General features: G+C 38.5%; 6 protein-coding genes across 8 annotated transcripts; 2 read left to right on the top strand and 4 right to left on the bottom strand.

The window, feature by feature from the left end:
- Positions 1-18,054: 18,054 nt before the first annotated feature.
- LOC122049288 (casparian strip membrane protein 2-like) lies at positions 18,055-19,035 on the bottom strand. The gene is made up of 2 exons (XM_042610691.1): positions 18,656-19,035; positions 18,055-18,579 (listed from the first exon to the last, which is right to left on the bottom strand). The coding sequence occupies exons 1-2, from the start codon at positions 18,985-18,987 to the stop codon at positions 18,234-18,236; spliced, it is 678 nt and encodes a 225-aa protein (XP_042466625.1). The 5' UTR covers positions 18,988-19,035; the 3' UTR covers positions 18,055-18,233.
- A 2,224-nt stretch (positions 19,036-21,259) lies between these two features.
- On the bottom strand, positions 21,260-27,804 carry LOC122046386 (kinesin-like protein KIN-5C). Of its 2 annotated transcripts, XM_042607070.1 has the most exons (23): positions 27,663-27,804; positions 27,354-27,483; positions 26,446-26,604; positions 25,943-26,292; positions 25,720-25,858; positions 25,493-25,590; positions 25,244-25,400; positions 24,968-25,037; positions 24,812-24,888; positions 24,509-24,562; positions 24,332-24,412; positions 24,153-24,264; positions 23,999-24,085; positions 23,721-23,896; positions 23,474-23,635; positions 23,281-23,388; positions 23,043-23,201; positions 22,883-22,966; positions 22,591-22,796; positions 22,375-22,476; positions 22,198-22,307; positions 21,981-22,132; positions 21,260-21,848 (listed from the first exon to the last, which is right to left on the bottom strand). In XM_042607070.1, exons 1-23 carry the CDS (start codon positions 27,722-27,724, stop codon positions 21,657-21,659), a joined length of 3,027 nt encoding a protein of 1,008 aa, XP_042463004.1. In that variant the 5' UTR covers positions 27,725-27,804; the 3' UTR covers positions 21,260-21,656. The 2 variants fall into 2 exon arrangements, with proteins under 2 accessions (XP_042463004.1, XP_042463003.1); XM_042607069.1 differs by having other exon boundaries at positions 25,720-26,292.
- Positions 27,805-29,589: 1,785 nt separating this feature from the next.
- Positions 29,590-32,362, top strand: LOC122046385 (uncharacterized protein At2g27730, mitochondrial-like). The gene is made up of 3 exons (XM_042607067.1): positions 29,590-29,849; positions 29,937-30,020; positions 32,134-32,362. The coding sequence occupies exons 1-3, from the start codon at positions 29,688-29,690 to the stop codon at positions 32,152-32,154; spliced, it is 267 nt and encodes an 88-aa protein (XP_042463001.1). The 5' UTR covers positions 29,590-29,687; the 3' UTR covers positions 32,155-32,362.
- Positions 32,363-33,103: 741 nt separating this feature from the next.
- On the bottom strand, positions 33,104-41,867 carry LOC122046384 (protein transport protein sec24-like). The gene is made up of 14 exons (XM_042607066.1): positions 41,488-41,867; positions 41,353-41,418; positions 38,870-38,923; positions 38,575-38,747; positions 38,306-38,495; positions 38,028-38,173; positions 37,805-37,959; positions 37,592-37,673; positions 37,388-37,503; positions 35,636-35,731; positions 35,081-35,204; positions 34,360-34,634; positions 33,677-33,891; positions 33,104-33,573 (listed from the first exon to the last, which is right to left on the bottom strand). The coding sequence occupies exons 1-14, from the start codon at positions 41,813-41,815 to the stop codon at positions 33,368-33,370; spliced, it is 2,226 nt and encodes a 741-aa protein (XP_042463000.1). The 5' UTR covers positions 41,816-41,867; the 3' UTR covers positions 33,104-33,367.
- Positions 41,868-47,301: 5,434 nt separating this feature from the next.
- Positions 47,302-49,870, bottom strand: LOC122046383 (bZIP transcription factor ABI5 homolog). Of its 2 annotated transcripts, XM_042607064.1 has the most exons (5): positions 49,738-49,870; positions 47,924-48,976; positions 47,780-47,851; positions 47,659-47,688; positions 47,302-47,554 (listed from the first exon to the last, which is right to left on the bottom strand). In XM_042607064.1, the coding sequence occupies exons 2-5, from the start codon at positions 48,929-48,931 to the stop codon at positions 47,468-47,470; spliced, it is 1,197 nt and encodes a 398-aa protein (XP_042462998.1). In that variant the 5' UTR covers positions 48,932-48,976; positions 49,738-49,870; the 3' UTR covers positions 47,302-47,467. The 2 variants fall into 2 exon arrangements, with proteins under 2 accessions (XP_042462998.1, XP_042462999.1); XM_042607065.1 differs by lacking the exon at positions 47,659-47,688.
- Positions 49,871-62,514: 12,644 nt separating this feature from the next.
- On the top strand, positions 62,515-63,261 carry LOC122048451 (proline-rich receptor-like protein kinase PERK10). Its single transcript, XM_042610016.1, has one exon. It carries the CDS (start codon positions 62,515-62,517, stop codon positions 63,259-63,261), a length of 747 nt encoding a protein of 248 aa, XP_042465950.1.
- The last annotated feature ends 7,846 nt before the right edge of the window (positions 63,262-71,107 follow it).

Genomic DNA, 71,107 nt, shown 5'->3' with positions numbered 1-71,107 from the left:
TCTATTGTGTTTACTTGCCTTATGGACTTATGGTTTCTTCGAGTTTGCTACTGCACTACCATTATCACAAAATTATAATAATCTTTTGGACAAACCAGAAATCATATCTAAGTCTATCTTGAGGTTACTAAGTCATTCAGCTTCTATGGCTGCCTCAGAGGCTGTCATATACTTAGCTTCCATAGCGGAGTCTGAGAAAGCACTAATGCTTAACACTCCTCCATAGTTATGGCTTTACCTCCTAAAGTAAACACAAAACCCCGAGGTTGACTTACTATTATCCCTATCTAATTGGAAATCAAAATTCGTGTAACCCACAGGAATCAAATTATCTGCCTAGCAAACTAGCATATAATCCCTAGTCTTTCTCAGGTACTTCAATATATATTTTTCGGCAGTCTAGTGTCCCGGTCCTGGGTTATTTCGATATCTGCTAATTATGCACTGGGCAAAACAGATATCCAATCTCATGCATAGCATACATTAGGCTTCCAAACAGTCGAAGCATAAGGAACTTGCTTTCATGTCCTTTATCTGCTTTGATGTCTTTGGAGACATTTCTTTAGATAAAGTTTCTCCATGTCCAAAAAGGTAGAAAACCCTTTTATGGAGTCTTGCATGCTTAGACGAGCAAGGATTTTTTCGATATATGAAGCTTGGGATAAGTAAAATATTCTTTTCTTACGATCCCTTATTCCTTTAATCCCAAGAATATATACATTCTCCCAAGTCCTTCATATCGAATTGTTTGGACAACCATATCCTTACTTTTGATAACACTTTGATATTATTTCCAACTACCAAAAATGTTATCTACGTATAGTACAAGAAATACCACCACGTTTCCATCACACTTTTTGTATACACAAGACTTATTCGGTTACTAAATAAATCCATAGGTCTGGATTACTTTTGATAAACCCGATGTTCCAAGACCTTGAAGCTTTGCCTCAGTCCATAGACTGATTGAGCTTGCACACAAGATGCTCTTTGCCCTTTGCAATGAACCCTTCTGGTTGCTTTATATGGATGCTTTCTTCAAGACTTCCATTAAGGAATGCTGTCTTGACATCCACTTGCTAAATAGATAAAAGAATCCGGATAGACTTAAGCATGGCTACCAGTGAAAAAGTTTCCTTTTTCATCAAGCCTTGCTTTGAAAGTTTCCACTTTCCTGTTTATCCATCTTTTCCTATTGTAGACCTATTTTCACCCAATGGCTTTTACACCATTTGGTGATTTTATAAGCTCCCAGACTCTATTAGAATACATATATTCTAATTCTGTATTTATTGTTCTTTGCAAAGATGTTGCATCTTTATCTTGGAGTGCTTCGTCATATGTCCGGGGATCAGGTTCATGTCCACCAGGGATCAAGTCCAAAGACTCTCCCAAAACATGAATCTTTTAGGTTGCCTAACAACCCTCCCACTACGACGAGGCACTTTCTGCAATTGTGTATCATTTGTGATACGTGTTGCAGTTTCTTATGATATTTCATCTTGTACAGTTGGTACTAGATTAGACGTGTCCTTTAATTTCCTTAAGAACAATTTTTACTCATGGGCTTGTGGTTCATAGTATAGTCCTTTTCTAAAATCGGTCATTGGTGCCAACAATGACCTTCTGATTTTAAGAATTATAAACCTCTTTTCATTTTACTAGGATAACTTATAAACAAGTGAACTCATGTCCAACTTATCAGTGTCTCTAATGTGCTAGACCACTAGTCTTACGCCCATTCTACAATTCAATGGGAGTAGAGAGTTCTGACTTAGAAGGTACTATGTTCACTTCCATTTCCAATGTATATCCTTAAAACGAATTTGATAATATTCTGAATAACTCATCATCGATCTAATTATTCCATAAGAGCCTTATACCTTCTTTCTACTACACCATTCTGTTATGGTGTACCAGATGCAGTTAATTGGGATTGAGTCCCGTCTTCTGATAAGTGACTCCTAAGTTCTCCTAAGAGGTTCTTGCCACTATGATTTAACCGTAGTGTCTTGATACTTTTACCTTGACGTTACTCCACATCAGCCTAGCACTCTTTGAACTAATCAAAGCACTTAGACTTGTGGCGCATCAAGTAAATGTATCCTTATCTCGAATAGTCGTCTATAAAAGAGACGAAATATTTGAAACAACCTCTTGCCTGGATAGTCAAAGGTCTACACAAATCAGAATGAACCATTTCCAATATATCTTTGGCTTCATACCCCTTAGACTTAAAAGCTTCTTGGTTATTTTTTCTTCCAAGTAAGACTCGCAGGTTAGAAAGATTTCCACTACCAATGAACCCCAAGAGTTCATTAGTTATTATCCTTTGAATCCTACTCAAGTTAATATAACCTAACCTTAGATGCCAAAAATATGATTGGTTCATTTCTGAAGGTTACTTTCTCTTAAAGTTAGAAAATATGTTATTAATTTCCATTTATTGCATCGTGGGAGATATTGGATTATAAATTGCCAACCAACGTACCAGAATAGATAACTTCCCTATTTTTCTTGATAACAAGTTTGTTATCAAAATAGACAGAATATCTATTCTTTAAAAGTTTAGAAATCGAAATCAGGTTCTTTCTAAACTTAGTACGTAAAGACAATTTCTGAAAATCCATATTTTATCCCTATCAAAGAATAAACATCTCCCACTGCAACAGCTGCTACTATTACAGCAGTGCCCATATAGACGATGATTTATATAGTTGTCGGGTTTCCTGGAACCCCTGTATTGAATTACAGACATAATCAGTGGTTCATGTATCTACACACCAGGTACCGGTAGATAACACCACTAAATATGTTTCAACAACTAATAAAATACACCGTTATTGTTCTCAGTTCTGAGAGGACAGTCTACCTTAATGTCCAAGTTTTCCAATCATTACATTTGGGACTACTAAGTATATTCTATAGTATAACAACTAGGGGATTGACTAATATTTGAAATCCTAAGAATCACAAAAATATTATATATTGCCTCCCCCAAGTAATGTGTCAGTAAGGCTCTCCCTGACTCTGTGGATACTTGGGAGTCACGGATCGGCCATGATGTTATATATGCGTGTAAGCCTTCCTTGATCAAGGTGTCGGTAAGCCTCCCCCTGACTTAGCAGATACTTGAGGGTCACGGATTAAACATGATGTTATATATGCCAGTAAGCCTCCCTGTAGCATGATTATTATTATCTCTCAATTCAGACATAGTCACAAATCGATTTATTCTCTCTCCGACTCCATTGATACTTGGGAGTCATGAGATCGAGCTTGTTATTCTCCCTCCGACTCCATCGGTATATGGGAGTCATGAAATCGAGTTTATTATTATCTCCCAACTTGGACATAGTCATAGAACTACTTATTTTCTCTCTGACTCCACCGGTACTTGGGAGTCATGTGATCGAGTTATTATTATCTTCTGACTTAAACATAAATGTAGATCAACTTATTCTCTCTCTGACTCCACCGGCACTTAGGAGTCATGAGATCAAGCTTATTATTCTCTTTCCAACTCCATCAGTACTTGGGAGTCATGAGATCAAGTTTATTATTATCTCTCGACTTGGACATAGTCGCGGATCGACTTATTCTCTCTCCAACTCTACCAGCACTTGGGAGTCATGAGATCGAGCTTATTATTCTCTCTCTGACTCCACCAATACTCAGGAGTCATGAGATCAGTTTATTATTATCTCCCGACTTTGATATAGTCATGGATCAACTTATTTTCCCTTTAACCCCACCGGTAATTGGGAGTTGTGAGATCTAGTTATTATTTTCTCCCAACTTAGACATAGTCACGGATCAACTTTTTCTCTCTTTGACTCCATCAATACTCAAGAGTCGTGAGATTAAGCTTATTATTCTCCCTCCGACTCCACCGGTATGTGGGAGTCATGGGATTGAGCTTATTATTATTTTTCGACTTGGACATAGTCATGAATCGACCTCCTCTTTGTCCACTCCTCCTTACAACAAGGTCAGATTTTCTTACAATAGCCCTGGAGATTTTATCCTTGACTTCTTAGTCGCTGGTCATTAGCCTTTCAACGGGCTCGGAGTCTCTATCCATGCGCTAGAGACTTCTTTCCTAACTCGTTAGTCGAGAGTGAGTTAACCTTACGACAGGCTCAAATATCCTAGCTATGTGCTAGAGATTCTTTCTCGGCTCGTTAATCAGGAGCGGATTAGCCTTATCATATGCTCATATTGCCTTACGACAGGCTCAAAAATTTTATCCTCAACTTCTTAGTCGGAAGTCATTCGCCTTACGATATACCCGAAGACGCATTAACCTGACTCAATCAGAAATTCAAAAAACCTTCACTCTCAATAGGAGACTTCTTATGCACTCAATTGAGGACCTTTTGGCATTTCCATCCTATCACAAATACAAAAATTTAGTTAGTCGAACTCATGCCTCCTTTGATTGAACTTGAGCAGAAGATTTATGATGTGGGGTGTATAGAAATATCATGTGGAGCAGGAGTAAAACTCTAATCCCAAAGAGGAGAAAAGGGAGGATAGGGATGGCAAAAGGGGCATTTTTCTTCTCATGTCACCATCTCCCTAGGCTCACACTCTCTCTCTCCCTCACGTTCTCTCTCTTTCTCTCTCTCTCCCTCTCCCTCACGCTCTCTCCCTCATGTCCTCTCCCCCACGAGCTCAGCTATTGTGGTAAGTGGGTTGGTAGTACCAACATCAGGTCATGGGTTCAATTCACAGGGCTGGCAAGAAATAATACCCCTGCACCCTGTGGTGGAAACATTCGGCCCCGCCACCCACTTGGCTCGACATTTACCATGATTTACCTCCTTCGTGTTGATCGTGGGGTCGGCTGACGGGGGCCCTAGGGACAAGGGTTATCGTCTCTCCCTCATGTCCTCTCCCCTCTCGATGCTGCCTCTAAAGCCTCGTCGATCGCAGCACCCGCTAGGCCGCTCGATCTCCTCCATGTATGTCGGTCGTTGCCCCTTCTCCAGCGTCAACACCGTCTCCTGACGCCGCTACAACAGCACCAGCCTTCTCTCTTCCCCCCAACCGACGGCACTACAGGTAGTCCTCCAGACCAGTACCTCTATGAGTAACCCTATAGCAGCCCCATTGCCAGCCGTAGAAACTCTACTATCTTCAACCAGCCACAGTCCCTCTGATCCCCATGGCGATCCTCCTTCGATATAAATCAGGCCTATGATCCCCATGGAGATCCTCCTCCGACGTAGATCTGGCTTTCGATCATCATTGTGATCCTCCTCTAACACATATCCGGCCTCCGATAGCCACTATGATCTTCCTCTGATGCAGATCCAACCTCTGACCCCACTGCGATCCTCCTCCGACATAGATCTGACCTCTGACCTCACTGTGATCCTCCTCCGATGTAGATCCGGCCTTTGATCCCCAAAGTGATCTTCCTCTAATGCAGAACCCAACTCTGATCGACTCTGCGATCTGGCCTCCGACGTAGGTCCCCGCTGCCGTTATCGTCTCTCATGCAGATCCAGCTGTTGCCACCTTCCTCGGCGTAGATCTCGATGATGTCGCCCTTTTATGCCCCTATTGAGTTCTGAGCCCTGTCGTGCTCTACCTCAAAACCCCTTCGATTTTCGAGCCCTCGTTGTGCACTGTCGTGGTACTCTGACTCGGTGGTCAATTAGGTTCTCGGTTCCGGCCTTCGAGCCGTTGCCATGTTCCGACCTTCTAGCCGCTGTCATGTTCTGGCCTTCAAGTCGTCAGGCCATCGAGCCACTATCATGCTCCGACCTTCGAGATATTGTCATGTTCCAACCTTCAAGTTGCCCATCCTTCAAGCCGCTATTATGTTCTAGCCTTCAAGTTGTTTAGCTTCTAGTCGATGTTATGTTCCGGCCTTTTACCTACTTCATATACTCCGCTGGAACCTGACTTAAGTGTCAGAATGGATACACTCGGACCACCCCCAGGCCACCATTCTAACATCCTCCGTCACTCTTCTACTCCTTGCAAGCTCTTCGAACGGTTCAGTTCTCCTTGTGGCGCACAGTGACGTCCTTCTATAACTTCACAGACATCTCCGATGGCCCCACCGCCCTCCAGCTCACAGCAACTTAGTCAACATATATGGCAATCGGTCTCATCTTCCTTTGGGTCATGGTGACATGGTCAACATCAAAAATACCTCACTGGCGAGTTGATCATTGGCGTTTTTAGGCAGGATCACATTCATTTATATCTTCTATATCAATATCTATAGCCCCAGGGTTTTATATGCTGACAAATGACAGGATGTATTTTCAAAGTAAACATAATTCAATTCTCATGTAGGGCATATCTACCGTGATTGAATTACGAGTGAAGCTATGGTGCCACGTTAGGAGCTACTGTGCTTCTTGATTTACTTGGTGGGTGGAATGTGAGGTTGAACCTAAGATTAATCGGATTGTAAGATCTGGATATCTAGTTTATATAGAGAGAGAGAGAGAAAATTGTATTATTCCACTTACCTTATGGTACTAATCTTGTGTGCCCCATGTACATTTTTTTTAGAGCTTAGTGTTTAGATAGGTTATAGTATTTAAGCTAAAGAAATTTTTTAAAAACTTACACATAGTAGTGCTCACAAAGTGAGCACCATAAGATAAGTAGAATAACAACTTTCTTTCTCTCTATATATATTTAACGAAATTATGTTGTGCATCATATACGATGCTTAAATGTACGGTGCATAGCTTTTCATTTTTTATTTTTTTTTATTATTTTTTTAGTTTATGGTTAAATCATTTAGGATTTATCTTTAGAGTTTAAGGGTTAAGTTATATTATTAGGCATAAAAAAAAATTTAAAAAATTAAGGTGACGCTGTAAACATCACCCATACTGGTGTGTGGTTTAAAAGAATAATTAGTTTTCTATTTTGCCCTCGTGCGTAGGTGGCTGAGTTAGTACTCGGATGATAAAATTATCACAGAAGAACAAAAGTTCAAATTATTTAGGGTCATTCATTTAAGGAATAAGTTCTTACTTAGAAAACCACTCAGTATCATGATTTATCACTCTTACATATGGGTTATTATCTTTTATATATATATATATCAATCATAACTCTTTAAAAAATTTGTCAAGGGGAGTTATCGAATGTCGCCAAAGAGACAACACAAGGAAAATTGTAACTTGAATTGGATTCGGAGTAATTTGAACCAAAGGTAGGAGATGTAATTATAGGACTAGAAGCAGGCTCCAAAAGATGATTTTGGAGTCCTTTTTTTTGTGAAATTCCTAATTATCATGGAATGCACAACACTATTCAAGAGACAATAAATATTGTATAGGATTGTTCGATATGGTATACCAAATCCTAAACTTGTATATCATATAGAAAATTTTAATATAAAAAAAATTATATAGATATTGTACCAAAATTTTGACATATCAAATTTTTTGTATATCGAGTCTTTGATACGGTATAAATTTCATACCATTTATATTAAAATTTCTATATGGTGCTGTATATGTGGTATACTGATAGTAAATTTTATATCAATATTAAAAATTTGATATGATATAATACCATATTAAAATTTTTAATATACCAATAATATTAATATCATTCAGTATATTTTAATATGATACATGTGATATGCTGAATTTTTAGTATTTTTTCATCCCTAATTGTATAAGTGTGATGGAATAATAAAACACTTAGTAAAATAAATAAAATCATCGTATCTCCAATTGTAATTAAGTACAAATATTCTAAATGACAATATTTAAATGAGCAATGATATGCTTAAGGAAAAAACTCAAGGATAGACACATAAAGTCATGGTCCACCATTTCACTTTTTGTGGGCCCCATGACTTTATGTGTCTATACTTGAGCTTTTCCTTGAGTTTTTTTCCTTGAACATATCATTTTTCTATTTAAATATGCATAAGTCTCTAAGATGCAGATGGCAGAGTATTAGAATATTCCCTGACAGTTCAGTACACGAAGCTCCCACTATACGAGGTCTTAGAGAAGAATCCTGTAAGAGATTGTTTCCAAGATTCGAACTCATAACCTTTAGATCACAATGCAATAATGTTACAGTTGCGCCAAGGCTCCAGAATATTCCCTGACAAACAGCTATTATTTTTTGATAAGTTGTTGTGATTCTCTAAAAAAATTATTTTCTAACAATAACCTGGCTAGCTAAGAAGTTGACCAGATGTAGACTGGGTCGGTGCCGAGGAACAATGAGGGGGTTGAGCCTTGGAGGCCCGACCAGCTAAGAAGTCGATCGAGCATAGACTGGGGCGGTGCCTAGGAGAAATGAGGGGACTAACCCTAGGGACCCGACCAGCTAAGAAGCTGACTGAGTGTAGACTGGGGCGATACCTAGGTGGAAATGAGTGTTGGATCGAGAAGCGCTAGACGGGGGGTGAATAGCGCTCGTGGCTTTCACTCGTTTCGGATTCGTAAAAAAACGTTCGAGTAAATGCATCAAAATTAGAAAGAGAACAACACACAAACACAAGCTATTTACTTAGTTCAGAGCCTTGAGCGACTCCTACTCCAAGGCCCACGCTCGTTGAGCGTTTACGTTGGGCAACAACTATAATCTCGTAAAGTTCAGTACAAGTATGAAGTACAATGTTAAAATTAAAACAACAATTATACCGATGATGAAAAATAACAATCTTGAAGCTTCGGGTCGTCGAGGACTTGTCGTAGCTCAACCGGAATGTCTCGTTCGGAGCGTACTTGAAGAAGAATCGATTTGGAAGTTCTGAGATGAAGTGTTGTTTGAGATGTCTTTAAATACCCTGCTTGAGGCGCCTCAAAGCCCCATTGAGGTGCCTCAAACATGGAGGCTTATCCCGCATGTTGTGCTGCGATGATCTTCTCGTCAATGCCTCTTATCTGCCTGGAGGCGCCTTAATCTCACTCTAAGGTGCCTCAAACGAAGCATTCAAGGCGCCTCATCCACTATTCAAGGTGCCTCAAAGCCTGCAGCGTGCAACGTCTACTCCTTTGCACCCGAGGTACCTCCAAGCTTCATGGAGGCGTCTCGGACACTGTTCATCCGAGGCTTGACTTGCTCCTTTGTCCCTGCAAGACATGTTATTCCACAAAACACACACATACCCTGTAAAACAAAGTTAGCACACATAAAATATGACAATAGAATATTTTGATAGTCTCCGGACTGTCCGGTTCTGACTTCGGATTTCCTACCGGAAACCCTAGGTCGAACCGACTCCTACTGTTCCCTCTACAGGGAACGCGTCCTCACCTACTCCACTCAGGAGATTTACCTTTTGTCAGTTCGGTCCTCCAGACCGACTAGACTTTTGCTCAGCTTCCTAAGCTTCCGGTCTTCATGCTGGATGTTCGGTCCTCGACCCATCCAGACTTCTACCCGGTTCACGACACCAGGATTTTAACCTAGGGTTACCGCCCCCTAGGATTTTTTGCCCGAAGCTCCGACCGGTCAAGACTTCTCGCATAGGGTTACCACCCCTTATGACCTAGGGTTACCACCCCCTAGGATTTTCCACTTGTCTAACCGCAGCTAGGACTTTCCTGAAATACTCAATCATACACATTAGATAACAATTAAACTTAACTTTGAATCCCTTTGCCATTATCAAAACTAAGGTTCAATCGTCAGATGTTTTCAGCACTAACAATGAGGAGACTAAGTCGTGGGAGCCCCACCAGCTAAGAAGCTGATCGGGTGTAGACTGGAGCGGTGCCTAGGAGGAAATAAGAGGACTGAGCCGTGGGGACCCAACCAGCTAAGAAGTCAACCAAAAATATATCGAGAGTCGTGCCTATGAGGTGGGAGAACCAAGTCCCCGAAGAACTTCTTAACCTTGACTATTACTTCTTTTTTAGACTAGGACAGAAACTTCACATCATTGACCGTCATCCCTCTTTTACTTTTGACCATCATATCACCTTGATTATTGACCTCCCTATTATACTAGACCCTGCATTATACGTGTGTGTGTGTGTGTAACACCAAGTTGCCTTCCTTTTTAAGCCATCACAGGTCTTATTTTGGTCTACTATTCTTTTACAGTTTTTGTTCACTATTAGGTTACTTAGATAGGGACTGAAGAAGAACTAGAATAGAAGTAATGCAAGGCAACGTTTATTTAACTAATCATGATACTTTTACATGAGCGAGCATACATACAGGAAGAGGAATGGCAAACAGAAATATCTTACATATTGAAACTGACAAATAGAAATATCTTACATACTGAAACCTTACATACTGAAACTGACAAATAGAAATATCTTACATACTTACACAAGAGAGGGAGGACTTTCAGAGGGAGAGCTTGAGAATAGGGAGTGAGAAGAGGCAGAGCGAGAGAGGGTTGTTCGTCGATGCCTTGGAAGCAGAAGAGGATGGCCTTTTATAAGCAAGAGAGGAGAGATAGCTCTGGAGGAAGGAAGCACTTGCTTGGAGGTGAAGGAAAGCATTTGTAAAAGTGAGATAGGTGGAAGGAATCTATAAAAGTGAGACAAGTGGAAGGAAGGACTTGCTTGGAGGCGAAGGAAAGCGAGATAGGTGGAAAGTAGCAGTACTGTCATAGTGGTGACACTGTTGGGTACTGTCATAGTGGTGTTACTGTTGGCGGTGTTAGTTGTCAACCATATTATCAATGTTATCTTCTCCTGTAGAGTCCAACAATGGTGCTTGTGAGCTGGAAGCTTGGACTGGCGCTCTGTGTCTGGCAAGGGCAGCTCGGTAGGCTCTGGCCGAAAGAGCTGAGCTTGCTAACCTCTTGTTACTTATTCTTTCTATCTTCTTCTGGTAATGTTGAAACAGAGTAGTATGCTGAGTCATAAAGTGGAAAGGAAAAACCTGGTACCCATATCCTTTGGCCAATAAATTTTTTATGTAAAAGATTCACCAACAAGGAGATAAGTATCTGGATCTTTAAGTCGATCCCAGCCCCAATGTGTCCCTTGGACGGAGGCTCGCCAGTGTTTAAGTTGATCAGAGAAGGAGGGAAGAGCTTTCCAATCACAACCTAGATCTGTTGGATAGTCTTCTAGCTCAGCTTGGTAGCCTCCAACTTCATTTACGTTAATTTTAACGAAATGTCGGGCAGACTCGATTTTGAGGTCCAGCCATTCTAGAAGAGTACTGTCAAATGTGCATACCATAAAATTTCATTCTTCTTCTAAAGCTATAGAAATAACGGTGCCTAGTGTCTTTGGGAAATCTTTGATTGAATCTGAGTCATGCATCCATAATTTATGCAAGAGACCATAGTCAAGTAGAGTAAAAAAGGGTAATATGTCTCCCTTTGTAAGTTGTAGTGATGTAGGATTCATAATCCATGTTAGCTCTTCGGAAAGCATAAAGAAGTTGGCATTGACATTCATATTTATCTGATTCCAGACCAGGTGGACCTTTCTTCTGACATTTAAGTTTTGGGTTGAATTCAGCTTCGTATACAATGATCATTCTTTCAGGAGGTGTTTTGTGAAAAGCTTTCAGGGCTTTGCATAATTCGATAAAAATTTGTAAAGTAGATTTTTCAACCAAACTATGAACATAAGTATTAATGTCTTTAGGAATAGTGTTTGGTAATCCCGCCAGGCGCATCACAGATGCTCATTGTAAAGCTGCAGTCTTATTTTATTCTTTAAGTTGGGCTAGAGTTAAGTATTCTGGCCTGATAGGAGTTTTGGTAGTGTGTTCTATAGTAGTATTCGTCAGGTTGTTCTCAGGAGTATGTTCTACAATTTGAGCATAAGTGAGAGTATGTGTATCAGGGTTAGTAGCTTGTATTGGTGTAGTTTGAAGAGATGTACTAATAAAGAAATGTGGCCCAATATGGGCTCTGGCTGCTGTAAAAGCCTCTTTGAGCGAATAATAGCCCTTAAAGTATGGATGTTCTATGTTTTGAATGGTTAAGTTGGTTTCTTTCCATGTAGAGTATACCCCTGCCTGAGGTCCTGAGAATACCACGTAATAGGAAAATTTCTTTCCTGTTGGTTTTTGTATGGTAGTAAGGAAATAGTTGGAAAGAGCGTTAATCACTACAATCTTGTGTCCAAAGCTCTCTCGAAGTGTAGGGATATGTCAAATATTGTCAATGAGACAATTTTGGATGTGATCAAGTATGTCTCTACCAGTAAAATGAAAATGATCTTCTGGCTGTGTGAATAATTGTAAATCTTGGGTACCAAAACGCATGATTTTGGTAGAAAAAGTGCAAAATTTCTTTGGTCGGTCCATCCTGTATCTCAAGAAGTAAATAGGAAAAGTTAATGCAGTAGTCTTGATAATGCATCGGCTAAGGAATTATTTACTCCTTTAATATGCCCCCATTGTATCTTGAGTCCCTTGTTGATTATAGTATCCATAAATTTTAGCCAATGCTTTGTACTAAGGCCTTTCCTAACTATTTTAGTTTGTTGACCGTATTTGACTATGGCTTCACAGTCTGTTCTAATAAGGATTTCTGGTTTATTGCAAATAAATAATCTAAAAGCTTCTAAGCAGTAAATAACTGCTAAGATCTCATACTCTAATGATGTCAGATGTCCTTTTTTGTGGTATTTTTCTGAGGCATATCTGCATAAGGTTTCAGTTGATTTAGGCTCATATTTGGATATTTTCAGTATAAAATACCTCCTCATCCTGTTTCACAACCGTCTGTTTCAATAACTAAATAATCTGAGTCAAAAGGTAAGGTTAATTTAGGAATGATTTTGACCAATTGCTTAATTTGCTAAACTAAGGTTATGTCTTGTTTGTTAAAATGTTTTTACCCAGTCAAAGATGTCTTATTGTATAAAGGCCCACTAATTTTTCCTATGTCTTTAAGGTATGGTCATGCATAATTTAGAAGGCCTAGAAAAACTCTTAGAGTCTTAGTATCTTCCATTTTGTCTGGAAAGGCAAGAAGTTTAGCTGAGATATGAGATTGTAATGTGATTTGTCCTTGGCCTATCTCGGCCCCTAAGAATTCAATATGTGTTACTGCTAGTTTTGTTTTGTTCCGTGAAATGATAAGACCGCATTTTTCAAAGAGATTAAAAATTATGTGTAAATGAGCATAATGTTCTTGTTTAGTTTTGGAAAAGACTAAAATATTGTCTATGTAAACACAGGTAAATTGAGAAACATTTCTAAAAATATCATCCATTTTTCGTTGGAAGATTTGAGGAGCGACTTTAAGACCAAATGGTATAACAAGCCATTCAAAGTGGCCTTCTAGGCAGAAAAAAGCTATCCATTCTATCGAGTCTGGGTGCATCCTTATCTACCAAAATCCTGATTTCATGTCAAACCTTGAATACCATTTAGAATGTTTTATCTTATTCAAGAGTTGGTCTTTATCGAGTATTTTATAATCGTCCTCCTGACAGTTGTCATTTAACCTTTTGTAATTAAAGACCATTCAAGATTAACCACGTTTTTGTTTGGCTCCCTTATTGACTATAAAAGTTAGGCTTCTTTGTTGAGAGGTAGATCTCTGAATGGCACCTAATTCTAGTAATTGTTGGATATGTGTTTTGGATTCTTCTGTTTTCCAGTTTGTGTATCTTAAATCTTGGGTCTTAATAGTTAGGTTAGGGTTAATGATTGCTAATTTACAATAAACTTTGTCTCGTTCCCAGTATTTGATTAGGTTATCTCCAATAATTTCTAATTTTTCTAAGCGGGAGATAAGAGAGTCTAAATTTGGATGATGGGTGTTGATGGTCTAGAGAAATTATTTTGGGAGGAGTATGTCGGTAGGAATATCCTAAATAGAATCTTTTATTGGGCTTGTCCAGCCAAGTGAGTCCAGTTTTCCTGATATTCAGAAAAAGCTAGTTCACCGGTTAACAGAAGAGGAGATTGTTTGCACGTCCCTTTGATAGTACATTGACAAGTGGCGTCAGAGGACTGGGTTTGGGTTTTTGTTGTATGTGGAGTAGTTAGAGGTTGAACTACATAGGGATAATCTGAAACAATAGGGACTACTATTGGAGTAGAAAAAAATAGGGCATAGTCTTTAGTAAGTAGAAAAGCTCGGTCTGGTGATATAAGAAAATTGAGACCCAAGATAAGGTGTATATTAGGATGTAACAAGGGTTTAACCCATAATTTGGAGAGAGTTTGAGGAGCACTATAGGTACTACAATTATTATAAAACCTTAAATGTGTATTAGTGATAAATTGGGTACTGGTAAGTTGTTGTTCGTCAAATTATGTACTGATTAAAGGTTGGGAGGCTATTTTGATAAACGTTTTAGGTAAAATTGACAGGAGTGCGGCTTCATCTATAGTAGAATTAGTAACTCCCTATCTAAAAAGGCATGTAATGTAAATTCATGGTCATGTTTATTTACTAAGAATTTTACTCTAATATCAAGAGTTCTACTTGTGTTACAGATACTAGAGGCCTTAATGAAAACCATATCAGTATTTGGTGAATCTGTAAGTTGTAAGCTTTTACCCTTATTAGAAGGATGTGAAGAAAGTTGTAAGACCAGGTCTTCTAGTTGGGTTGTTACAAGATCCAAATGGGCTTCTAACTGATTTATTCGAGTTTCTAATGTTGACACTCCTATTTCTAAAAGAATATTTCTAGTACTGCTTTTAGTGGATTGTGTTATAGGGATTATAACGTTAAAATAGCTATGGAGACAAAGATTACAATTCTACTTTTTACAATTTGTGTAGGTGCCTCTTTGATCAACTGATGGATAATAACTACACAGATAGCAAGGAATGTTGTTTGTTCCTATTTTTAATTTCCAATCATGTATACAGTTGGATTCGCCTATAGTTGTATTTAGTTGTGTCAGCATTAAGTTTGTGTCTATGGGTGGAAATACATCCCATAGGTCAATATCTAGGTTTACTGGACTATAGTCTACTTCTGGGCAATAGGAAGGTTGTAAGAAGGAATTTACTAGGCTATAGTCTGAAGAAGGGGAAACTTCTTCCATGTCATCTACAGAAACAATAGAGTAAATAGAGGATGTGTAGAAGACGTCTGATCGAATTTCTACTAGATCTAAATTTGTACAAGTGACTAATTTGCTTCTCTTGTATATAGGTTTTTTTTTTTATTTGGGCAAGCTGAAGATAAATGGCTTGGTTCATTGCAGGCAAAACAAGTAATAGTGTTAGCATAAGTTTTCTTTGGTTTGAATTTTCTGACATGTTTGTCTTTATTTAAATAAGGTTTCTTTTCTCTGCTTTTTCGAACATAATATGTTTTTCTTGGCCTGAAATTTTTGGTTTTAACAAGTTGTGTAGTTGATTTAGTATTTCTATAATGTTTTTGTTGTTGTTTAGGTACCATTGAGTCGTACTGTTGAGGGGTGTAGATTTGACTACAGAACCTGTATTTTTTATTTTTAAGTTATTTTTGAATATGGATATAAGTACATTTTTCTTTTAATATAGAAATAATATGTTGTATGTGTATTTCAATATTGTCATACTGAGGTGATACTTTCATGTCTGTCCATGCCTTATGTATTTCTTTTCCTAATTCTCGAGGAAGTTTGCTAAATAGTCTTTCTCCTAATTTTGGGTTAGAGTAATTGTCATGATATGGCTATTAAGGCAAGGAAGTTATTGCAAAAAGGTTTAATCCAATTCCAATTAAAAAGTTGTAATTGTTTTAAATCTCTCATAGCTTCTTTTTGTCTAATATCTAAGCCTATGTTGGCATCTCTTGCTGTAAAAAATTTGTGGATAGTATAACAGAAATTAAGTATGTTATTTCCCTGATAAGCAATCCTAGCTACTTCTTATGGATGAGTAGTTTTATATGATTCCCATGCTGCTCTGGCTACATCGCCTAAATAATTTTCACCGACTCTTATCATGGCATCACTAGATTCTATGTCTAGCTCATGTTTGGCTTGGTAGTCCCTTTTAACAGAGATTATCCATTGTTCAAGTGTCATACATTTGAGGGTCATTGCATTCTCCTATATTAAGTAGAACCGAATTTTTACTTTATCAAAGTATGTAATTTCTAGTGGTCTTCTTTTTCCTATAGTTCTTAACAAGGGATTATTATTTGTATAAAGGTGAATTTGTGTTCGTGGAGGATGTCCCTCTCCATAATCCATAGTTCTCATAGAACTTTCTGGATGTCTTACATGTAAAGGTTGTGGTGTATTGATAGCACTAGATTCTGCAGGATTCATTAAAGCAACATTGGTGCCCCCGGGCGTAGCACAAATGGTGGACGCATGACATTTCTGGCGTAATGGCTAGGCTTTGATTCTCAGGAACTGACGACCTGGGATTTACGCCACCATGCGTCTGACGCCTGTGTACATACATGTACCTCCCTCCATATCTCTCGGACCGACATTAGGAGGTCGTTAATGTAGCGGATCTACATTAAAGCAATATTGGAAAAATAATCTTTCTTTTTTGCTATAATATTATGGTCTTCGTCAAAGTATAACATCCAATCTTCATCTAACTTATGATGTAAAATGTCAAAAGTTTCTAATTCTGTAAGATCTTCTTTTGTAAAATAATTAGCTATTTCAAATGGGAGGTAGACATATTCATTTAAATCATCATAAAATAAAAAGTTGTCCTTCTCCTTCTGTGAGTGTAAGTACTGGTTTCTATATTCATTAGATTTAAAGCAGGTTGGTTCTCTTCCTGGTTGTCTTCTTGAGAAGTTGAGGGCTTGTAATTATGAAATCTTACTATTGATTTGCCATGTCTATCTTAATAGATTATGAATTCTCTTGGTTGTAATGTTTGCGGTGTAATGTTTAGATCTAGATTAAGATTCCAGTCTAATCCAACAAGTAGGTCAGACGATAAGTTTTTAGGTTTGATGAAATATATTCCCTTTGTTATAAGGGTTTCTATAATATTATTAATTTGAACTTTGAAACTATTGTTGATGCTAGTTATTATTTTTTTTCTAGAAAGATTATGTCTATTTGAATATTATGTTTCTAGAAATCTCCATATCTTCTTGCTTGAACAGAAATTTTTATATGGTCAATAAAGTCTGGAATAGTCATATTAAAATTGGGACAAAAATACGTAATTCCTAAATTACTATTCATATCTACTTCTATAAGTCCAATAACCACTTTGTCATTATTTGAGAACCTTGAGTCATATAATACTAAAAAGACTTTAGCACCTATGCTTTTTTGATAAATCCTCTTAGGTTAAACACAATTAGTCCTAAGTAGATAAAGTTATGTTTTCTTTGTAAAAGTATTCTGGCTGATTCTTCATTCATAAGGATAAATTTTTCTTCTCCTCCATCTAATAAGTGTAATAGTTGGGTTCTATGATGTCTATAAAGTGAAGTAGAAAAGGATAACAAACCTTGATGATATAGGCGTTTTGGGTTTAGTGTATTTAATTGTTCATTAGAGAAGGTGTCTAGATTTTGATCTATATTTATAAGTTCTTCTAATTGATATGTAGCCTGAGTAATTGTAGATTTTCTGGGTATCATAGAGAAGTTCTTATTAGGTCTTATTGCATGTGATAAACTAGAAAAACTTTCAACTTGCGTTTTTGTTTGTAGAGCCATTAGAAGGTAGATCTTGGATTTTTAGGAACTTATAAGTAGTAGGTAGTTGTTTAGTAATAGTTTTTCCTAGGAAAAGCATACCAAGGTCTTTATTTATATTTTCTAGTGTTTGCTTTAGATCCTATGTCTGGTTATTTTTATGTATGTAATTTTCTAAAGTAAGAATTTGATTTTCTAAAACTGCAAGTCTATAATGTAGAGAAGTAAGTAGTGCTAGAATAGTATTGTTCTGTTATAATAGGATTTGGTCTCCTTAACTGACTAAGGCAAAATTACTATAGCCAATATCTTTAGATTTTGTGAATTGTTGGAAATAATCAAGACCGGCCTTGTAGTAGGAATTTGAAAATTGTAACTTGTTCATAAAAAAGTCCGAATAGGGTCTTAAGATTCTGATACCATATAAAGTCCGGATAGTATATATATATATATATATATATATATATATATATATATATATATATATATATATATATATATATATATATATATATATATCAATTGTAATAACTTGAATCTTGCAGGATCGAATTTTTCGCATTCATAAAGACATGAAAATAGAAACGGTAAAGTACAAGAGCATTAAACGGCTAGAACGATGATATTTAAGCACAGTTTGCTAACACGCGACACGACGACGAATTTTAAACCCACGAAATTTAGAACGAATTAAGCCGATCGACCGGAGGTGATCGAATTATATTCGTGCTTTTCGCAGTAGCAGGCCGGAGATGAGGACCGACACCATGAAAAAGACGACGGCGATGAATGCGGCGACGACGGCCCCGCTGATGCGCTGGCAGAAGCCGTCGAAAGGAAGGCAGATGGCCACCCAGTTGGCCCTGGAGCTGCCGTTGTGGGCCAAGTACACGATCGCCGCCGCCGCCGACGCCGCCGCGGAAGTGAAGGCGACCATCACCGAGTCGAACAAAAAGAGGAAGAACCTTGGGCACGTCGCCTTCGGGCGGACGATGCCCGCGATCGAGAAGGGGAGGGAGAGCACGAGGTAGCCAGCGGCGATGCCGTTCGCTATCACAAAGAACCTGCAATTTAAACCGGTCGTGATTTAATTAACGTTTTAATTTGTTTCTTTTAATCATTTCCATTTATGGGACTGACAACAGCGCGGGAAGGTCGGTGAAGTTGGCGCGGAATTGGAAAAGCTGGGTGACAAAGGGCAGCGTCTCGTTGGTGGTCCCCATGGTAACGGCGGCCACGAGGGTGGCGGCGATGCCGCAGAGCCGCAGCACGAAGTCGAGCAACGCCAAGGCACGCTGGCATCCCCCGGCGGCGCCCTTGGCGGTGTTCCTCAGGAAGAAGGGGAAGGTGCGAGGCGGCGGAGGCGGAGGCGGGGGTGCAGTAGCCACGGGAGCTTTGCCCATGGTGTCGGAGGCAGGGTGATCGTCGACGGGGATGACGGTGGCGGGGGCGGCATCGGCGCTGGTGCTCATGTTGGGAACTAAGTGGGAGTAGGTAGCTAATGAAGAGGAGGGAGGTCAGGGGTGTGATATTGCTGGTCCAGAAGTTGAGCATTTATACAATTCTAGGAGAAAGCTGCAAGGGGAACTGCCATGGTTGTAGTGGAGAAGGTGAGGTCAAGCCTCCATGGAGCAGGTCCTCTATATTAGTTTTTTTTTCAATCCGAACCGTGGTGACTGATTCGGTCCATGAAAATTTTCGACCGGCCGTGAAGTTCATTCAAAATTCAAATGGCCAAATTCTTAAATTTATCATCACCGGAAAAGAAGAAAAAAAAAAATCCTTACAATGGAGCAGGTCCTCTCGTCAACTCCCACACACTATTCATATATCTTAGTAAATAATCTAGAAATAAACTTTTTTAAAATTAAGCATAAAAATACAAAATGGGACGAGAAGTAGTACATTGTATAAAATGTTTTATAAAGAATGAATAATAAATAATCAAAATTATTATTTTTCATCAATTTAATATTATTAATTAAATTGGACGCTGCCCGCAACACAACGTAAAAAAAAAAGAGCTAAAGTACTTTTTAAGAGGGTGGCTACAAACATACTATAACATTATTTTTATTAATTTAATATAAGTTGTCATAGAACTTCTTGCAGTAGTTTACACTTTTGGCTCAATTGTAGTTTTAATTTTAGTACAATGGAGAATTCAAAATTCATCCTAGAAAAATTTGTTGGATAAAAAATAATAATAATAAATTTAGTTAGTCTCATTGATTAACGTGTTGTGTAAAATTATATATGAAAGAATTTTATACTATCATGTTATGTAAAATTATATATGAAAGAATTTATACACGTGTGTATGTTTTCTAAGTTCATTTTAACTCCATGTTTACTCTACATCATGAGCTATTTATTAGGGGAAGTAGAGGCTTGACACAACCATAAAATTATTATTATATGATTTTTTTTCATATTTTAAAAATAATCTCTTGTAAAATATGATAAAATTACATATAACAAATTCTTCTTCGATGCCGTATTGACTGAAACTGCGTGTACCACCGAGTTATCTTTTTTATGAGCTCCTAGGCAATTTCGTTGAACTGGAGAAAGCCAGTTTAAGAGAGCCAAAATGAAAATATAAATGAAAGTGCTCGACCAGAGTGAGCCATGTGGGATTGGTAGCTAAAGAGAGGATTAGTGGAATTGGAAGCTAAAGAGAGGATTAGTTATTATCTGAAAGGCCAAAAGGGTGAACAAAAGCATTTAGCCTTCGATGCTTTAAAAAAGCCTTATTTATAATCTTTGAAAAGAAATCTCAACCATTAAAATGATATTCAGATTTTCCTTGTATCTTTAGCAAGTTCCAACCTAAAACATTTTCTTGCAAAATATAAAGGCATTAAAGTAAGGAGGTCAGTTAGGTTTATATAAAATTAAACCTTTTTATATTTTATATATTGGCTTTTTTTTATGCATCATTTACCTAAAAAAAAATGAAATTTAAAAAAAAAAAACAATACTTCTCAGAATAAGAATGGATATCGAGTCTGACACAATCTTAGCGGTGGTGACTTATAAATTTTTTAGAAAATTAACAAAAAAAAAAAAGTAAATAAATAGGTCGCGAGAAAATTATAACAAAAATGAGATTAACAAGAAATTAAGAGCGCAAGAACTATCATAGGGCTATATATATATTTTTTTTACAAAAAAAACTTGGATCCTAAATCCAACAAAATTTAAGAAAGACAAAATATATATTTCTTCTTCACTCTTCTTATCAAGGCTTTTGAAGCATGACCTGCCTAATTCATTGCTATGAAATCATGTAATTATAATTTTTTCCTTTCCAGCTAAATCATCTCATTACATATACTCTGAAGATACATTCCAAAATAGTTTAGCTAATTAAAGGGCAATATGATGCATAAAATTTCTGCCAGTACGGAATGTCGAAGAAGAATCGATCAATCAGACAAGTTGAATCTATTGTGCACAGTTTTACCTTCCATTGCAAGAAACTTTCTACAAGTTGAACCTGTGACTACAAAATAACACAACTTTATCATTGTCAAAGCTCTCCTTCACAAATTGGCTAACTAGAGTCAGATTAATCCTCCTCTACAGTGGATAAACATGTTCTAATTGTATGTTAGGTTCAGGGAATGAAATATCTTTTCCTAGCAAAGTAATTAGCCATCACACACATTAGGTGAAGTTTGGTTTGTCAAAGCTATTAGCCATGTCAACTGCCTTGTGATCAAACGGAGAGAATTTAACTTGTCAAAGATCAGTTAAACTATTTACCATCAAGGAAAGCAATACATCATTTTAATTCAGTCAGCCCGAGCACTAGGCATCACCATCACTTATGACAATGTTTGATATATTATATCGATAAATGACAGTGTTCAAAAATTAACAGGGCGGCGTTAAATGAACTCCCCATCTCGAGTTTGACCGTAGTCAAACCTCTCACCTTTATACAATAACAAACAAATTCTTGGCATGTGACAGTCGTATTTGCTTCCGAACACAAGCTCTCAATACTCTCATGCACCTAAGTTTTGTTTTCCAATGTCATTGTCACAACAAACACAAGAACAGCAGTGCATGACAGGGAGCCGGCAAGGTTCTACACAGCGATAGAACTTCATCCATGAAAACAGTTTGGTTTTCAGTTTCGCTGGAGAAGTGGTGAACGTGGTATGAGAGATGGTTTTGGCTCCCTAAATGAATCATAAGGATTATTTTCTCGGAACTCATCCAACAATGCATCCACAGGCATTGCTCGCAGAGATTCAATCAATCCCCTACTTGGCACATCTAGCTCGGATCTTGCAGGACTTTCCCCAGAAGGTTCATAATCCTAAAATAGTTGAGAAATAGTGATAATTATTTTTAATTTTTTCAAATTTACCATTTAACCAAGTTTGCACAATATTCAGACAGGTTCAAACTCAGATCTTGCAGGATTTAGCACAGAAGCATGCTAGATTACCTTGTAATTATCTTGAAAAGTGATTTGTGCATGCTTGTTGATATCTGTGACATGTACGGCATGCTCCTCCTCCAGTTGTCTTATGGCTGTGGCATGAGATCCTACTGCAACGATGACATCTAGTGTGTGCTTCCTTTCGTGTTCCAATGCAGCTGTACAAGACAATCAAGCAATAAACAGGAGTTTGTCGATATATTGGAGAAGTTAGAACGCTTACAATCATAGTGTTGAATGATGGCTGTGTTACTTTCTTCTGCAGCATCTTCTGATGCATTTCTTGCTGAAGCAACCTCTACATCATGTTGTTCGTTGGCCTCAATAGCGCTCCTGCAAAAAGTTAAACAATGACTAGGGCTAAAAAAACAATGGCAATAAACATGAACAGGATGCTTACTTAATGTGCACGTCCATATCAACTGCATGTCTAGAGTTCAACTCTACAACAGATTCAGTTGTCTTCTTCCACTTTTGAGAGGCCACATCCACAGCCCTTGCACTAAGATTTTAGTTGGTGATGGAAATGGTAAGAAAACAGTGCCAGAACAACAATAATACGGGGGAAAATTCACAAAATGTGAAAGAGGAACAAGCAACAGTTCATATTACTGACCATTGCTGGAGTGTAGTTTCCATGCAACAATGTTTGGCAGCAGAAAAGCTGGAGCCATTCCTAAAATCGCTTTCTGTCTGCTTGTATATTTCTTCCCACTTTCTCTTCGCGTCAGTGGTTGCTACAGTCATCATTGTTGTGAACTGTTCCACAGTTTCCTTGTTCTCTAAAGCAGCTTCTCCCAGGCTGGCAAGTTTCATAGCCACCTGAAAAGGTATATGATTATCAGGTTATGCTTGAAAATTATTGATTTTGTCAATAGTTAGTTGCAAAGACAATATTTTGGACAAACCAATTCTTTTTGACGGTGCATGCGATTGGAAACTAAATCAGCTATCTCTGATAAAAGTTTTTCTTGTTCAATCCTTGATTGTTCCTGCTTTCATAGTTAATCAATAAGATTACCTAATAAAGAATAGCACGGCATTGGTTGATAAATTCAAGAATAATACCTCATATTCCTTTTGGAACTCTTGAATACTATTCGAATACGATTCATGCATCCGACTTGAGTGGCATTGAAGCTTCCTCATTTCTTCTCCAAACTTTTCTAGTAGCCCATGGATGAACTGGGAGGCCTCTTTAACATGGATTAAACTATTGCTAAATCTCTGCAAAGTTATTTGATAGAAGCTTTCCTTAATTTGTTGAGAGGACCATCAAAATATATTAGATAGTAAATCTACTAACCTCCCGAAGCTCTTGTGTAAAATGTGCAATCTCTCCTCGATGTCCTAACAATAGATTCTGAAGTTCACTCAAAGTTTGATCCGATTCACCTTCCCCCAGTGCTAATAACTGATGCATGAGTACTACAAATCAATGAAACAAACAAAAGATAGAAGATAGATTATTCTACCATTAAGTTATTCAAGTTGCTTACTTGATTGAGAGAACAACAATTGGCAAAAATTATTGATGACATCTCTTCTAGGCTGTCATTACTTGAAGCCTTGTGTAGACGCACTACATTCTGTATAGCCTCTATGTGTGATTTGAACAATGATTTTGAAGCTAAAACTTTCTTCTTTAGCTCTACTGCCATCTAAGTCAACAAACATTAATTTGTATTGGTAAGTACCAACATTGTCAAATTCGTACTAGGTAAGCATGCTCCCAGAGATAAGTACCTTATCATTGTAATTAAGGCACGACTGACATAGTTTCTCAATAGATTGAAGATACTCAGTTTGTTGGTTTATGGATACAGCTATAGTATTGCAAAGTAATTCAACCTTGGCAACCAATTGAGCTTGGAAATTTTCTACAACAGACCTGTTGGCAACGAGCAATTTGTCTTCTCTAGCTGCAATTTTATGTTTTAGGATAAAGAAATGAACTCAAAGAAAAAAACAAAAAATAGATAACGATCATCTATTAATAAGTTTGAAGGTACCAAAAAACTGACCTATCTTAGAAAGTAGCAATCCATTATCACGAACAGATATCTCCAAATCAGATCTCAGAACAGAAGCTTGATGTGCCAATGCATTTTCTGTCTTACGTTAACCTGCATCAGCACATGCTTATAGTTTCTTTTAAAAAGACATAGTTTAACTCACCAGCTTTTCTCTGCTCTGAGATTATAAAATCTTTCTCCTTGAGAGCATATTGAGTCCGCTTAACATCATCCTTTGCAATAACTAACAATTTGCCCATGTCTTCTAGCCTTTTCTGAGTATTACAATGAATGAATACCAAGAGATTAATAAAAAGCACATAAATTAGTTACTCCAATCACCTCTGTTTCCTCAAGTTTCCGACTTAGCTCAGCAGAACAATTGACCTCAGCATTATACTTTTCGTGAATATCCTCAAGTTTCTGGTATAGAACAGGCAAAAGGTGGAATAGGTATTATAAATATCATTCACCATTGCTGCATATATCAATGTTAGTAAAACATGCAATGGTTCTCACCTTTTCATTAGTTTCTATCTGAACAATCATTTGCTCAATTTGTTCAGTCATTGCCTTTGAAAAAGAAAATATACAAAAAATATCAGCAAAAAAAAATATTGAAAATGAGAAACAAATCATGTAATGAACTATAAGCAGTTACAAAAAAGGATGGTAAAAGGGCATATTTCAATAAAACTGTACCCATGACCTCTCCATTAAGCATTAGTAAAGTCATTTTGTTAGGCATGTCGCTTATGCTTAAATCAAATATGGCCAATAACAATTTTCTTTAAAAAAAAAAAGCACAGTAAAATAATATACCTTTCTTTCACTCTCCTCTTGGTAATATCTTTCCTTTGGTATATAAACACCAACTTTCTCACGAGTTGCATATACCTCTAAAATATGAAAGTCATTAGTTTATTCAATGAGAAATAGGCCACACAACCTGTTGCAGGGCAACAACCAGAAATTTACCTGCTTTAAGTCGATCAATTTCACCATATAGATCTTTTATTAATGTTGATTTCATGAGTTTTTGGTTAACCTGTGATCATCAAACCAAAAGGATTCATAAGCAACACCTGAATGTGTATGACACTCACAAAATATACATGATTATCAATTATGTTCTATATCTTTTAAGTAAAACTTTGGAAAATGGAGAACTCTGGTATAGTTTGAGGTTGGCTAAACATTCAAAGTTAAATAATTCATATTCTTGGTAAACAATAAATGGAATAAATAAATCACCTCAGGCTTATTTTTTATGCTCTTTGCTCGGTGAGCATAATCTAATGTACTTAGAGTTTCCTCCAGACAATGTACAGACGGTGAAACAGTAGCAATTATGCATGTCTTAGTCCTTCCACCTAAGGAGTCACGAAGTAACCGTGTGAGTTTACTGTCCCTGTACATCCAAAATGCAACTTGTCAAACAAACTGAAGGTGGATAGACAAAGAACAAAATGTTTGAATGAATAGGCTAGTTGAAGGCCAAACCTATAGGGAATATGTCCAAGATGTTCTACCAAAGCAGTAATAACACGACCCAGAGTAAGCAAACTTTTGTTAATTTCTCCTGCTTCCCTTGCACGGCCCTTTCACCAAAAAGGAAAGATAAACAAAATTGTGTCATTAGAAATGAACAGGTAATGGGTTATGGAGCACATCACTTTTCCAGCCACAAACGAAGAAAAATATAAAAAAAAAAAGTAAATAGAATGTACCTCCCTAGCTCCTGACCGTGAAATATTTTCTGATCCAGCAAGGTCAACAAGATTTAGCTTTCCACATTTGATCAGTTCTTCACCCTCTGGAGTGGCCTCTTTAATGTGAATGGTAATGGAAAAGAGAGAGTGTGACCGACTGAAAATTAAAACAAACAAAATAAATTTTAGAAAGAAGCTAAAAGAAAAGAAAAATAAATTTGATTGATTTGTAAATTCTGACCTTGATTGCTTATTTAATAATGTTTCAGCTGTGCGCCTTTTAGCAGAACCTCTTTCTAGGAGAGAAAAGATTTCATCAGCATTCGTTACTATTTCCTCCTCTAGTCCTCTTACTAGAACACCACCCTTGCCATCTTCCATCAGAGGCAAAGTCTTTTTTTGTCTATCCTCTAAAGTGGTCTTGGACAGTTCTTCAAGAGCAAGCAAATCAGTGATTTCCTCATTATATAATTCCAAGAATGTGACTTTCACGCTGTATTCAGCATTTTGACTCTCCAATGTATCAAAAATTTGTTTTACAGCTCTAGGAATGACTCCTGCATCAGCGGGCAACTGGCCTTTTGGTCCACTCTGAAAATTAGGAATTTGCATTCAAATTAATCATCTAAAATGTTGCAATTCTAACTCATATAACTATGAAATGTCTAAAATGTTCAAATCAACAGACATAACTATGAGTGCATACTTTGTATGCCAATAGAATTTACTCAGAAAGAAACATACTTTGGCCTTTCTGCATTCACCTTCCATTGTGTAGGTCTTTCCGGTACCAGTTTGTCCATACGCAAAAATAGTGCAATTAAAACCTTCCAGTACTTCTCTCACAATAGGAACTACAGCTTGATCATATAAGTCCTTTTGCCTTGCTTTAGGACCAAATACCTATTGAAACAAATAGTCTACTCCAATGAATTAAATTATGTCATATCTCGAGACAAAGAAGAATCATAATTTTGTGGAGCACAAACTAAAAATGTACTTTGAGAAAAAGAAATAGCATTTTTTTACCACAACACCAAACATGTTCGACTAATTGATCAGTGATCACTACAGGCGTTTACTTCTATGGAGTAATGGTATTAACAAAGACATACCTTGCAAGCATGAAGACTTAGAATGCAAAGAAAAGGAGTCCACTCAAGTACTCATAACAACCAACAAGTTTGAATCAACAATAAAACTTGGAGACTGCATATTAAAATATAACCATTATTGATAAAAATAACAAAAAGGATCGTGCATAGTGGGCATGCATGCTGTCATCCAATAGCTCAACAGTCATCATTTCACTCCTTAAACTAATAACACCAGATGTTGGAAGATCTACTACATAATAGCTGCCTTTACTTTAAGATATGGAAGCAAGCCTTGCATCTATCACTCTGGGTTTCAAACCCAGGACCTAGGCAGCAACTTCTAAGGTAATTAACACATTTGATTACAGACATCAGCCTTGACTGCAAGCACTGCTTAAGCAAGACTAGTGACGATTTAGTTTCCAATCCATACTAACGCAGGCATCTATGAAAATTGTATAACCCTTATTCGATAATTATCAATCACAGATCAATTTGGTGTAGGATATCTGCGAAAAATGACTTATTTTCATAACGATCTCACAAAAGTCAAACCTTGTCAAACGTGAACACACGATCTATCTGCTTCCCAACGATGGTCTGCGTGATGGATACCTCCCTGTTATAATCGTTGCATGTTACAACTTTCGGCGCGTTGCTTCGCAGCTCATCCTCGCTGAACGGCCTTCAACCGGATCAAAGAAACAGTGAGAACGAGATCGCTAACCAATCCACGTAGGAAATCATGGAGTTCAGAGAGGCACAGAACTCCTCCATAAGAAGAGTTCCAGATCGCTTAGAAAAGGGAACCCTAGCCCTAAAATAGGTGGTGGGGGAAGAAAGGGGAGAGGATATTTCCCGTACCTGCAGCGGAGTAGGACCTGCACATTTACAGCCTTTTCTTTCTCGTGGCGAAAGGACGACATGCTTGGTGTGGAGGCGACCTCGAAAGACCTGTCAATGGAGACGAGAGCGAAGAAGCAGGGTTTCTTCGCAGTGGGAGGATGGGAATGGTTTTGCGGGCGGGATATGATATAGCGTTTGAAATTGTGGTGCTCGAGCTGTATCTGCCGTAGGATCTAAGAGAGTCAGATGATCTAATGGTGGTAGTGACCTAATTTAATAGAACTGATACGAATAAAATAATATGGACAATTAGCTAAAAAGGCATATCTCATTAAAATACTTAAGCGATGTCTATTTTTTTTAAAACTATTTTTAATTACCTTGATGTATATTAGAATCACAATTATATCTTTTCATTATATTAATATAAATTTTAAATATAGTGATAATTATTTTATATGATACATATTACATTTTACTAAATTAATCCATTAATAAAATTTAAAATTAATTTTTACCGAATGCAAATGGAAGTGTATTCAGAGCAAAGCTGTTAATTCAGATTGATTTGGTGGGTTCGGATAGGATTGAAAATTGATTATAAAAAAAAATCGATCCGAATTCAATTAGAACCCGAATTTAAACTCAATAAAAATTTTAAACCTCAATATGTACCCGGATAACTTGAATAATCCGTTCTACCTAGAAAAAAAAACCTAATTTATCTTAATATTTCATTATTCTTATATTACATTGTGCGTACATAAAATATCTTAATTTTTAAAATAAAATTTAATTTAATCTAAAAAAATTCTAAATCCTAAATTTAAGTCAACCCGAATCTAACACAATTCAAACTCGATACCAAAAAATCAATCCAAAAACCCACAGTCTAAACTCTATCTGAACTTGATTTTTTTCGAATCAAATTGATGGATAATATGCATTTTTTACCCTCTTAAATCGGAGCGTCAATATTGTAAAGATTAAGGAAGTATAAAGATGTTATTGTTCGTCGCCAGACACACACCGCGAGCCAATGCTATTAATGGATCACGCTTAATCAACCATTAAGATTGGAGCGACGCTTCCAAATTTACTACCTAGATCGACCACAGCATTGAGGGCCTAGAAGAGGAGGCACTCCTCTATCTACGCATGTTCTATCACTAACTTGTCCTCTCAAGACGGTCTAATGGCTAGCACATGAGGTACTATCATCATGAGATATGGAGTTTAAATTTCAACATAGTCAAGGTAAATACTTCCCTCATGCGCTAGTCACTATTCCAAACGCTAGTAGTCATTCGTGATTTATCTCATCCGTATTGACCCTGAGACTGATTGACAGGAATACTAGAAGCAAACGTAATCGTGTTTTGTCATCATGTTCTATCACCAACTCCAAATCAAACAATACCTCGTAGCTATGAGGAGCCCCATACCCTCTACGTCACATAAACTCCCATAATTATAAAATTATTATCACGTAATCTGGAGATCATATTATTGAATCTCAAAAATAATCTTTTGTAAAACAGGATAAAACTACATATAAAATTTTTTCCTGAAATCTTGTATAGACTATCCTTAATTTCAATCAAACTTTAATAGGAATAATCTAAATAAACTTAATTAAATTTTAATAAAATTATCTCATTAATTTATTATTTTAATATTTTATTTATTAAATATTTATGTTTAAAAAAATTTAATTAATATATTTTATATTTTTTAAAAATATTGAAATCAATTAATATCATTTTGATGTGGTAAAAAAAACAAAAGAAGAGTAGATATTGACAAAAACTTTTATATTATTGAAAAAAAAAGGAGAAAAAAAAACCGGTGGATCCTTAACGGTATCTGGCAGTAGACAAATTCAGTACCCTAATCTGAACCGGATCCGTAACCCGATAATTTTTTGGGAGTTGCTTCTCCTGGAGAAGGAATCGGTTCGTTTCCTAGCGGGCAAACTCAGTCGCCATCGTTCTCTGTTCAAAGAGGGTTGGAATAGAACCGGAGCTTGCAACCGAATCAGAGATGGCGATGAGGTCCGCGATCGAAGCGCTTTCTCGCTTCTCCAGATCTCCGGTGACGGTGGCGAGGGAGTCCGCCGCATTGAGGAGCGCACGACTATTTAGCGATGGGAAGGGTAAGATTCTCAGCGAGGAGGAGAAAGCCGCGGAGAACATCTACATCCAGGTCTCTGTAAAACCTTTGGTCTTCCTATCTGCTTCTATCGGTGTGGATCTTTGTCGTTTTGGGGCTTCTATGGTTTGATCTGTGTAGAAAATGGAGAGAGAAAGGATGGAGAAACTGAAGAAGCAGCGGGAGAAAGAGAAAGCCGATGGCGAGAAGGAGAATAGTGAGAAGGTATATTAATTGAGATATTTAGCCACATCTTATTTCAGTCGCTATATGATTTTGGTTGTTCATACTTGTCTGATATATATTTGATTCTATAAAGTTCTGGTGTTTGCTAGATTTGAGGTAGACTGTATTCGTTGGATGAAAGAGCATAGCATGACCAAACCTTCGTATTCTAATTTCCTTAGAACCATCTGACATGGGGATAAAATTTTACGTTAGACCTTTTGCCGAATTTTGTTTGTTATTCTTCACGATTAGGCAACCTGCTCCTTGCTCACATAATGGATCCAGTTACTTAACTAAGCTATAACTATAAGCAGATCAAAATTAGGATTATGTAGAGACAACTCTGTTGCACCTTATTGTTTATAGTTGCTAATGTCAATGCAACTAAACTCACTAAACCACCAACAAGACCAAATTTTTTTTTCAATTTTCTATAATCTGAATATCATCACTAAAAATCTGTTGTTTATTCAGTTGTTCTAGCAATTATAACTGGCTTAGTTATCAATTCTGGAGTTAGATAGAAACTGTAAGAATAGACACAGTATAAGGATACACATATATCCCTAAACTCAAAGATTAGTGTGTGATACATCAAAGCTATGATAAGAAGTATGAGGGTATAATGAATCTTGGTCGGAATCAATCTTATTTAAACTCTATATATTTTGATAATAATGAGCTTTATTTGGTTTATCACCCCTGCATCGAATTTGTTGATATTGTCGCTTCATAGATCTAGTGCCATGATCACAATCCTAGGTTACATGAGTGTAACCTTCCTCATTATAATTGCCTCTATCAATAGTTGTACTTTTATCAATGTTGATATCTTCATTTAAAACTTTTTGTACATTGCAATATGAGTAAGTAGTTGTGTTTTTCCATTCTCACTAACTTTTTACTCAGTCGTTGCATGGAATGGATTATAACCAATCATTAATTTGTCATTTTGCTTGTCACCTAGTTTTTTAGAATAGATTTGGAATCTCCCTTTGCTAGAATTCTTTTTTATTTATTCATGACCTTTGGTTGTATTTAGGGTTGAATGTTTGAGAATGTTTGGGTCTAGATTCTGGTAGAAATTCTTGGTCAAAAGTTGCATCATGATTATCTTCCTCACCACTATCTCTTCTAGCTTGCACTTCTTTAATCTATTGAGTTAGGAATTAAGGTGGTCATGGTGGAATTCTTTCTTCATCAAGCAATGGATTCCTGACCTTAATAACATTTCACCAATTTATAAATGGATCATCTTCATTCTGGACAATGCCAATATCAAAAGGCTGTATCACTGAACTGTTGTACTTCCTTCTCTTGCTGTATTCCTTGAGATAAATATTATAGTGAACACAAATCATTTTCTCTAACAATAAGTGAGGCAATTTTGCATTTTAGTGTAAATAAGTGAAAATATGAACTAATTTATTTCGGAATAGCCATTTCAAAATGTTACCTGAGAGAAAATCTGTATTGCAATCATTTTTATATTTTAGAAAATCCATCAGCTGTAAAATAGATAAATAAACAAAATTATGTTTTTTTAGCATTTAATTTATATCTATATGATACCGTAAAGATCACCAAAAGGATCATATACCTCTTGAAGCAATCAACTTTTGTCAATAAGGCCTAAGTGTGCATAAGTTGTTATTTGGATTTATCCTGTAGGCTGACTAGGAGGAAAGCCTTCTAGAATTAATCAAGCGCAGCCCGGACATTTAGATTACCAAAAAATAATAAAAATTACCATATGATTATTTTTCATAACATAAAATCTACAGGAACTTGGTACTTGAAAAAAAAAGCATTTGTCCTCGGGCCATGGTGTCGTAATATGATATTCAGGTTATCACTTAGACTCTCACGGTTCAAACCCCAGCTACGACGTATTTGTAGGAATTTTTCCCTGATGATCGGTAGGAAATTTTCGTGGATTCAGACTGGTCATCCCAGAGATAGTCAATAAGGTTAATCGGGATTATTATTTTTTTTTTTTTTAAAAGAAGCATTTGCATTTAACTTTTCCTTTTCACTTTAGCGTGCTCTATTTTACTAGCCAGCAATCAGCATTACCCTCTCTAAACATCGTCTGGTTTTTACTTTGCAGAAATCCCATGACAAGAACTGATGCCGCTATGCTTCTTCAGTCTGGTCTCGTTGTAATGTCTCTTGAACAACTTTGATCCTTGTAGGTCAAATCGATGATATGAATAAGCCACACACGGTTTAAAACTCCCCTTATTGTCGATCTGTCTCGGGAACTGTGGATGATTAAAAAAAAGGATAATCATGTGTGACATTTTGACTACGCAGTATGTTGAAACTTGAAGGAAAAACGCATTGTGTTCTACTCACTTCCTCCAGTAACTCATCAGCAATGTAGGTTGCCTTGGTAAGTTTCGTTTATGGTTCATGGCTACTACGGAAACTGCATCACAAACCCACACACACATACACAAAATTGAGTCGAATACTGGATACTCTCAATGGCGGAGCCAATCCAAATGATCTACTCAAGCTGTGGGCCATGAGCACTGTGCTGACATTGTTATCCCGGGCTAGCCTCCTTCGTCCGATGTTGTCATGCCAAGCTAGCCTCCTCTTTCCGATACTGTTTTTCTTCCTCCCACAAAAATCTTATTTTCATCCCATTGAGCTCCCATGCTATCGTCCTAGCTATAAATGTGGCTCCGCCCTTGCTATTTCTAATGTGTAAATTTTTATGAATTCTCATAGATATTTTAAGTTAAAACTTAATCTAAATTCAATTGCTAAAAATAAATCACACTTAAATAAACATATTATCCAGTTGAAAAGAGCTTGGAAAATAATATATTTTAGATGAATATATGTTCACTAAATAAATAATAATATTAATATCCCTCACCATCTATATTATTCGTTATCATTGTTCATTTCTCCAACGAGAATGCGATATGACAATATAAACCTTATGTTTTCCTTTTTAAGATTTTGAGTTCCAATTTACCTTCACAAACATCGGATAGGTTACCAACTTATTGCAACACCTTCGTCAACTTTTTTGAGCAAATATCGAATATAAAACAAAGTTAAAATGAAATCAGAGGACAAACTAATTTGATTAATCAATGGGCAAGTCAGTTGGTTCTTTTCTATACACTACGCAAAGAACGCCTCGCTAACATTCGATATTCAGCTGCAATCCAAAAAAAAAAAAAATCATATCCAACTTGATTACAACATGCAAACAAAGAAAACAATGTCAATTACTTCAGCATTCTGAGTTGATAACCTTGACCGACGCAAATTTCGGATAGCATTCACTCTTAAAAACTGCCGCTTAATAATCTCTCTCTTTTCTACTTGAGGAACTCTACCACTCCCTGGGAGATCTCCTCCAGAAAGGAATCAAACCCCATGAGACTGGAGAAACCATCAACATTTTGCTCTTCGATGAGATATCTCTCAAATACCGAGGCATCATCCTCCGCCCCGCGTATAAAGGTAAGCTTTGGCGTGATGCACCTTTCCTGTTTTAATTTATTGATGGTTGTCCTCAGAAGACCTAGAAAATGAAATATTTCAGACCCTTTTTAACACTGCAAAATGACAGAAACCAAGATTCCAGTTTCATGTAACAAAGTGCAACAGAGCAGAAGATAACTTACAATCATGCGGAGGAGGAAAAGGAAGTGAAAGATCAGCTGAAGGGCTATAGTATACAATTAAATTAGTGAAAGCATCCAAGAGAAAGATCGGGCTTCCGCTTGTGAGGAGAGCTGCACGACTTAATGAATGGCGAGGGTATGCCAAATTGTCTGGTGTACTGTAGGAAGCAAGCAATGGATATATAGCAAGCTGAAGGGAAATTGGCTCCAGAGCACTGCAACAAGCAATTGAGTTAAACCGAGTACTTTGGAAGAAACCTGATTCTAACAATACACCCCAACGACATTAACCTAGATTTCTAAATAGTTTAGCATTTATCTCGGGCCTTTTCATGTTTCCAAATTTGAGTAACCTGATTCTTAGATTTTCAATTTGTTGAGCTAAACAATATATTCCGATAGAATCTTACTTCAAGGAAGTGCACTAAACATGTCCAGATGGATATTTTCTGGTTGAAAATTTGTCAATACATCATTTCAAAATTAAACGTCAAATAATTACCATTTACTAAGCCATTCGATAGTGTCTTTGGTCATTATGGGTAGTTTTAAGTTCAGAAATTTACCTAAGAAAAAGAAAGCCCACTGGTATTAACTTGATGCTAGTTTTGGCATTTGTCTGAATGCCAACTTAACCACTATTTGTGCAACAAGGACCTAATTGGTCCAATAAAAAAACTCACCTAAAAAGGCATTGCAAGTATATACGAAAATCTGGGTGAATGCCTTCCTCATGTAAGCGGAGAAGAGGATTCCTTAACAAGGCAAAGATTAGTCGAGGCATGGACTGTAATTGTGGACATTGTGAGAAAGCAACATCAACGCGTGAAGTTTCATTCACCGCACCGCTTTGTACAAGTCCATGTGCATCATTGTATTGAGCGGTAAGAATGACCAGCCAATCATGGAGCAACAACCTTCCTTCTCTGACACCTTCCTTTAAGGAAGCTAAAATCACCTGAAAGACAATGAATGTGGAAGAAATATGAAATTACAGCATGTTTTTTCTAATATATCTAGAGAGGGACAGCAATTACAGGTAAAAACTGAAACTCGAGTATTAAGGAAAACGATTGACCGAACATCAGAGCAAGTGAGACTGGTTTGATAAGGAACTAATTGAAATGACTTTTTTTTACTATAAATACTTACAAAGTTTTAACTCAGATCTTTTGAACCAAGAACTGACTATTGGACAAACTAAACATGGAACTTCAACTTCTACTGATACAATCTTGCATGAAAGTGCAGGACTAAGTGGCAAAAAATCAAACTTTAGTCGGCAATTTGTCATCATCATTCTCTTCCAACAATGTAAGAGCCTTGGAAATTGACATTGAAATGTAGAACCAAAAGTTAACAAGAAGTTTCATAAGAAAATGCATTCTACGTCACAAATATTACCTTATGAACAAGGATGGAGAGTGTTGCTTCTGGATCAACACTGTCATAAAGTTCATTCATGTTTGAAGCAGAACTATATTGCAGTGTCCTTATCCGTAGTCGTCTCTTGACACAAAACTTTGAGCTATATATAAACACAAAGGATTAAGTTACCCAAACCAAGCGATGGAGAAAAGCAACAAACAAGTGACTATGATTGTATTGTACTAAAATAGAGAACAAGGAATAGGCTCAACTATGCCAATAAGAAACTAAAATGTTCCAAGAAAACCATGGTCCTCCAAAATGATATCCTCCATAATACTTGATAGGAGAAATATACACTGGATCATACTGAACATTAAAATTTTAGAACAAATAGAAAAAATATGCATTCCGAGCATCTGAAAATTCCAAAATTTATAATCTATAGAGAAATCAGGGACAGTGCTTTGGAAAATCACTTGATCATCATACTTTAAGGAACAAGATGGATGCAAGTCAATATCCCATACTTGAGTTGTGTACATCTCAAGAATCTAAATTTAATACTGTCAGAAATGCATATATACACACCTTCTAGCAGAATTCGACTCAGAAGTGTCAGTATCCTCCTGAGGAACAACAATACTGTACTGAAATGCCAACTGGAGAACTGGAGGTTCTGTATACCTGCAAAGCAACACTCATAATATCAATCGCTCTATGTTAACCACTCATAATACCCGCTTCTTGGAAGATTACTGACACAATCACATCTGCAAAGCTTCTTTTCTACATAATTTTATGAAGATTATCATTCTAATTTTCTCAATAGAAGAACTAACAATTGTGATCCCCTCCATGTTGAGGAACTCCAACCTTTCATGCTATGGTCATTTCCAAACAAATCCAGATTGTCCTATTTCTGTTCCATTTCCCTATTCTCAACGTATATCACCAAGCTGTTAGATAAATAATGTGTCACCAAATGCACTTCCCAATTTAAGCTCTAATATTACAGAATGAAGCTCTGTAGAATTGGAAGGAAGGCTATTTCTAAAGGATGACTACAACGAAAGATGAGAATTTTGATACTGCAACAAGTATTGTGCTAGCTATTTTTATTTAATAAACAGAACTGCAGTCTACACTATCACATAAATGCAATTCTTATAGGCTAGGTGGGAGTTCACAGCCACACACCATTTGGTAGTGAGGAGATATATAATTGCATCTTAATTATCAGGTAAGAAGATCATGTCAAACACACGTTTTATGATCTACAAGTTATTAGTTGAGTACAGACTACTTTGGATTTGAAACATGGAGGGCATGGTGAAATCCAGTCTACACCATCACAGAATTACAATTTTTATAGGCTACAGAGGGAGTAAACAGCTACACACCATTTGGTTGTTAGGAGATAATTGCATTTTAATTATCAAGTAAGGTCATAGCAAACATGTGCTTTATGGTCTACAAGTTATTATTTGAGTACATACTACTTTGGATCTGAAATATGGAGGACGTGGTAGATATGTAGTTAAAAACTTATAATCATGATCATATACACATTCATTTTAAAGTGCCATAATGGTACAATCATTGTAATATCTCAGAAACTAAAAGGTGATAATAGTGATGATGGTCGATGGTAAAAAGATGACACTCAATTTATGTGCACATGCTAATTTTTATATGCTTTCCTTCTGACCTTTTGATTGTTTAACGTACATAACTTACAGAATATCCTTTAACAGACGTATGAAGTTGCATGGATTCACTTTTCTGTATATCAAACTGTAGTTTTTTAAGTGATTAAGTATGAACCAAATCTTGAAAACTGAACAACGAAATTGCAGGATCCTGAAGAGAGATGTGGCAGTCTTTCCAAGCACATGGCATATACCTTCTTGCATATGTGTACTACCATGTTCATTGAGCTGAGACTAAACAGTGGCTATACAAATTTGGAGCCTACTATATACTCATTCTTCCCTTGAGAATCTAAGACCACATGTCATTGACAAATGCCTAGATTTTTTATAACTTTTGAATTATATTTAGCAAAGATTTCTTCTCTCCCTTTTCTTCTAGTTCCTTCCACTTGTCTAACTTGAATCTATGGAGCATGTTTCAATATATCCACATCACTTAACCAATATCATCTTTGTTTTATCTTCTATTCCCTAAATATTTACAACCTTTTTTATCAGTTCCCAACTCTCCACATCTACATTGACCCTCAACTCTGTCCTGTGACATTAAACTTTCAAGCATAATTAAAAATAGCTAGATAGGCCAATGGAGCCAACAATAACATGCCTTCTACAAAGAATATTTTACCTGAAGAAACCATTAGAATTTGCAAACTCGAAGTCATATGCATATGTGGCAAAAGAATCACAGTAGATGATATGTTGAACATTTTCATATTGTGGATCTGGAAAAAAATGTCCATACTGCAAGAAATAAAAAGAACTAAGGGCAAGTTGAAAAGACTTATATATAACATCAACAAGAAGTACAAATAGAAGTGATGCTGCATACAGAGTATCCAAGTTTGAAGTCAGAAGATGTCCTCAATCTTAATATGCAACCAAATGCATAAGGGCGACTCAACATACGATACCTGTCCAAGTATTAGGGTTAATAGTCAATAAATCTAGAATAAGAGAAATAATTCATCAAATAATTTATTTTTTAAATCTAGTAATGATCCATAAACTCAAATGGATTCTTAATATTCATCTCTAAACTCACATGTCTTGTGGAAGAGTAGAATCATCCATGTTAGAATAAAGAAATAATGAGCCACCACTTTCAATACTCAAATACTTGAGAGAAGCCAAATCTGTGTATTCATCAGTGATAGCAAAAATATCAACACAAACACCAGCTTGAACAGCAACAGCAGCCTGTGATAATGGTCAGCATTTACATGTCAAAAAGTTCATCATGAAGTTGTTCATCTAGATGACAATACCAGATCTTTGTAGAATGGTGTCTGCTCAGAGAGCAAAGCAAGGTCAGCATCTTCCCTCTTGCTAGCATACTGTTCCCCATAACGTCTTGTATCTAACTGTCCAGATCCGTAATCAGGAGGGCCAGACATGAATGCAAATACCCTGGCTGTTAGGAAGATAGATTCCACAGATAAGATAGCTAACAAATCTAAGCATAGAAGAAAATGATTTTCTAGAAATTAATTCAGCAGCAAATAGAAAAAATAAGGGAACTTTGAAAAGTCTTCTACAGTTATACCCAGTGCAAATGTACTCCCATATTCTGAACTTAGGTAATCAATGAGAGCTGTCATGGCTACCCCAAACCCACGGCCACCTAGTAATACACCATCATTATGCCCTTGCCCTGCGGCAGTTGTTCTCTCCCAGGAAGTTGTAGGCTTTAGCGTCTCAAGAGCTGCAGCAATACGATCCTTGCATGTTTCTACCTACTTACATAAAAAAAACATTTGATTATGGGAAACATAAACTGAGCTAACAATTGGTTATTGTCAAGGGTTACCATACAGGAGCTAGAAACGAAAGCAGTGGCATGACATCTTCAAGATCAACAGGCAATCTGTCCTCCAAATCAGGTGGAATAAAAATGTTTTTAACGACTGCTATTGGACCTTGAACATCATATAAGCCAATCTTGTGGCTGAATGTAACCAGACCAAACAATGATCCTGGTACCAAAGCTGTAAAAAATAGGAGTAGAAGAAAAAGGAGACTACATCAGTAAAAGACAAGATGCAGCTATATCAGTATAGAAGATGAAGTAAAGTTCTAAGAAGAATCTTTAGTTCCAACCAACCATTACCTTCAAGAGCTGCCAGGAGTGCACTTTTGACAAGTTCTAGAAATTCTTCAGAAGCTGCGATTAGGGTGTCAAGGGAGATTGGGATTTAGTACATGGACCCAATAGCACCAATAAAAACATAACATAAGGAAAATAGTTGAACAGACAAACAAATGAGTATCACTAAATCACTAATCATTATTATGATCTTAGAAGCCTTAGAAATGCCTGACAAAATGAATGCAATAACTGAACAGGTGCACACAAAACAAAGGTTCTAACTACGCAAAGAAAACCTCAATAAATAACGGATGAAATATTTGCTTGAAGGCAACCAATATGAAGAGTGATATCCAAAATTCAGTATCAAGTTTGAGCTCGACATTTCTCTTATTGTGATGTTGCAACTATTCCATTAAAAGGGTAACTTCTAGTCATAATCACCTTATTTCTCTTTTCTGGTACTTGCAGAATTAGTGGCGGATGAAGGCAATTTGCAATTATTGCAATTTAAAAGTAAACAATATAAATCAATTCCTCTGCTATGCCAAATATAATACTTTTTCTCTGATTTTCTCTCCTAAATCCCTTTTCATCCTCATTTCCTCTTGTGCTACCACCATTCCGAAAGCACACCGACACAAGATAGCATTGCCTCTTCTTGTGGAGTGGCACAAGATAGCTTCAAAGCAGTGGACTATTGGAAAATACCAATAACTTCCACTTTGCCTCATCTTCCTTTCTGAAATAGCACCACCACTACACTTCGCCTACAATATTTGGACTCTTCATCTGCCCTCTCAGTACAAATTCAAACACTGACACTTTGAGCATGCTCTCAATATTCCCTACTGATCATGTGAAAATTTTCAAAAATAACAATGTCAAATACTTGGATCAACACTTATGTCAGATAGTAGTATCCAAATCCAAGTAGCATAGGCTGGAGCAAGAATGTCAACCAATATGAAGAATTATATGCAGAATTTATGATTCTACACTTAGACACACTACATAGGTCTCTAGTGGATTCAGTATCTACGGTAAGAGTTTAGCATTTGGGTCAGATTAATCTACCAACTAGAAGCAGAAAAGAATCATTTATGACAGATATGATCATAGTCTTCCCAGGTAATAATTAGTTGTCCGGGAGAAATCAGTGATGCAGCTACCATGATTGACATAGAGCTACTGTGCACATTTCGAAAGCTGTTCTATAGTAAACAATCAAGCCAGAAAAAGAAGTAAGCAATCTCCTCGAGCAAGGAAGAAACTGCAAAGGCACAGAATGGCATATCTTAGCTGACTGTTGTCACTCCAATGTTTTATTTGAACTTTAGTGATTCAACTAGGCCATTTGAACAACAGAACCGAGACTGGAGAAAGTCTTTCTCTTTTGTCTACCTTTATCTTATCCCACAGAGAAAGATAAAGCAAGTGTATTTCATGAAGTATATGTCCACGAGAAAATTTAAAATATGCACAATCCATTTCTTGCTTGATAATAGATTTAATTTGATTATTCCATTGAACAAGTTTTATAAAACCATCAAAAGACAAACATTACCAATTAAAAAAGGAAAATTTTACAATATAATAAAAAATGCAGCTTAGAATTATCTTGAGGTAAGAAAGAGACATTCTGAGTCAAAACAAACCTCACATTTTCCATAAAAGAAAATAATTCACCATGTAAACTTTAGCCATAAGCTCACTAGGGGTGTAAACAAACAGAGATGAATCAAGCTTAAGTGTGTTCAAGTTTGTTTACTCTCTTATGGAACTTGTTCAAACTTGTTTATTAAAAATCTTATTGAACTTTCCAGCCAAGCTCAAGCTTTTTATCGAGCTCAACTAATATCATTGTCGTACTTATAATTTATGTTAAAAATTTATCTAATATATGAACATTGTATTATTTCTTTATTTAAGATATTATGAATAGTCTAGGATGATAAAATTTTATAAATTACTATATTTTTATGTATTTGAATAAAAAAATTAAGAAATGACTTTACAATTAAATTTTACATTATAAATAAATTTATTGATAAATTGTTCACGAACATTAACCAACCTATATATATATAACCAATGTTCGGTTCAAAGGTGTGGACTAAGGCTTTAAGCGTATCTTGTATATTCACACTTATAGTTTAGACTGAAGCACAAGTTGAGACTCTAATATCATGTTGTAGCAAAAGCAAAGTCTATTTCATCCTAAAATGACTGAACCTTTACATTGAGGGATAGAACACCCCCATCAAAGACTATATTGATCTACTTTGGACTTTGTTTTGGACAATAAAGCATGATTGACCATATGGAAAATCTCTATTTCTACTAGTCCCATCTAGCCATAGAATGCCTAAACTGCACTAGAGAGCACATAAGCAACACCAAACTAAATGCACTATTCAATCGGCATTGCAAGAAACCTAGAGAAAGTGAACAGAACAAGAACGAATACTGAAAAAAAAAGGTTGCAAATTTCTATAATTTACAAGATAAATCCACCGCTGCGACATAGACAGGTCGAGTCTGCATCTCCCCGTCACCAGATCCCTCCGCTGCAAGTAAAATCCTTTACTCAGTCAGATCAGACCGATAAACCTCAAAACGGTCACGAAGTCGATCACCTGGGAGCTCGAGGTCGATGAAGGAAGATGACAACTCCGGGCACTCCTGGGGTTGGGTGTAGCGGTCGAGGGTGGCGGAGTCGAGTCCGATGAAGGAGCCACAGAGCGCGCATGTCCAGCCCCACCGCTCGATCTCGCAGAGAGCGCTGAGGTAGCCCCAGCAGTTTTCGCAGCGAGGGAGCAGGTGGCCACCGGAACCGTAGAGGGGGGTGTCGCCGCGCTCGTCGGCGGGGGCGAAGGGCGTCACGGTGACGCCCCAGGGGAGGCCGGAGGCCTCCAGAGTCTTGTCATCCGCCGGGAATCGGGACACGGTCGCCCGCATCGCCATGGCCGCCGATGCTTCGGCGAAACGATCTGCAATTTACAGATTGGGAAATGAAAAACACGTACACACTTTAATTATTAATAATTATATTTTGAATTAAGGCACTATTACTTTCATATCAATAAAATTGGGGTTTTAGAGGGTTGAACACTTAGGCACTTCTTCATTCACTATTCACTACTTCTTCACTATACTATTCACTATTCACTATCTAATTAGAGTTTGAGAAATCGCTTGTCAAGTCTTTATTGTCATGGTTCTATCCCCGTGTTAGTAAAAGATAAAATCAGTTATTCTAATGGACCCATGATTATTTGTAAAGAGGTAAATCAAAAAATTATATTTGGTCAGTACGGAGAAGATTTTTTTTCTCAGCTTTACCAAGATTCAAACTTTTGCTCCATGATAATAATTCTACCCTCACTAACCAGCTCAACCCTGCCTTGGGGGCGTCATGATTCTATCCCCACTCGTGTGGTTAAAAGGTGAGTTTTATTATATTAGGATATGGATCATTTTTCGATGGACATATACTTTTGAGAAAAAAATTCCTCACCCCTAGCTAGTAGTCATTTGATGATTGACTATAAATTAATCCTGTAATTTTTTTTTTCACATTATTTGAGGACGGATTGTAAGGGAGCTTAAGATGAGAGCAATCATTTTTTTCTTCTTTTTGTTTCTGGCTATTGTTCTAACTGTACTTTTCTTATGAACTTCTTTTTCTCCAATTTCATTTGCTCGTAAAAAATTATATATTAATTTTGTAGGTCATTGACTCTGAATACTACACAAGATCAACCCTATAATTATTTATAAAGAAATAAATTAATAAATTGAGCAAGTCAGCATATGAGAGAATATTTCTCCTGATTTCATCGAGAATCAACTCTTGATTTAGCAATTCTATCGTGATCAACTCAGCTAAACCCTAGGGCAAATAATTTTGATATAAGAGTATTTACATGTTGAATGCAACATAGGACTGCGTACAATAGAAATAATGCGATCTAAGGTGAGAATTTCATGTTTATAGAAGAGAATTTAAATTGAGGAGTATGTTAAAAGGCTAGATGAGATGGTAAGTAGATGAAAAATTTGTCCAATGAATGAAGGGTTGAATCAAGGACGGAACTAGGATATTAGTTTAGTGTAAGTAAATTGTAGCTACCACCAATGGACATGTTACGGAGGGTGTCTCATTTGATTCAGTTTTAGCGGCAGGCTCAACAGTAATGTCGTGGCTGAAGCTCTCCACTTCGCAAGCCGCAACATCATTGCATAGCAGGACAAGAGCTAACTCCAGTTCACAAATCATAATCAAATCACAAATCAATCATAAATTTAGCTATTCTAGTCAACTGTTGGTATAATATCAGTATACTGATATCAAATAGCTGTGACTCAAATATTTGTGCAATAATTTATTTATTTATTGTCATGATTGTGTAATAATGATTTTATTTTTTTGTTCAGGTCAGCTGTCAACATTGAGCCTGAGTTGGCTTTTCCCCTAGGTTGAATTTTAGGTTTGATAGAGTGTAAATCCGTACACTCAACACAACTCACCCTCTTATCTATCTTACTTCTTAATTATCATGATTTATCTTTCTAGCTTGTGATAGTTCAAGGATGGATTGACGGGGACGTTAGGGATGAGATCATTGCCTTTTGCCTAACGTGGTATGAGGTGAGAGTTTGGTATATATAACAAAAATTACACTGAGTATGGCTATCTAGACATGTTGAATTAACTCATCATTTTTTACTTGTTCATCGGTAGTGTACAATTGAGTTCATTAGGTAGCTTTTAAATGGCTTATATAAATCACACAATTTGACTTATTAGTAAATCACATTTAGTATTTTAGAATTAGGAAAAGTAACGATTGCTTTGATATTTTCTTTTGATTTTCTTGTTCCATTTGTCTAAGATAATCATGTTTCTTTGAACCCCTTCTTAATTATAGATTAAACTTTTAAATTCTATAAATTACTACTATATAATCACAATGCATAACCTTAAAACCATGTAAATAACATGTAATCACAATATTAAATTTGGTCTTTAGCTCTTTCTTTATCACGACACACCAACATATAATGCATACCTAACTTACCACATAAATTTGTGTTTTATAATTTGATATTTGTATCTTATTTTTTAAAAAAAATAATACAAATTTTGTATATATCTTCTCATGTTAGAAACACATTACCTTATCGCATATCCAATGTTATATATATATATATATATATATATATATATACAACACTATTGGTGTTAGAAACACATTATCCTATCACATATCCAATGTTATATATATATATATATACCACTATTGGTGTTGGTTTACACGCCAACATGTTGGTATTGGTCTAATGTTGGTTTGCGAAAACCAACACTAACGTGTTGGTGCATAAATTAGCACCACGATTGGTGTTGATTTTCGTAAATCAGCACCAACATGTTGATGTGTAAATTAGCATCACAGTTAGTGTTAACTTGCAAATTAATACTAACGTGGTAAACTAGTACAATGTATCTGTGGCGCATGTAAATCAACACCAACGTATTTATTGAGAGAGAAATAAAAAATTCAATTTTAACTATGTCAAATGATCCATGGGATGTGGTCCTCAATTGTGTGTGTATATATGAATTGAATTTTTTATTTCTCTCTCAATAAGTACGTTGGTATTGATTTACATGCATCACAAATACGTTGATACTAGTTTACCATGTTAGTATTAATTTGCACAAGCCAATACTAACTGTGATGCTAATTTACGCATCAACACGTTAGTGCTGATTTATGAAAATCAGCACCAACCGTGGTGCTAATTTATGCACCAACACGTTAGTGCTGGTTTGCGTAAATCAACACTAGACCAGCACCAACATGCTGGTGTGTAAACCAACACCAATAGTAGTGCTGGTGCGTACACCAACACCACTATTGATGTTGGTTTACGCAAACTAGCTACGCATCAGCACCCCTATTGATGTTGATTTACGCAAAGTAGCATCACGTTTGATGTTTATTTGATGCAAATTAGTACCAACATGCTAACATGCTGGTGCTATCACAATTGTTTACCATAATAATTTGAATATCACCAAGAAAGATTATTATAAGTAGAAACCTTCACACAAAATTCAAATAAAAATTCCATAACTTTTAAATCAATTTATTAGCCATTAATTAGGCAAACGCAATATTTAAAAAATCAACTCTTGCCTTGTAAGTGATCCAAGTGCATTGTAAAAATATCCAAAACAGATTAAAAGTGAGTATTTGGCATGAACTTCAAATGTCTGGAATATTTTATAACCTCAAATGAATGACATATTTCCTTTGTTCTCAAAAGTGCGTGTCATCCTAAATTGTCTCATATAATCATTAAATTTTTTGAGCTAATTTCACTTTGTATCTGAAATTACAATGAAGTGCTCAAATTTTCAATGATACGAAGAATCCTGAATCTAACAAGTCAATGGAGGTTTACTGAAGGTAAAAAAAACACCAAGCAGCAGCAGGAAAATGTAACACCAAGCACAAACAACACTTTTAAATAAAAGATTGATAGGAGACAGAATTGTTCATCCAGACTGCCAAAGAAACAAGAAGAAGGAACAAAATTCTCTTACTCTGAGGAACGAGTTTAGAATACTCGGTATGGCTTCCCCATTGTGTTCTCAGGTACAGGCACTTCACCTGAAGAACAAATAGGAAAATATATACTTAAATTCTGCGAGAATCTTATTTGAACTCTATAAAAAAAACTAGAGATAATAATTGGACTAGAAAAACAGGAAAAATATTGAAAGACAAAGAAACGCACATTTTGTCAGTGCTTCTTAAGCAAAGAGACAAGACAATTAACACTGAGTTGAGCATTCTGTTGGATCACCTTTTCTTCCATTGCGACATTACCAACTACAGCAGTTGCCCGTGCAAAGAGCTTTCTTGAGTTGGAATTTCATCGTAGCTTTTGTTTCATTAACTTTGGATTCCAAAGATTCCTGGTGAGTAACCAAGGTAGGAAACTTCCTTGCATGGAAAATTCAAAACCAAAGATGAAAGAGTAGATATTGTTGAAAAGCAGACAAAAGTCTCAGGAAGGATATGTAAACAGATTGATCGTTTAATTATAAATTCTAAACTCAGAAAGACTGACAAAGTTCAAAAAGGATACTTTAAGATGAAGAGCTAAACCTAAAAGAAACTGAGTTAAAAATAATAATAATGATGATGATGATGATGATGATGATGATACAAGAAATAGGAAATACAGAAGATAAAGAGTCATTAGCAGAGTTAGTACTAAATTATTATGCAAGTTACATCCTTTCATTGAGGTATCTCACCTCATTCATTCACTTCAGAGAAAAACTATAGCCATCAAATAAAATAGGACAAATTACGTCTGTGGTCCTTGAACTTTTTCAATTACCTAGTTTTTGACCTAACTTTTTTTTCTTGAACAAATCAGCATTCAACTTTTTTTTTTGACTGGTCACTTGTATATTACACGGTGGAGAAAAGTAAATCAACATTTCAGTATTTATAAAAAAACTAGGATGAGCCAATGGATCTTATAACCCAAGACAATATATAAAAAATTAGTTCTTGCGTTTAAGTATATCAAACAAACCTGCAAGCAACAGGAGAAATTATTTACCTCTTCAATATGCTGTGCATCCCCAAGGATACACGCTTCATTTTAGGGCGAGGAATATGAGGCAGCCTAACAGATCCACTAAACCTCCTGTCCTTCTTAGGATCATAATTCTTTAGCCCTATATGTAAATAGTCTCTGTAAAGTTACGCTTCTTCTCCAGAGCATCACCCACAACTTGAGAAATTGCTTCCTTTGGGACTTCTGTTTGTAATTTGCTAATACAATAACAATAGTGTTACTAATGCATTTTCAATATGATAAACAGAGACAAAAAGGCAGTAGGTGACCCTAGTAACTTAAAAATTAGGGTCTCGATAAATCTCTCTATTTGCTATCAATAAATTTATAGAAATTAAAATTAGATCCTGAAAAGCGAGTGCAGATTAAGGAGAGTGGTCTTTGCAGTAGATGAGAGTATCGCTGTATGTGAGAAACCATGCTAAACTATGTTTTAAAAATTGGACCGGTCACTGAACTGGTACGATGATCGAGTCAAGGTTTTTAAGATTTGACCGGTTAAACCAATGGTTCAACCATTATATATATATATAAATCATACTTCAATAATTAAAAATCATATTTTAATCCTGATCTGATTCAACCTACGATTTTAACCGATTTCAAACGATTTTGATCGATTTTAACTGATTTTAAGCGATTTTGACAGGTTTTCAACGGTTTTGACCGATTTTGACCCATTTTTTTTTTTTTTGTGTGTTTTTCGGCTTTAATGATGAACTGGACCGGATCACGGTTCAACCGGTCAGACCAGCAGGTCCGGTCCGGTTTTCTCAACACTGTGCTAAACTAGTCAAAACGGCGTAAACAAACTTAGATTAATACATGGAACTTTATGGGTGCATATACAGTAAGTACACGAGCCTACGAACTAAGACGTTGAGCTGGGGCCATTGCACTCCACGAGAAGAAGCAGAGCAGGATGAACGAGGAGGAGAATCAACTTGGCCTTCACCAAGTGCTGCTATTGCAGCGTCGCAGATTGCTCGTGGCCCTGTGCGCATTTACGCGTGCCTGTTCCGCCATCGCCTCCATCAACTGCAAACAGAAGGCCCACACAATGTGAAGCAAATATGCGTGCAGACGTGCAGTCGAGAAAAAAACTAAAGAGCACAGCCATCACGTAGAAAATTAACACGGACCAGTTGTTTCCTTAACGTTGTTACTCTCGTCTGCCGAGCAAAATGACCCTTGTTAGCATCGGATTAATTTTAGTTTTTATCAGGAAAGTATGTGTTGTGGTGGTGGGTTTCATTGCCTGACCTGCTCTTCTCTGAGTCTGGAATTCTCTTCTTTCAGCTGGTTGAGCTCCGCCTCCAGCTCCACTGTGTATGCCTGTAACACGGCGTTGAATGCTTTATTGAGGCATTAATACAATCAGGTTATGCCACAGGTAGTGTACGGTACCTGTTTCCTGGCACGGGATCTCGCAGCGGATTCTCGATTCTTGATCATTCTTCTCTGTCGCCGCTCGACCACCTTGTCTGCGCCCGCCCTGTCGGCTGGCCGTTTCCTTCCGCCGCCTCCGAAGCCGTTCCAGGACCCTTCGCCTGCGTATCCTCCCACTGTGTTCTCCACCTGGCCCGCTATTCCCTCCGACGACAGCGGGCTCGCCGGTGATCCTGCCCTGGTCGAACCGTATCCATTGCCCATCCTTCCTCCGAACCCGTTCCCCAACGGGTACCCCCCGTTGCCGACCATCGCCGAGGATGCCGTCAAACCGGCCTGCTGGTTGGCGTATCCCGACATGCTCACCACGTGCCCGAACCCAGCCATTCCATACTGCTGCGCCGCCGCTACCGGCTGCGGGTGAGGTGATGGCGCCTCCGGTGGACCGTACCCCTCGCGGACCACGCCTGCTTTTATGAGGAAATCCTCGAGAGTCATCTCCCCGAAGGTGGGTTGACGATGCGCGTTCCCGGCGCTACCATCCCGGTGAACGGCCTGCTCTTGTTGCGCACGGAACGCCGCGTCCCGGTGGATCTCCGTCCACACCTCGTCCACCGTCTTCCTCGACAGCGGCGTGGGCAACGTGAGCGACCCCTGCCTGCGAAGCGGCTGCGCCACCCCCGGTCCACCTCCGTTACCGTATTGGAGATGGTTGTCGGCGGCGTCCGCCGCCGCCGCCTGAACCTCCTCTACGTTCCAGATGTTTGTGAGGAACTCGTCCATGTTCATGGAGCCGAAAGTCTTTCCGGGCTCGCACACAGCGTTCTGAATCTCGTCGAGGGTGAGCGAGTAGATGGAGGTCTGCCGCATCAGAGGGAACTCGAGGTCTAGCTCCCGTGCCGCCACCGACTGCTTCCCTTCCTCCTGAGGGAGGAGCTGGCGATGGACCGGGCCAGGATTCCTGTGCTCCGACGTGACCTCGGCGTCCTCAGTCGCCAGGTTCTTGTAATCCGAAGGAGAAGCCATATACGCAATGTGTCCACCGCGCGAGCTCTGGTTTGCTTAGTTTCACTGCACGCGGATAAAACGAAGGTAGCAAGAAGAATCTGGCAAATGGCGACAAAGATTTAAGTGCTTTTGGCTCTTGGTACACGAATTGGGTAGTGCATCAATGACTAGAAACTAGAAACGGAAGCCGCTCGAAGACTCCACAAAAAATAAATCAGTTTGAAAGCGAACACAAGAAGCAAAATTAAACAAAGAACTCGGTGTCCATGAATCCAGATTCGAGAAATGCTTAATTCAATTAGAATGCTCAGAAAGGTTTTGTGTAGTTTCCCAACCGAAAAAGGTATGCAAATTTACCACAGACGAAGATAGGCAGAGTGCCTTCACTGGCATGCATGCAGCATGGATGAGTCCACGCCTCGCCCATCTTTGCGTGATCCGCACTACACGCCACAAGGCTTTACTTGCATTTCTAGGCATTCAATTAGTTTCCGAAACAGACTCTGAAAACTTTGATTTCCAAGCAGGGAATCTGCTGCTTTAGTGAAACGAAAATCCAAAACCATCTCCGGTTTGGAACAATTCAAAGACAAAAAAAAAAAAAAAGAACTGATAACGCTCTGCAAAAATCAGAGAGGGATGAACAATCTTTGCCTCGACTCTACTTGATACGAAAGCGCGCCACCATTAACAAAATCTATAGGGCACGTAGAATACTAAATTTCCGGTACCAAAAAACCCCCAAAATCCAGATTGAAAGAGAGGAAAGAAAAGGCGTTCGAGCATGATCCAAATATGAAGTGTATGGGTGGATAGGTTAATACCTCAGGCAGATTCGCCATTGACATCGCCACCATGCAGATCTGAGATCAGAAGAGAAGACGCCGCAGATAGCAGAACCCGCCGCCGCCGTCGTCCGCTGTCACCGTCGCTCTTCGCGCCGCTGGGTATTTATTTATAGACAGGTCTCAGTCAGTGGGTGGCATTTCATTTACCGTGACCCTAGTGGACCGTCGGCGCGGGTCCCGCGGAGTCAGGATTCCGCTCGCGGGATAAAAAGTGAGTTCGAGCGTTGGGAAGAGGTGCGCCGGCGTCCTTGACACGTACGTGACACGTGCCGGCACCAGGCGCTACCCACCGCCACAACTGCCATATCTGATGTCATTCGCCGCTCCGGATTGGGGATTGTGTTTCGGTAACGGGCCGAATAGTAAGGAGCCCATTAATAATTTTTTTTTAATTTAGGCGTGTAAATTTTACTTCATTAATTATGAAAATAGATTATTTTTTTTAATTTTAAATTCAAAAATTTTAAAATACTCAATCTCTTATCTATTCGATTATAGTTTGACCAGGGCTCCGGGGTGCAGGATTCCGCTACGATATATTTATAGAGGTTTTTTTTTTTATTATTATTAATAGAGCACACAATCATATGCTAAGTTTTGGCCATCATATTTCTCAATTTATGTTAGTGATGATTAAAAATTTTAATAGAACTGAATTAGTCATTTACGTTTAATATTATCTGGTTCATCGTATTTTTAAAAATCAAATGCTAAATTATAAAAAATTGGTTGCTAATTTTATTATAAATTTTAATTAATACATCTTAATATTCTATTAAAAAACTTTACATATAAAAATAATATCAATCATCAATTATCAATCAACATCCAATACAAATCAAAATTAATTTTATTAACATCCAAAATTATACAATTACAATATCAATATTAATATGACACCAAATGTTTGTCCATTACTAACACGTTCAAAAACATCAAAAACAATATTACACCAATATGATACCAACCATCTTTCTGGAACTCGTAGTAGAGAATTGTGAGCTTTTCTCGTTAGCACGCCTTTCCCTATGAGTTAAATCCTGTCATGTGAAAAATTATAAAATCACATAATGTGAATAATAATATATCAGTTTAAGAAATCAAAGAAAATATGGATAGATTGAAGTGTGGTAATATGGTCAACTGAAATTATAAAAGCCATAGTTTGGTTAAATATGTATCATTGTAATATTGTATCAATAAAACTCAACAGAATATTTAGGACATGAACAAGACAATCAATATAGTAGAAGGACTTTCTAATAACATGGAGAATAACTAATAAAAAAGATCTTACTTGAATGTCAAGCTCCCTGGTTGGACAGATAATCATGACCCCAGTCCCATTTTGAGGCAGAAAACAAATATTATGCAGCAATTCAACGATAGGTATAAGGAAAGCAAATGTTTTTCCTGATCCTGTCCTTATGCACTCATACGTTGATTGAAGGAATTTAAATTATATGATATTCTCATAGTTTTATTTTTAAACTTTAAAAAAGCCTCATACCGAAAGCTGATCTTTATTGTTTAAGAGTGAAACTATTAATTATCTCTTAATTTTATTCTTCCATCTACCTAATAATAATTATTTTAATCTATAAAATTTAGTTTCTAAAATTGGATAAGGAAACTTTTTAGTTATAATATAATTTTTTATTTTAAGATGGTTGGATTTTTTTTATTTACGCATAAATTTCTACCAATTCTAACATTGAGATAAGATTAAAGCATTAATTCTAAAACTATATGATCTTGTATGAAAGCAGTAGAACTCAAGAATAACGTGTACCTCTGTTGGTGATGGACCCCCTTTATATAAATCTTTGGTGGGTAATGTGCACGTTGCTCGAGGTATGAGCACGTTCTCCAATATATCCTATGAAAGGATATGTAATTAGGAAAACGTGTGACATCATACTTTAACGGGACATGCATATCCCTGACAAAACAGTAGATCGCTTCCACTGTACGATTGGCCTGCCGACCATGTCTGGTGTCAACGACATTATCTCTTAGAAGGATGTCAATAGATACGCCAATAGTCTCGCTACTTGACTGAGCAGAGTAGCCACTTGACCGGGACTCCTCCCTTCCATCGATGGTCGGGTCCCTCTGCTTGGCCAAGCGGGGTAGCCGCTCGACCGGGACTTCTTCGCTCGGTCAACATCAGCTGCTCTTCTCTGCGGTGACTGTGTAGCAGCATGCCCTCCTCGTTCGGACAAGCTCTCCAGTCTCCTTAGCGTCCCACTGCTCCACACTGACCGTCTGGCTGTCTTACATCTCATCCTCGAGTTGGACGAGTTGTTTGCTCAGATATGTCTCTCGCCGATCGGACACTGACTGACCCGATCAGCCATTGCAATTATCCTCTATTCAACCCTTGGACACCTGGGCGTTGACCACCTTGACAGTTGCCCCCATGTCAGGTGGGCCTCCCTCTATTGCCGCATCACTATGGATATAAATTCTTTTTCCATTCCTACACTATTAAATTATCTAAGAATAACAAATCTATTTGTAATTAATTTTATTCGGAATGCAAGAGGTGTTTACAAAAAATAATCATTTGAATTCTTAATAAAAGAACATTGACAGTGAAGAAAAATTTAACTTGAGAATGCAAAGAAATAAGCAGAGTAATGTAACAAAAAATCTTGACACCAAACTAGGAAATAATAAAGAAGTATAGTCTAATCAGCTTACCTCCATAATCCTCATTTTTAATATCAACATAAGAATATAGAAGAACGAAGAGAACACCAGAAAAATCTATCACAAAATATATCCATTTGAGTTTGAACAACTTAAACAATATATTCAACAAAGTGGTTAAGAATTAAAATATTTTTATCAAAAAAAAATGATATTACTTATGTTCTAATTCACTTGATAAGAAAAATTAAAACTATAAATGAATTAAATTTTATGTATAAGAATCATGTCAATAACAAAAATTAAAAATGCTATAGAATTTTAAAATTCCAAATTGACCAAGGCATCATGTGGCGACCAAAAACTTTTCATGGAGAATGACCTCCTTGATTACTCAGTACAGAAAGCAAAACAAATTTTGGTTTATAAAAACTTAAACATCATAGAAACAGAACAACATTATTTTTCTCTTTAAATAAATAAAAAATGAGGATTTTTTTTATAAAAATGTTAGTTCCTCATAATTAACACAAACTTCGATCTTGTTGGATGTCTCCTCATCAATTTCACATCAAAATCCAAAGTATCACTCATATGAGACGTTGTAAACCTTCTTCTTCACTTCCTCTCCACTAAATCAAAAGAAAAAATGACAGTGAATGTAGAGGATATAGCTAAATTGTCGACTATAATACACCTAAAAAAAATACAAAAGTAACTCATTTAAATTTTCTTTGTGATGCACTTTTAAAGGCAAAATCATCAATAATAGCATCATATTCAATGTTTTCCAAAATATTCTTTTCAATATATAAAAGTACTAATCCATTTAGTCTATCTTGAGTCATTATGGTTTGTAAATAAGATTTTATTAATTTTAATTTTGAAAAATTTCTTTTAACAGATGCTACTATCACATATATTGTTAATAATATCCTAAAAGTAATTATCACATTTCGAAACATATTTATTGTTTTTAAAAACTTTAATATTTGAATGGAAGACCATTTTTTATTTGTTTCACAAGATTCATCTCGTAACATTACTTGCAAAACTTGTAGTTCTGAAAACATGTATTTTGCATCAATATCAAAAGTGTCACCATTCCTTAAAGTATTTTCAACATTCACACAAAAACTCATCAACTCATTATCATCCAATGAAACTAATTTTGCAACATTATACAAGAACCCAAATATAGATTCAAAATATTACAATTGTTCATACATACTCTTCAATTGCCCAAGAGCAATATTGATCACTAAGATAAAATAATCTATTTGAAAAGACTCTTCCCGTGATTGATTTTCTCTTTCAGTGTTAGTAATTTTATCAAAATATCTCTTTCTATAAATTCTACATTTGTATAAAATACAAACTCAATTTCCATATTAGATGCTATTTTTTTGCATTAACCATAGCAGAAACAAAACCATTTTCTCCATATTTTTTAGAAAATGAAACAAGACCAGACAATTTTTTTACAGCAATATCAAGATGCATATCCTCTAACTATAAATTTTTGCTAAGTTAATTTTATGCAAAATATCATGTCAAATAACAAGGCTTAATATAAATACAAAACATGAAAGTTCACTAGACGCTAATGTTTTAGTATCTCTACTTAATTTGCTATCTTCACTTATTTTTGCTAATTTAAACAAAGCTCCTCTGATTTAGGAAGCTTAAGATAGTATTGTTTTGACTGTTTAAATATATGATTTTCACATCTTATAGTTGACAATGATTTTAAAGTTAATCCATCAATATATTCAAGCAAAACATTCTATCTTTTTGCTGAATTAGAGAACACAGTGTACATACATTGACATGCTCCAAAAAATGATTTTGCTTTAACAAAAGAATTTGTTATGTCACAAACAACTAAGTTAAGAGAATGAGAACCACATGGAATGTAAAATGCTCTAGGATTAATGTCAAGCAATCTCCTTTGCACACCTTGAGTTTTGTCTTTCATATTAGATTCATTATCATAACCTTACCCTCACACATTATCAATATCAAGTTCTAAAGATTGTAAAACAACTTGCAATTCATTGAAATGACTTAAACCAGCTATATCTCCTACATTTACAAATTTTAAGAAATGCTCTTCTATTTTAATTGGAGTCTTTGAAATATTTACACATTTTAATATGATAATCATTTGTTTTTATGACTTGCATCTGGTGTACAGTCAAGAATTATTAAAAAATATTTTACTTATTTTACTTTTTTTAATTATAACATTCTTGACTTTAGAGGCTAGAATAGATATTAACTCGTTTTGAATTTATGACTAAGATAATGAGAATGCATCTTTTCATCTTGAATGAGTCAAAAATATTCTTGCATTATTGGCTCAAAATCTGCAATCATTTCAAGTAGAACAAAAAAATTATTATTAATATCTTCATAAATTTTGTCATGTATACCACGAAGTGCCAAATTATGTATAACAAGACATTTGACAACAACTATTCTTAGCATAATGTGTTTTTAATGTTTTGTGTCTTTTTTAATTTGTTCTTATATTTCCTTATCAATTGTCAATGTTTTATTTAATATCATTTGTAGTTCAACAAAAGCTCTCAGATTAGTGAGGTGTTCAACACTATTCATGTTGTTTAAATTTGTCACATAAATGTTTCTAGTCATTAACTTCTCTTGCTAAATTACTTTAGGTGTGTATTATTTAAATAATTTACGACAAATACAAAATACTTTGTCCAATTCCTTTTAGTACACTAACCATTTTTTATCACAAGTTTCACCATTTGGTAACATTTGAACATAGTAAGTATGAGAAAAGTGTCAAGATTCTTTATCCAAAGGAAACTTGAGAATATCTTCTCTTTTAGGACCTCTTTCCACAAGTAAATCTCTCATTTTTGTATCAAAAGTATCCTAAACTCTTGGATTAAATATGTTCAAATCATATCTAGGTGTCAAACATTGATATTTGTTTGTACACCCATCATCACAATAATTATCAATATCTTTAGTTTTGTCAATTTTAATTTCATCTAAATCATTAAAATCTATATTATCTTCATTCTCATTGTCTACAAATTTATCATTGTCATCACTTTCATTTCTCACAAATTCTTTATTTCTATTATTCTTGTTTTCAACAAAATCTTCATTTATATTTGATTTATTAGTTAAAATCTAAACCAAGCTTTCCGTTATGTTATGTGATTCTTTACTAAAATATTTATTCAATGAATCTCGTAAGCTTTAGACTATCTCTTCTTCTTTTGTCTTTTTTGTATCCAAAGAGTTATTTCATGATGATAGATAATTATGAACAATAAGTAATAAATAAAGAATAATAAAACTTGATATGGAGAATTTTTCTTTGATTCAAAATCCACTTATATAAGACCTTACACAAATATCTTGCAAGTTTATAAACAACACAATAATTCAATTGTTTAGGAGTTAGGACATGTACAATTAAAGACACAAGTATATCAACTTTATTAAATAAATTAAAATATAAATATACTTGAAAACAATAGTGATCAAATGAAAATTGACCAAAAGCCGATGTATTTTCCTTCTTAAGATTTAAGTGTTTCTTGAGTTGATATAATTGAAAGCAAACAATTAGTAATCCTGGGATCACAATCAAGAACCACCATCAATTTGCCTCTTCAAAACAACAACAACAACAACAACAACAAGAAGAAGGTGGAGGAATTCGGTTCAAGTAGAAACAATCGCCATGACCATTAAGGTGAGGAGGGATCGAAGGTGTTTGGATCATATTATAAAGATCCCCCCCTCTCTCTCACACTCATGGGACTTGTCTGTGGAGTTCGGGTTTCTACTTCTTGATGGCTTTTAAGGCAAGGGTCAAAGGGAGGAGTAAAAAGTAATGATTACACTTCAAAAAAGTACTAATTGCCTTACATCTCTAGTGTACAACTATTATATTCAATTAAGGTTCCAAAAAAGGATAGTAGAAAAATAATTGATATTTTTTTATAGTGAAACTACCAACTACCTTGCAACTATATAAACATATTATAAGTACCATGAATTAGTTTTGATGTGGTTAACTAGATTAAGTTAGATTATGTTGTATTTAATCCTTGTTTCTAAGTGTGCAGAAGCTTAGAAACATAAGAAGTCAAGTGAAAGATGTAGCTAGCAAGAAGGATAACATAGGAAGAGAGTTGACGGGCTCGGTGCGTCCGAGGGATGAGATGTTGCGGAAGAGTATGCTGGCAGACGAGAAGGAAGAGTGCGGTCCTTCCAAGAGACGAAAAGCTAAAGTGGAAGACTGCTCGAGGAGAAGACTAGAGTTGCGTTTGGGTGAGCTCAACTCTGAAAGGTTGGAGGATCACCCAAGCAACCAGAGAAGGAGGCAACGATCGAAAAAGGAGCCAACGACCGAAGAAGGTGTCAGACGGTCAGCAGAGGCTGACTGCTTTAGGTGCTCGGACAAGATGGTCTGGGCGCCCGGACAAGATGGTCTGGGCGCTCGGACCACTAAGACCCCTCACAAGCGTCCCATCACAGTGTCGTTGCTGTACATCACCTTTGAGTCCACGTCAACAACGATCTGGGTGCCCGGACAGGGTTTAGGCGCTTGGACATCAAAATATTCAATCTCGAAACCGTTGCGAAGCTGTTATGTGGTGATAAAGTTTTTCTTGCTAGGGGCGTTCGGAGAGGATCTAGGCGCTCGGAGTTGCGACGTCATCAAATAGCTAGTTTCAACCAGTGGGCTATAAATAAAGCCCTAGTCTTTTTCATTCAATACAACACTTACTGTAATCGAAATTCTATTCTATTCTTCAAGTTCTACGCTTTCAACGTCCTGTATAAGGCTTCTCTGCCTCTGACTTATGTCGAAGGAGTCTGCTAGTTGTGCTTCACTTGTCTTAGATTAGCAACCTCCCCAGTTGCAAATCAAGTAAACACTTTTGTCTCATACTTATTTTTATGCATTTTAGTTTTGTTTATTAAAAGTGTTTGTATTAACTTTAGTTGAAAGTTCTGAGAAGAGTATTTTTGTAATTTCAAGTAATTTACCTCCTCTTGCCGGTCGCACCTAGACCAACAATTGGTATTATAACAAGGATGCTTCAGAAAGACTAACCATCAACCGAAATAAAGAAATCTATGGTCAGACCAAGCTTTAACCCGCCAAAATTTGAGGGGAAGTTTACACACTGAAAAATGTCGAATGGAGGTATTTCTAAAAACTAATTTTGAAATGCTTTTAATAATCAAGTATGGTTTTGTAGTTCCCAAGGATCAATAAGGAGAAGAGAAAGAAGAAAACCTTTGGATGAAGAAGGGACAAAGTGACTTCGTAGCCAACAACAGAGCAGAATATCACTTGCTAAGTGTATAACCGTCTCAAAAAGTTAACCGTATTGGAAGCCACACCTCAACCAAAGAACTTTGGGAGAAATTCTTAGAGCTCCATGAAGGCATATCCGAAGCGAAGCTTACAAGATAGGATATTCTTCAGAGTAAGCTAACAAACATTCACTTAAAAAAAGGTAAGACAGTGACTCAACTACACATGAAGATCAAGGAGTTGATTACCGGACTGATCAATATTAGTGAAACGGTTACCAACCGGGACTCAGTTCACTACATGCTCAATGCGTTTCCCAGAACTCTAGAGTGAACCTCAATAATAGATGTCTAGTATATATCTAAGGATTTGGAGGTTAGTATCTTAGATAAATTTTCTTCAACTTTTAAATAACATAAATCTAGATGTGCAAGTACAAGAAAAGAGCCAAGTCAGAATTTGGAACTAAAAGCCAATGAGAAGAATGAGCCAGAGCAAAAAAAAAAAAAAGATAATTCTTGATGGATGCAGCGATGGAGGGAGGCCTATCTGGCACGAGGTCAACTGTTAGGGTGGAGGTCAAAGTCAAGGTGGTCAATGCCTGAGTGTCAAAGAGCTGAACGGAGGACAATTGCAATGGTCGGTCGAGCGGTTAGGCCCCGACCGATAGGAGATGGGTTCGAGCTGACCCCCATTCCGGCCCGGGATGATACGCAAGATAGCCGACACTCAAATGGAGTAGCAAGATGCCGAGGGAGATAACATAGCTGGTTTGAACGGAGAAAGATATGTTACTACACGGTCACCGCATTGAAGAACCACCGAGGCCGATAGAGCGGAGGAGTCTTGACCGAGCGGCTACCCACTCAGCCAAGCATCGGGACTTGGCCATAGATGGAGTGGAGCCCCGACCGAGCAGCTACCCAGTTTGGCCAAGCAACGGGACCACTGTAGTATCTCTCGACATCCTTTTGGGAGATAGTGTCGTTGATAAGAGGTATGATCGACAGGCGGATCGTACGGCAGAAGCTTCTACTGTCGCGTCAGGGATATGCATGTCTTGTTAAGGTATAGTGTCAGAGGTACTTTCCTGACAATGCCCTTTCATGAGACACATGGGAGAGCATGCCCATGCCTCAAGAAGTGTGCATGGTGCCCACCAGGGCTCTATATAAAAGGGGTCCATCACCGACAGAGGTATGTGCTATTCTTAAGTTCTACTGTTACTCCATTTTTCTCCATATTCTGGTGACTGACTTGAGCGTTAGAGGGTCAACGCTGAAGACCCCTTCCTTGGCCTGACACTAACATCATTTGTTTTATAGAGCGGAACAAAGTCCACATCAGATTAGCGAAACCGCCACCTTCTAGCTTTCCAGCTTCACGCTTTCGGACATGATCATTGAGTATATCCCTACACGTGTTATGTTTGTAGATCCTTTTATGAAATCATTGACTAAACAGTCATTTTAAGGATATACAAAATCTTTAGGACTTCGTAAAATGTAACACATTATAAAAGCAATCAAATGTCATGATCTATTCAATATATATGTTGTTACATTTTGGATAAATGTTTTAGTGAGTATGTTGACAAATTTTAGATTGGTCCACTCACATGGACAATCATATCTATTTGTTAGTATAAATAGAGGTGGTCTCCTCGGGATGGTCTAGTGACTAGCGCATGAAGTGTTGCCAACTTGAGGTCTCGGTTCGAATCTCGGCATAGCTGAGGTAAATGTCTCCCTCATGCGCTAGTCACTATTTTAAGGGCTAGTAGCCACTCACGATTTACCTCCTCCATGTTGACCCTAGGATGGGTTGGCGAAGGTGTTGGGGGCGAGCGCAGTCGCCTTTTGCCAACTAGTATAAATAGATATAATATCATTATTTATGAGACAACTTATATAGCTATGAATAGAGACATACCCATAAGTTCGGGTCTCTTTAATAATTATGTTAAGATGAGATCATTTTTATATTGATAATGATCGAAGTAAATGAATCCACCATTTACTAAATTTGCTAAAGGTCATATTGGAATTCATAAGTCGAATTCAGGATTAGACATTAGGTATATCTAGATTAAAATCTATATGATGTTAAATTTTGAGAAAAATATACACTCTTTATTGGTAAAAAGAGAAAACTATCATAGAATGTTATTCATGCCACATGTGATTTGGTGACAATAAGGGCAATAAGAGAATAAATCATTGCTTCTCTACTATGTGAGCCCCTTGAGATTATAAGTTAATCTCAATTTTATCCTAAGTGACTATTTAGCTGTTTACTTGAAGTTCTCATAAGTGTTTGCTACTTTAGTATGTATTCTATTGGCTATGGATGATTCGATCTATGAAGCATAACTAGGAAAGCGACTGATTAACATGAATATAGTTTAGCTAAAAAGGAAGATTAAAATTGATTTACATCTTTGATATTTATTCAATGGTCGACCAATTATATTTTTTTTATTGAATACTTAAAATGTGATTATGAATAATTATATTAATTGGAGATAATGGATATGTTCTTGACATATTAGTCATTATGAGGGATTAGAGATCTTCATATTGATGTAAATGATTTACTCTGGGGTAAAGACAAGTTTAATGTCTCTGATTCATTTAATAGAGTAGTTAAGTTAAGTATAACAACTTTCTTAGCAGTAATTGCTCAGTGTGCTTGCTGTTGCACGAATTATTTTCTCTTAAGTATGAATTGAATTTTTTTATATGATCTTTGTGAGTAGATAACCTTTATGAATTGACTTAGGTGAGTGGAGATGTTGGACATTATTTATCGAGTGAGCATTAGTTGTCCACTCATCTTCCTCTATTAAGAAGGTAGGGGAAGAGATTGTCTTCTCATCTTCATCTATTTCGAAGGTAGTATTGGGAGATTATTGATGTAATTGTCCTAAGGTCAAGGTTGACAAATTTGACAAAAGTCGAATGGATTCAAGCTTGAGTTTTGATGTTTGGACAATATATGAGCAGAAGTCAAATAGATCAAGGTTGACCAGATATTTGACGATATGTAAGAGAAAAGTCAAGTATGTCATGGAGGACTGGATACTTGACAAGGAAGTCCTAATTGGAGGTTAGGTAAGCCAAAGTCCTAACTCAAGGGTTAGGTAAGGGTAAAGTCTTAATTGGAGGTTAGGCAGGGCAAAGTTCTAACTCGAAGGTTAGAAAAGGGTAAAGTCCTAACTGTGATTAGCCAAAGTAAGGTCCAAGTGGGTCAAGGAGGACCGCACATTGGTAAAAAAAAGTCCAAGTGAGTCTGAGAGGACCATACATTAGCAAGAGGAAAGTCCTAGCTACGGTTAGGCAAGAAAAAAATCTAAGTGGTCAAGGAGGACCACACTTGGTGATTGGAAGTCCAACGGGAAGTTGGCATGAGATGGAAAGTCCAAGTGGGTCAAAATTTGACTGAACACTTGGTGAGGAAGTCCCAACAGGTCACGGTTGATCAGATGTTAGACAAGAAAATCCTAGACTTGGATTAAGCAAGTTAGAGTTGAGCAATCGATTGACTCTAAGCTAATCGATTAAGAGGTTCTTGCGAGAACATAGAAAGGGCCCGAATTGATTGGTCAATCGATTGGGTCGAACCTAATCGATTGGACCAATCAATTAGGGCCAGGAGTTTTGTGAAAATAAGATTAAATCGATTGATCCAATTGATTCAACCACTGCTAATTGATTGAGTAAATCGATTAGGCAATGTTTTGTCGTGGGGAGGAAGAATCGATTGAGGCAATCGATTAAGACATTTTCGCATATGAATAGAGGGCTGTGAAATCGATTAAAGTCTTCTGAATCGATTAGGATGATTCACCAATTGATTAGAATTTAAAAAAGAGCCGTTCTGTAGGTGCGTGAACAGTTGGATGACGTGATAATCAATTAAGGAAAAGCTGAATTAATTGGGAGGCGTCAAAGAACCTTAAAAAAAGGGTTTTCGTGGATATTTCAAAGCAACTCTCGCATACATCTCGCATACATCTCTCATACCAATTCTTAGGTGTTTAGAGAAGAAGTGTCGTTGCATTTTCCACCACCAAGAGACAATCCAAAGCAAGAAAAGAGCAAACAAAATAAGGTTCATATTGTAAAGTCATTTTTGATTTCTTTATAACCTAGTTTGCGTTTCATGTTTGTATTTATTATATTCAAGCTTGTATGAGGTTAATTTCTCTATCTCTGAAAAGTTTTCGAGAATAAGTGATTTCATAGTGGATGATATAATAAGAGCCAGATCCTTGGATTAGTCATCTCAAAGAGGTGGAGACCAAGTAAAATCTAAGTGTTAGCATTGATAAGTCTTCACTTCAAGATATCCGTTGTAAATTATCAACACGAAGTGATCGAAGCTATTCATCCCCCTACCTTCCAAAGTATCCTAACAAATAGGGGAAGAGGCTATCTTCTACTCCTATAAGTTCGTCTAAGGAATTCATAGAAGGGTGGTGAAAAAACATCAAGAAGATATTGGGATTTGGTTCGTGACCATTAAAAAGTTGTTCAATTCGGTAATCACTCTTCCGATAATAAGTAAGAAGATGAAGATATGCCATATATCCATCATTATAAGTGTTTACTTTTTGATTTTGTATTTCATGTCATAGATCTAACAGTATTGTCTATAATAGATAATATAGTGTTGTTACCTGATGTGGATATAGGTTAGGGGCAAAGAAGAAATTGGGAGGGAGGAAGGAGGGTATTTTAGTCTTTTGGTTGGTTAGGGCTTGAGGAGAAAAGGGGATGCACTGTAGCATGCAAAAGGGACGACGTTTTTCTCCCTGCTTCCGCCGCCAACAGGACGGAGGCATCTTCCTTCCTGTCTTTCGCACGCTCCTCGCCGGTGCCCACTCCGATTTTTGCACGCTCCTCGCCGGCGCCCACTCCGATGTCGGCCGCCACCTCGGTTCCTCTCCTTCTCCACCTCTCTCCGCATCCGTCACGATCGGGAGGAGGGGAAACTTAGAGTCTCCTCATGATGCTGCCATCAGACGAACTTGGCGCCGCCCTCTTAGTCACCTGAGCCCACCAGCCAGCATCGGCAGCCACCCCCTTCTCCTCTCTATGCCACCCTCACCCACTGTAAGACATCACCACCACTGGACCGACCACGTCGCCTACGAGCACCCCTCACCCGAGCCGCCTCAGCTCCCTCCTCTCTGTTCTCCCTCTCCCTTTTCTCCTGTCATCGGGACTCCTCAGCGCCATTATCTCTCTCTCTCCTCTCCTCTCCCCTCGCCGGAGCCGCCCCCGAGCAGTTCCCTTTCCTCCCTCTCGGCGCACCAGCAACCTTCTCTCCTCTCCCCGGCCAACGCCGCTGGATTCGCGCCACTACCAGCGCTAGGCACGCCCGACCATGTCCCCTTTCTCCCGCTGATGCTGTCGACCATAAGCGACCATGACCGCCACGTGCCTTCGCTCTCCCTTCGTCCCTGTCGCACTCCTGCCATCCACCGTGGCTTCGGCAGCAACCCTAGTGCCTCTTCATAACCCTCGGCACTGATCTGGCCTCTAAGCCCTTCTGCCATGGGCCCTGCTATCACCGACACGACCACCTCCACTCCCATTATGTTCCGGCCTTCGTGCCGATTTGGCTTGTATGCTGTCTTTCACTGATCTGGCTTGTGTGTCATGTTTTGGGCCTTCGTGCAGTTATTATTCTATCCTAGCCTGCGTGCTGATGTTTTATCCCGGCCTGCGTGCTGATGTTTTATCCCGGCTTGTGTGTCGATGTTTCATCCCGGCCTGCGTGCCGCGTCTGACTCTACGTTGTCAGATCCAGTCCTCTATCCTGATCGGGCATCGTCTACTCTTCCGGGTCCCGACAACTCGAGCAGTGTAGCATCCGAGGGCGCCCCCTGGGCCAGGGTACGTTTTCCGTACTCGTCCCTCAATTATCTCATTATTATAGTATTCACTTGTCACTCATATATTCGTTGGATCTGCCTCGAGCCTCGGGGTACCAAAGACCGGGGCGACCCGATCGCTGGCTGCAGGTATCGTTGACCAGGAGACTTTTGAAGACTTGGTCAACACAGAAGTCATCTCAGCACACCCTCCTCCGGGACACCGCGACTCGGTCAACATTCCATCCACCTCACCCGGTGGTTCGTCTGACTCAGCTTCTGGATGAGATCAAATTTGGCGTCGTCTGTGGGAATCTTCTCCACCTGTTCTGGGACGTGAAGATGGATGACGTTGGGAGGTTCTCTGCAATTATCACAGTCTCGGAGGATCCCGACGAACATATTACCTTCTACCCTCACTCCACCGGTATTCGGGAGTCGAGGGATCGAGTGGAGCATCAGTTGGCCAACAGGTTAGTTTTTCCATTATATTTCCACGGGTATTTGGGAGTCAAGGGACCGAGACAAACCCTTAGCCGGTTGGCACGGCTCCCCGATCAGGTACGTTACCAGCTCTGCTCCCTTTTTACGGTTATAGGAGCTGCTATAGCTCCCTGATAAGAGAGTAAGATCCTAGTACTTGAGCAAAGACTAGGACCTTCGATTTTTGATCGGACACTAGGGGCCCTCCCCACTCATATACTAGGGACACAGCTCCCCGCTCTTACACTAGGGACACAACTCCCCGATCATTGACTCGCAGTACGACTTCTCGATCAGGATCTAGGGGCCTCACTCTTTGATTACAGGCTAGGGGTCTTACTCTCCAATCAAGGACCAAGGGCCCAGCTCCCCGATTATGTGTACTACAGGCTCTGCACCCTTCACCATGAGGGTCTGCATCCTCTTACTACTACAAGCTCTGCACCCTTCACCATGGGGTTCTGCATTCTTTTATTGCTATAGGTATTTCACTCTATTATTACTATATGCTATGTATTCTCCACCTGTTTTGTGTGTTTTTTACGTCTACAGGCTCTGCTTCCTTCACCCGCGGTGCTCTGCTTCCTTTTATTGCTAAGGACTCTGCTCCCTTATATGGCTATGGGCTTCACTCCCTTTGATGGTCGGGGCTCAGATTATTCTTCTCCCTGACTCCGCGGACATTTGGGAGTCAAGGGATCGACACTATTTCTCTTACTAGCTGTACGACCATTTGGGATTCGAGACAGCCGGTTAACATCACTTCGCCATCAGGTATGATAAAGGCTCTGTCCTCTCATATTGTTATGGGCTCCTCCTCTATTGATTTCAAGGCTTATCCTCCCCCGGTCAGGGTCGAGTTATCGCCACTGGTCTCGGACCAGAGTATTGCCACCGGTCTCGGATCGGAGTATCGCTAACGATCTCTCGATCGAGCTTCTAGACCAACTCTCGGTCAAGCTTCCAGACTAATTCATGGTCAGGTCTCCAGATCAAGTCTTGGTCAGACCTCTAGATCAAGGCTGGGTTAGACCTCCAGATCAAATCTGGGTCAGACCTCCAAATCAATTCTTGGTCAGACCTCCAGATTAAGTCTTGGTCAGATCTCCAGATTAATTCTTGGTCAGACCTCCAGATCAAGTCTGGGTTAGACCTCCACATCAAGTCTGGGTCAGACCTCCAGATCAAGTCTGGGTTAGACCTCCAGATCAAGTCTGGGTCAGACCTCCAGATCAATTCTTGGTCAGACCTCCAGATCAAGTCTAGGTCAGACCTCCAGATCAAGTCTGGGTCAGACCTCCAGATCAAGTCTGTGTCAGACCTCCAGATCAATTCTTGGTCAGACCTCCAGATCAATTCTTGGTCAGACCTCCAGATCAATTCCTGATCAAATCTCCAAAACATTTCTTGGTCAGGCCTTTAGAGCATTTCTTGGTCAGGCCTCCAGAACACCTCCCGGTCGGGATTCCAGACTCTCACCTCAGTGCGAGTTATAAGTGAGCATGCTGTCACACCTAACGACCGACAGGTTAGGTCCCAACTCTCGCCTCAGTGCAAGTTTTAAGTGAGCATGCTCTCACGCCCAACGACCGGCAGGTCGGGTCCCAGACTCTCGCCCCAGTGCGAGTTATAAGTGAGCATGCTCTCACGCCTCCAGACTCTCGCCTCAGTGCGAGTTATAAGTGAGCATGCTCTCACGCCCAACGACTGGCAGGTCGGGTTCCAGACTCTCGCCCCAGTGCGAGTTATAAGTGAGCTTACTCTCACGCCCAACGACCTTCTAGGTCAGGTCCCAAACTCTCGTCCTAGTGCGAGTTATAAGTGAGCATGCTCTCACGACCAACGACCTCTCGGTCGGTACTCACTGTCCACTTGTCGCTCTGCCCAGCACTCATCACACTCGCTTCGCTCGGCACTCTCCCGGTCGTGCTTACGGATTTACTCGTCCTGGTGCGATTTACTGTCGCTCGGTCGATATTTTTCTCAGTCGCGCTCACAGCTTCGCTCGTCCATCCTTCTCTCTATTGGTCGATCATGATTTATTGTCGCTCGGTCGGCGCTCTCCCGGTCGTGATTTACTGTCACTCGATTGGCACTCTACCGGTCGTGCTTACGGATTTACTCGTCCTAGTTGCGATTTACTATCACTCGATCGACATTTTTCTCAGTCGCGCTCATAGCTTCGCTCGTCCATCCTTCTCTCTATTGGTCGATCACGATTTACTGTCGCCTGGTCGACGCTCTCCCGGTCGTGATTTACTGTCACTCGGTCGACGCTCTCCCGGTCGCACTTACAGATTTACTCGTCCTGGTCGCGATTTATTGTCGCTCAGTCGACACTTTCTCGGTCACACTCATGGATTTACTCGTACTGGTCGCGATTTACGCGGACGACATTTTCTCGGCCGCGCACTCAACATTGCTCGTCCATCGTCTTTCGTCTCGCTCAGCAATCGCTCGATCACCCTGCTCAGCATCACCCGATCGTCGTCTCGATATCGTTCGACATCTGCTAGATCGCTCTTTTGACACTTGCTCAGTATTGTTTTCGCCACTTGGTCGGCATTTTTTTTCGTCGCTCTGTCGGAAGCTCGCCGTTTGCAGCTACTCGTTCGACGTGATAAGACGAGACTAACGATATGATTCCGCGTTCGGTAGTGATTCTGTTTTGAGCTTGGTCTAGTCAGTCGGACTTGCGCCTCCTTCGACTAGACTTGAAGGAGAGACTTGTGATGTGGATATATGTTAGGGGTAAAGAAGAAATTGGGGGGAGGAAGGAGGGTATTTTAGTCTTTTGGTTGGTTAGGGCTTGAGGAGAAAAGGGGATGCACTGTAGCATGCAAAAGGGATGACGCTTTTCTCCCTACTTTCGCCGCCAATAGGACGGAGGCATCTTCCTTCCCCTCTCTCGCACGCTGCTCGCCGGTGCCCACTCTGACGCCAGCCGCCACCTCAGTTCCTCTCCTTCTCCGCCTCTCGTCGCATCCACCGCGACCGAGAGGAGGGGAAACTTAGAGTCTCCTCATGATGCCGCCATCAGACGAACTTGGCGACACCCTCTTAGCCACCTGAGCCCACCAGCCGGCATCGGCAGCCGCCCCCTTCTCCTCTCTACGCCACCCTCACCCGTTGTAAGACACCACCACCACTGGACCGACCTCATTGCTTACGATCACCCCTCACCTGAGCCACCTCAGCTCCCTCCTCTCTGTTCTCCCTCTCCCTCTTCTCCTCTCGTCGGAACTCCTCAGCACCATTGTCTCTCTCTCTCCTCTCCTCTCGCCGGAGCCGCCCCCGAGCAGTTCCCCTTCCTCCCTCTCAGCACACCAGCAACCTTCTCTCCTCTCCCCGGCCAACGCTGCTGGACTCGCGCCACTACCAATGCCAGGCACGCCCGACCATTTCCCCTTTCTCCCGCTAATGCCGTCGACCATGAGCAGCCACGACCGCCACGTGCCTTCGCTCTCCCTTCGTCCCTGCTGCACTCCAGCCATCCACCGTGGCTCTGACAACAACCCTAGTGCCGCTTCACAACCCTCGGCACTGATCTGGCCTCTAAGCCCTTGTTGTCGTGGGCCCTGCTATCACCGACACGACCATCTCCACCCCCATTGTGTTCCGGCCTTCGTGCCGATTTGTCTTGTATGTTGTCTTTCACTGATCTGGCTTGTGTGTCATGTTTTGGGCCTTCGTGCAGTTATTATTCTATCCCGGCTTACATGTCGATGTTTTATCCCGGCCTACGTGCCGATGTTTTATCCCGGCTTGTATGCCGATGTTTCGTCCCGGCCTGCGTGCCGCGTCCGGCTCTACGTTGTCAGATCCAGTTCTCTATCCTGATCGGGCGTCGTCTATTCTTCCGGGTCCCGACAACTCGAGCAGCGTCTCATCCGAGGGCGTCCCCTGGGCCAGGGTACATTTTTCGTATTCGTCCCTCATTTATCTCATTATTATATTATTCATTTGTCACTCATATATTCGTTGGATCTGCCTCGAGCCTCGGGGTATCAGAGACTGGGGCAACCGGGTCGCTGGCTGCAGGTATCGTTGACCAGGAGACTTTTGAAGACTTGGTCAAGACAGAAGTCATCTCAGCATACCCTCCTCCGGGACACCGCGACTCGATCAACATTCCATCCACTTCATCCGATGATTTATCTGACTTAACTTCCGGATGAAATCATTGTCCATCGGAACCATGAGGTAGGTAAAGGATCGTACGTATGCTTATTATGTATAAACTAAGTTTATAAAAATAATAAATTAAAATATGAACAAATTTTATTTAACATATATTTTATACGAGTTTGGCTTATGATATGTTTTATCCACTTAGAAAGGAGAATTGTGAGGATTGTCGTAACTACTAAATGATCTATGTACTACTTATTTTTTTCCTATATATTTTTTATTTTCTTAATAATCAAGGTGTCTCATTTTTAAGATCCAACTAATTCGTGAGGCAACTGATCTGGTCCATAGAAATCTTTCATTAGTCCCTAAGTGTAAATTACAAACGCGCAACATCAAAATCAAATAGTCGGCAACGTAACCGACCCTTGTGGTTTTTGTCGTCCCTGTAAGAACTACCAACGTCGAATCACTGAATCAGTATAACTCTACTCGTGCAAGCAAATTCATATGTTTTTTCATTCATAAATACTTCGTCCACAATCGTTGAACTATGGCACTATGAGAATCTTACATCATAATCGCTGCACCATGCTTATCTCTGGCAAAATCCTCCGAAGATCCGACAACTGCTCGTGCCGTTCGTAGGTGCACTTCAAGACGAACGCCGCACTCGGACTCAACCTCAGATCGCAGAACCAAACCTCAGAACTTGGAAAGAAGAAGAAGAAAGCAGAGAGCAGAGGAATGCTTTGCTTTTTTTTTAGAGTGAATTGAGAAGGAGCAGAGGAAGTGTATTTATACACTTCGAAGCAGTGTACACACCAAAGCGTACGTCGCTTTGCTTTCTCACGGACAGAATCGCGATGCTTCGCTTTCTCACGCGGACAGAACCACACTGCTTCAACGAACCGGGCCGTCCGTAAGCGCGAGGCCCACGAGCTGGGGATTTGCACCCCCCCCTACGCGCGATAATCGCGTGCGTCGGACCCGGTTTATGGATTTCCGGCTCGAATCCCCTGAAACCACTTGATTTGGACTTGGCCCACGCATGCGTGTAGGTCCTCCTTAACTTGACTAAGCTAGCATGGAAGACTTCAATATATAAAGTCTTCTAAGCTTCTTAGCTTAACAATGTGGGACTAAAAATAATAAGAATATTTTGAATTAAAACTCAAGATTTTTTTCTTCATAGTCTATAAAATAGGACTAAGGTCACATTTTTCATAGCAAGTTAAGATTTCATCATCGCCAACCCATATTGTATATATATAATATAATACATAAATAAATATAAATTATTATCCTAAGCTTATAAATTAAACTTTGTACGAATCTGTGAGACTTGTGTAGTAATGCAACGCAAAGGGCAACGACCTGTGTAGTAATGCAACGCAAAGGGCAACGTGTTACTATGATGAACTTTTCCTCATAAAAAATTAATTAATAAGAATAGATATTGATACGGTACATGTTTGTGGGGTCAGTAAGATGAGATGGTTAGAAGTTGAGACCACGGGAAGGCCAGAAGTCAAGCCTACGTGGAAGTCAGAAGTCAAGCTTACGTGGAGGTCAGAAGTCAAGCTTACATGGAGGTCTCTGTGACTGGTCAGAAGTCAAGATTACATGGCCAGGGTCACAGTCTCAGCTGACGGGGCGGCCAAGAGATAGGAGCATAAATCTGACAGGGGCTATATAGCCCTGATAGCAGTCAAAGACAGGGCCCATGGGCCAGGTACATTTAAGGATTGAGCCCATAAGCCAAGGGTAGAGAAAAGAAGGCCTTGGGCGTAGAATAAACAAACCTAACGTGTAGGTCGGGTGCATACAAGACAAGGATAACGATAAATAGAAGCAGGTCGGGAAACAGACCTGGCGTGCATATCGGGGCGTACAAGCCAAGGATAACGGTAAACAGCAGGTCGGAAAGCAGACCTAGCGTGCAGGTCGGGATATATAAGCCAAGGATAACGGTAAACAGCAGGTCGGAAAGCAGACCTGGTGTGCAGGTCGGGACACACAAGCCAAGGATAACGGTAAACAGCAGGTCGAAAAGCAGACCTGGCGTGCAGGTCGGGGCATACAAGCCAAGGATAACGGTAAATAGAAGCAGGTTGGGAAGCAGACCTAGCGTGCAGGTCGGTACATACATGCCAAGGATAACGATAAATAGAATCAGGTCGGGAAACAGACCTGGCATGCAGGTCGGGACGTACGAGCCAAGGATAACGGCAAACAGAGGCAGGTCGGGAAACAGGTCGGGTGTGCAGGTCGGGACATGCAAGCCAAGGATTACAGGGAGCAAATGCAGGTCAAGAAACAGACCGGTTAGGCAGGTCGGAACGTACAAGCTATGGATAGTAGTGATCGAAGCAGGTCAGGATGTATACCTAACGTTTAGGCACTACAGGACAAACAAGCCAAGGAATCGTAACCGCTTGTCAGAGAATGTCAAAGAACAATCAAGGTGTTAGGGAATGTGCTAACAGTCGGGGCGCACAACGCCTTCGGTTTTGTCGCCATCCTATCAAGAAGAGCTACGTGTCAATCACCGCCAGACAAAGCCTGACAGCCGACATTCCCTGACACTTGCCAGGTCCCAGAGGCATCCGTTGCAGTATAAAAAGGGAGGCCTTGTCCCTTATGCAGGTACGCTCACTTGTCATTTCTCACTAGTCTTTACTTTTCGTCCTTTCTATGTGATTTCTGGGGGAAAAGTACTTGACTTGAGCGTCGGAGGGCCTGACCCGGGGACTTTTTCCCTGGTTTCTGGTTTCTAACGACCCGTGGGCTCGTCTGAGTGTGCGCAGAACAACAGCGTCATCGTCCTGGTCATCTTCCTTCGTCAGCCGCCCATGAGAACCTTCCCAGGGGGG

This window comes from Zingiber officinale, chromosome 2B (assembly GCF_018446385.1).
Source record: "Zingiber officinale cultivar Zhangliang chromosome 2B, Zo_v1.1, whole genome shotgun sequence".
Lineage (NCBI taxonomy): Eukaryota > Viridiplantae > Streptophyta > Magnoliopsida > Zingiberales > Zingiberaceae > Zingiber > Zingiber officinale.
This window is presented reverse-complemented; position numbering and strand designations above follow the sequence as displayed.

Coding starts and splice junctions, on each gene's coding strand:
- LOC122046384 (XM_042607066.1), bottom strand. CDS start 41,815: ATGGCGATGCGGGCGACCGTGTCCCGATTCCCGGCGGATGACAAGACT. Junction 38,924..41,352: donor CGCAGCGGTGGATTTATCTT/GTAAATTATAGA, acceptor CCCTAATCGCAG/CTTCTGAAGAATTTCTAGAA. Junction 35,732..37,387: donor AATTCTAATGGTTTCTTCAG/GTAAAATATTCT, acceptor GTTGCTTTGCAG/GTATACAGAACCTCCAGTTC.
- LOC122046385 (XM_042607067.1), top strand. CDS start 29,688: ATGGCGATGAGGTCCGCGATCGAAGCGCTTTCTCGCTTCTCCAGATCT. Junction 29,850..29,936: donor CGGAGAACATCTACATCCAG/GTCTCTGTAAAA, acceptor TGATCTGTGTAG/AAAATGGAGAGAGAAAGGAT. Junction 30,021..32,133: donor AGAAGGAGAATAGTGAGAAG/GTATATTAATTG, acceptor TTTACTTTGCAG/AAATCCCATGACAAGAACTG.
- LOC122048451 (XM_042610016.1), top strand. CDS start 62,515: ATGCACTGTAGCATGCAAAAGGGACGACGTTTTTCTCCCTGCTTCCGC.
- LOC122046386 (XM_042607069.1), bottom strand. CDS start 27,724: ATGTCGTCCTTTCGCCACGAGAAAGAAAAGGCTGTAAATGTGCAGGTC. Junction 26,605..27,353: donor GTGTGTTCACGTTTGACAAG/GTTTGACTTTTG, acceptor TTGTTTCAATAG/GTATTTGGTCCTAAAGCAAG. Junction 22,797..22,882: donor TGCACCGTCAAAAAGAATTG/GTTTGTCCAAAA, acceptor ATACCTTTTCAG/GTGGCTATGAAACTTGCCAG.
- LOC122046383 (XM_042607064.1), bottom strand. CDS start 48,931: ATGGCTTCTCCTTCGGATTACAAGAACCTGGCGACTGAGGACGCCGAG. Junction 47,689..47,779: donor CCAGACTCAGAGAAGAGCAG/GTCAGGCAATGA, acceptor TTTGCTCGGCAG/ACGAGAGTAACAACGTTAAG. Junction 47,555..47,658: donor CAACGTTAAGGAAACAACTG/GTCCGTGTTAAT, acceptor TTCTGTTTGCAG/TTGATGGAGGCGATGGCGGA.
- LOC122049288 (XM_042610691.1), bottom strand. CDS start 18,987: ATGAGCACCAGCGCCGATGCCGCCCCCGCCACCGTCATCCCCGTCGAC. Junction 18,580..18,655: donor ACCGACCTTCCCGCGCTGTT/GTCAGTCCCATA, acceptor TTTAAATTGCAG/GTTCTTTGTGATAGCGAACG.